Consider the following 72,089-nt stretch of genomic DNA (forward strand, 5'->3'; position numbering starts at 1 on the left):
GTCACACCCTGCAGTTCTCCTCCCAAGCCTAAAATTTAATTTATAAATGACCCTAAGAAAATGCTGGTGCAAATCAAGAGAAAACCCTAAGAAAGTAATACAAATAATAATCGAATCTGGCATGTGGAATTTTTCTTGAGTTCTACATGTCGAAAGTCACTAACAGGATTTTTAGTGGAATTTTCAGAGCCCTAGAAATAATTTTAACCAATTAAAATTGAGCAAGCAATATTTTAATTCCAGGGAAAATCCTTTTCTTCCTTTTTTTTTCTCTTTTTCCCCCTTTTCTTTTCGAGTGGGCCGCCGGCCCATTCTCCTTCCTCTTCTCCTCCCGCTGGGCCGGCCGAAGGCCAAGGCCCAGCTAGGCCGCGCGGGCCGGCCGCCCGCCTCCTCTCACCCGGGTCGCCGACAGGTGGGCCCTACCTGTCAGGCCCGTCTCCTACCTCGCGCCCGCGCCGCCGCGCCCACACCTCCGCCTCCTCCGGGCCCCGTCGGCCACACCCGTGCATGCGCCGCACCTCCCGCGCCCACTCCCCTCTCTCTCCCGCCCGCGCCCGCGCCCGAGATGGCCGGGATTCGATTTTTCGAATCCCGCCTCTCTCTCCTCCCCCACTCCCCCACGTTGGCCGGCGATTCCCGCCTCCCCCGACCACGTCCGGCCCCCTCTCTCCCTATTTAAGCTGCGCCGTCGTCCCCTCTCTCCTTTTCCCCATTTCGCCGAACTCCCTCGTGCTCCCCATCGCTCCCGCGCCGTGCACCCACCCGCCGCTGCCTTTCCCGCCGCTCCGGCAGCCGCTAGCCGCCGCTAGGCTCGCCGCCGCACCGCGCCGTCACCGCCGTCGGGTTCGCAAGGACGAACTCCACCCCGTCCACCCTTCCTCCGCCGGGATTCGTCGCCGGAATTCGCATCCCCTCGCGCTCCGGTGAGTTCTACCTCTACCGCCGCCTTCGGCCATGGATGCCAGCCACCGTGGTTCATCTCCCTCTCTCTAATCTCTCCCTCCTCCTTCCTTAGGGCACCCCGAAGCCCGTCCGCCGGTTGCCGTCGTCCTCCCGTGGCTTGCCGTCGCCGTTCGCCGTCGTCTTCCTCCGCGCCGGCCACCCTCGGTGAGGCTTCCTCTCCCCTCTATTCCCCTCCGCCGCCGGTTGCCGTCGCCGGCAACGCGTTCGCGCGCGCGCGCCGTCGCCATCGTCGTGACCGGTCGGCCGGCCTTGAGCCGAGCCGAGCCGGGTCGCCGCCGCCCGTCCGATCAACCCCGGGGGCGATCTGGGCCGTCGGTCCCGTGGACCGGCGGTGGACCACCCGCGTGGTCCTGGTCCACGGTGGACCACCCCCCTTTGAGCCGCTGCCGAGTGGGGCCCGCTTGCCGGCGCCCCTTTTCCCTCTCTCCCGAGCCGCTGACCGGTGGGCCCCGCATGTCGGCACCGCGCCCCTTGATGACGTCAGCCCTGGGAATTATTGCGCAATAAATGGTTTAAGGACTTTTTGTTATAGTAATAAACACAGTGAATCTTCTAAAACTCATAACTAATTCATCTGTGCTCCGTTTAAGCCCATTCAAGTCTCAGTAAATCAAGAAAAATGTGTAGAATCCATTAAAAATGGTTTTGTTCTCTGTTTCAGTAGTCTTATAGCCTGTTTGCAATGTTTGCCTTGTATGTCGCTAGATTCCGGTTCTTCCGACGCTCCGGTGTACTTCGAAATAGTCGCCGAGGTTCCTCCAGCAGCAGAGCAAGGCAAGTCATACTTGCCACTTGAACATGTTGATCCTATATTGCAAATGCTCTATTGTTTTTCTTCAAATACTGCATCGTTTTATAATGTTATTATGGGATGTTTACCTATTGTCATAGCCATGCTATTGTTGTACCATGTCCCTTTGTCAGCTTGGGGTTATAACATGACTAGAGATTGGACTAGGGATTGCTTAGCCATGCTTAGTTCAACTAGTGCACAATGGGGAAAATCCTATTAATGTTTAGACTGTTGATTCTAATGGTATTGTTGGATTAGTGCCACCGCTTTGGTGTTGGTTAATTAAAATAAATCACATGGTGGGCTGTGGGTGCATGGTTTTGCTGGTCGCACCCATGGCAGTTAAGGACCGGTTCACGGGATGCCCTGGAAGAACTTATCGTACTTACCACAAGCCAGCGTGGGCAACGGCTGGGCTTGTAGTGTAGCTTTCCTCTAGCTGACGCATCCAGGCAAGGGTGGGCGTGATGGAGCGGGGCGGGCCCTGCGACGGCCTCTGTCGCTTCCGGATTCACCTAGGCACGAGAGGGGACTGCCCGTTGCCCGCTGGGGACGGGGGTGAAACCTAAGGTGTGGTGTGCTTGGCTAGAGGGGGTTATGCGAAGGGTCCTGTCACGGCCTCTTTCTAGTATGTCGTGGTGGCATGTCGGCGCATGGAAACGTGTCGTGGGGCTGTGTCTTGTGGGTACAGTTGTACACCTCTGATCAGAGTAAAACTATTCGAATAGCCGAGCCCGCGGTTATGGGCGGTCAACCAGATTCACCGTGATTAGTCTCACCCTAGTGTAATCTTTTGAATTTGGTTAGTTTAGGTGGATGGTTGGGCCTGTTGCAACGTGGGATAGCGTTAGACAGTGGATAGTTAATATTAATTAATTATTACAACTGTTTAAATCTTTCAACTTCTGTTTATAAATGCTCGCTTTATGCAAATGAACCACTCTAGCTCTCCTTTGATAATTCCCTGCATCGTACCCCTATTCCGGTATGACTTGCTGAGTACAGTGGGTAGTACTCAGTCTTGCTCTATTTTTCCCAACCCCAGAGTACGAGTATGTGTCAGATGGAGGTTTCTCCGAGGAGTAGGCTTCGTCCGTGCCGTCGAGGATGCCTGTGGAGTGGTGTTCCCGCTGTAGTTCTAGTCAAGGCTTAGCTCCTGTTGTCTTTCGCTTTTCCGCTGTATTTATGTAAGACTTTTATGATGTTTGTAAGACGTGGGTCTGAATGTCAACATTGTCGTTTGTGTACCCCGGCCGGTCCTGGACAGGGATTTTAATGCACATTCTGCTTGGAATTCTATTCGGGAATTTCTGGGCGTGACAAGTTGGTATCAGAGCCGACCTTGACCGTAGGACAAGCCAAATGGAAAAAAACCTAAGAGCCCTCTGAATCCTTTTCATTGCATATGTTCTTTGCAATTGGATTTGTTCCGGGAAAATTGGGATATGTTCTTGTGGTTCAAGGGAAAAATCTTGGTCGCTCGTTTAAGTGAGATTTGTCAAAACAAGTCAGTCTAGGGTTTTAGTAAAACTATTGAGATTTATTCGTCAGTCAGTTGGGATTTGATGGGTGAAATGCATTAGGTCCTAGCTCAGGAATATGGGTTGCAAGGTATTTATGCTCTTATTGTTATTATTAGTATGTATCTAATTTCCCCATTATTTTATCGTTATGTGAGTCTGTCTTATTTATTCGCTCTCATGCAAAATGATCTATGCATAAAATTTCGCTCTTATTCGATTCTCTTATTTGAGTCCTTTATTGCTTTATTTAAATTTGGATTTGAGCATGCATTGATCCTACTCCTTCGTCTTCTCTAGATGGCTGGCCACCTACCCAACCACCGCGGAGAAGGCATGATTGACTTTGTGGCAGAGTTGGCATGTATGACGCTGGTGGTGGGCTACCCCAACGCGCCAGAGTACACGACTGTTCCACTGCTCAGTGGCGAGCTTCCTCACCGTGTTCGCCTGGAGGTCCATGGCTACGTGGGTACCTGCCTAGCTAATATGGTGGTTGAGGCATCCGGAGGCACAGCAGATCACGCCTGTCAGGAGGCAGCATACCTGATGATGGCCAGACTACGGGAGCGCCACAACTACATCTTCCACGACACGGCGTACCGATTTCACCCTCGTCGAGCCAGCGGTGATGATGTCAGTACTTTCCGTCCGACAGCCGGCGAGAACGACACTACCTTTGGTCACATGTGTGCTGTGATGAGGGGATTGGATAGGATGCACTCGGACCTGCACAAGGCGTCCAAGGCCTTGAATGATGGGAAGCTCATGAGGATCGTCGCTCTGAAGGACGAGATAGCACGCCTGAAGAGGGAGAATGCTCAGTTAAAGGGTCTTCCCGCGCCAGGAGGGGTCCGGATCCGCACTACGCCCCGCAAGACGACAACTACACCCGTGCGTATCCAGCTTGCACCCAGGAACCCACCTCCATCAGCAGCTCCCGCAGCACCTCCAGTTCCGCCCGCAGCTCCAGCAGTTCCTGCAGCTCCAGCACCAGCTCCAGCTCACGTTCCCGTGTCAGCTCCCGCGTCTGCTCTCTCCTTCGCTCCAGCATCAGCCGCCAGGGGTCCAGCCAGTGGCAACGGAGGTTGGTTGTCTGCTACTCCCAGTGGCAGTCGCGATCTCAGCAGTAGTAGCTCCAGTGGCTCAGAGCCGGGCAGCGGCGAGACTTATCTGCCAGGTTCTAGGAGTCGCTCAGAGGGACCTGGTGACTAGCAGGAGGACGCCTTCGACTCCACCGACCGCAGGAGCCGTTCCGAGCATTAGGCTCATTTTCCATTAGTTTATCGACTGTCTAGCATTTGTTTGTTAGTTTGTGTGTTTAGGTTGCTTGCTTGTGGGTCAGTCGACGGTCGATATCATGTGCCTATGATATGGCTGTCTTAATAAGGATTTTTGCTTGCTGTTTAAGTGTTTTAATTCAGACCAGAACAATTGCAGTTTAAATTCCTATATAATAAAGCTTAGTTCCTGAGCATCTATTTTTCTTCTTTTCCCCCGTCTGCTCTTCCTCCAGATGGTCTACACCAGGAATGGTAGCCGCGCAACAGGCGAGGGCAGCAACGGCGAAGAGCGCACTGATGGTGTGCATCCCAACAGCGATTCCGGCAATGGTCCGCCACCACTTCCCGAGAATCCGACGCTAGCCCAAGTGATGGCACATCAGACTCAGATGATGGCAGCCATGATGCAGCAGATGCAGCAGCAGCAGCAGCAGATCCACCAGAGGATGCTGCAGCACGCCGAACAGCAGCACCAGCAGTTTGGTCCCCCTCCCCCCTCAGTCCAAGTTGCCAGAGTTTCTACGTGTCAGGCCACCCACTTTCTCCAGCACCACCAACCCTATGGAGGCGAATGACTGGCTCCATGCCATAGAGAAGAAGCTGAATCTCCTGCAGTGCAATGATCAGGAGAAGGTTGCTTTCGCCACACACCAGCTTCAAGGTCCTGCGTCACCTTGGTGGGACAATCACATGGCCACCCGCCCGCCAGGCACTGAAGTCACTTGGGCAGAGTTCTGTCGTAGCTTCAGGAAGGCGCAGGTGCCAGATGGGGTCGTGGCACAAAAGAAGAGAGAATTCCGAGCACTCAACCAGGGCAACAGGACGGTGACGGAGTATCTCCATGAGTTCAATCGCCTTGCGCGATATGCACCGGAGGATGTCCGTACTGACGCCGAGAAGCAGGAAAAATTCCTAGCAGGTCTGGATGATGAGCTAACCAACCAGTTGATATCTGGAGATTACGCCGATTTCGAAAGGCTGGTGGACAAGGCAATCCGTCAGGAGGATCAACGCAACAAGATGGACAGGAAGAGGAAGGCCGCTCAGTTCAGGGCACATCAGGGAAGTCACCAGAGGCCGCGCTTCGCTCCCGGGCAGCAGGGTGGACCTACCACCATGATCGTCCTCCAGTACCGCCCGTTTAACCCTAGCAACTTCCCCCAGGGCGCCAGTGGCAGTCAGATCCACCATGGAGGTCAGCCCAACCGTAGTGCAGCTCCACGCCCACCAGTGGCACCGGCACAGTCAGGCCCGTCCGCGCAAGCCAAGAAGGAGACTGGAACAAAACCAGGGTCCTGCTTCAACTGTGGCGAGCTTGGCCACTTCGCTGACAAATGCCCGAAGCCTAGGCGTGCCGGGCCAAGGTTTGTCCAGGCTCGTGTCAACCACGCATCTGCGGAGGAGGCACAAGCAGCACCGGAGGTCGTACTGGGTACGTTTCCTGTTAACTCAATCCCTACAACAGTACTTTTTGATTCTGGTGCAACGCATTCGTTCATTTCAAAGAAGTTTGTCGGGATGTATGGGTTAATAAGAGAGGAACTTAGCACACCAATGCGGGTTCATACCCCAGGGAATAGCTCCACTTTGGTTCAATTCAGCCCTTCTATAACAATAGAAATTCAAAGATCACCATTTCTAGCCAACCTCATTCTTCTCGAATTCAAAGACCTAGATGTCATTCTTGGGATGGATTGGCTAACCAAGTTCAAGGGAGTCATTGATTGTGCGAATCGCACAGTCACCTTGACCAACGAGAAGGGAGAAACAGTAGTGTACAAATCACCAGACTCACCAAAGCAAGGGATCTCCTTGAATTAGATTGAGGCGGAAATCCCAGTGGTCACCGTGGAGAAGAATTTGAGGAAATTGGAAGATATCCTCATAGTCTGCGAGTATCCAGAAATTTTCCCCGAAGACCTTACTACCATGCCACCAAAGAGAGAGATTTAATTCCGGATTGACTTGGCACCGGGAACCGCTCTAATTTACAAGAGACCGTACAGAATGGCGGCCAACGAACTAGCAGAGGTCAAGAAGCAGGTTGATGAGCAGCTGCAGAAAGGGTACATTCGACCAAGTACTTCACCTTGGGGTGCTCCGGTCATTTTTGTGGAGAAAAAGGATAAGACGAAGAGGATGTGCGTTGATTATCGCGCACTCAACGAGGTCACAATCAAGAACAAATATCCTTTGCCGCGAATCGATGATTTGTTTGATCAACTGAAAGGAGCTAAAGTGTTTTCTAAGATAGACCTGAGATCAGGCTACCACCAGTTGAGAATTCGGGAAGAGGATATTCCAAAGACGACCTTCACCACTCGGTACGGGCTATATGAGTGCACGGTTATGTCTTTCGGACTTACTAACGCACCCGCATTCTTCATGAATCTGATGAACAAAGTGTTCATGGAATTTCTGGACAATTTTGTTGTGGTATTCATCGACGACATACTTATCTATTCAAAGTCCGAAGAAGAACATGAGCAACATCTCCGTCTGGTACTCGAGAAGTTGAAGGAGCACCAGCTATACGCCAAGTTCAGCAAGTGTGACTTCTGGTTGACGGAAGTCAAATTTCTGGGCCATGTCATTACAGCTCAGGGTGTGGCAGTTGATCCATCGAACGTGGAGTCAGTTACCAAATGGACCCCACCTAAGACCGTGTCGCAGATTCGGAGTTTTCTTGGACTTGCGGGTTATTACCGCCGATTCATTGAAAACTTCTCCAGAATCGCCCGACCCATGACTCAGTTGCTTAAGAAAGATGAGAAGTTTAAATGGACAGCTGAGTGCGATAAGAGTTTTGAGGAGCTCAAGAAGAAATTAGTATCCGCACCAGTTTTGATTCTGCCCGACCAGATGAAAGACTTCCAAGTCTATTGCGATGCATCCCGTCACGGACTTGGATGTGTCCTAATGCAAGAGGGCAGAGTGGTCGCGTATGCCTCGCGGCAGTTGCGTCCACACGAAGGGAATTATCCAACTCATGACCTGGAATTGGCAGCAGTGGTTCATGCTTTGAAGATCTGGAGGCACTATCTGATTGGCAACCGCTGCGAAGTATATACGGACCATAAGAGTCTGAAATACATCTTCACCCAACCGGACCTAAATCTCCGACAACGGAGATGGTTGGAACTAATCAAAGACTATGACATGAGCGTTCACTACCACCCGGGTAAAGCCAATGTGGTGGCAGACGCATTAAGCAGGAAAAGTTACTGCACTGCCCTATGCATCGAGGGCATGTGTGAGAAATTGCAGCAGGAGTTTAAGCGTCTCAACGTGGGAATTGTTGAGCACGGGTTCGTAGCCGCTCTGGAAGCACGGCCTACGCTCGTCGATCAAGTTAGAGCCGCTCAAGTGAATGATCCCGAAATAGCAGAGCTGAAAAAGAACATGAGAGTCGGAAAGGCTCGGGATTTCCTTGAGGATGAATACGGCACAATCTGATTGGGAGAAAGATTGTGTGTACCTGACGACAAGGAACTGAAGGATCTGATACTCACCGAGGCTCATCAGACCTAGTACTCCATTCATCCAGGCAGCACCAAAATGTATCAAGACCTCAAAGAAAAGTTTTGGTGGGTCAGCATGAGGAGAGAAATAGCTGAATTCGTCGCACTCTGCGATGTTTGCCAACGAGTGAAGGCAGAGCACCAAAGACCAGCAGGTTTACTCCCAACGTTGAACTCGAAGCGTCCAGTCTGATCTCAGTGAAATCAATCTCACCGAGCATAACAGAAAACGGCGACGACGACGACTAGATTGGCGACTGTGTTGTAGTAGATTGATCTCCAATGCTATCGGGCTATCGCCGCCGATGATTTATTCCATCACACTCGACAGGAAACTCGGCGTACCCCTACCTGGCGTGCCAACTGTCAAAACATGAATTCGGCAATAACAAAAGGGGTAGCGCACGAGACCTAAAAGTGGATGGATGCGGAGACAAGGATTTACACAGGTTCAGACCCTTTCAATGAGAGGTAATACCCTACTCCTGTTTGGGGATTTGAATCCACCGGGTGTAGTATAGATCTGACGATCATATGTGCTCATCTGCCCCTAGAGGCCTCCTGCCCACCTTATATAGGATGGAGGGCAGGAATACAAGTTAGAAACCTTAACCAATACGGTATAGGTTTCCTAAATCTACTTTACAATATTATCAAACCATGACATTAGGCCGTTCCGTAATATACAAGGAAACGTAATACCCAAGTCATGATCCGTTACATATTTCGTAGATATAAGTTATTGTCACGACCGGAAATAACCCAACGGGCGTTCCTTACGTGCGTGTATTATTCCTTGTCCCAGGAGGCAAGGTACACCAAAAGTTGATACAATACAGAGTTTAATAAGCAGAAGCGTAACTAGATAATTTATTACATGGGCGGCGAAGGCCCAGCACACAAGAAGACAAACGAAAAACAGCGGAAGACTAGGGCGACGACCACAGGCGCTTGACGGCAGGCACGAGCTAGACACCAAAGCCTTCATCTTCCAGGAACTCCTCTTCTGGGTTTGGGAAAAAATTGAGCAAGACTGAGTACAACCACCGTACTCAACAAGACACACCCACAAGTGCAGAATAAATGCAAGGGAGTACAAGGGAGTTATAATATAGGGGTTAAGTTTTGCAGTAAACAGCATTTAGAAGTCACTTAGTTGCCCAATGCTATTTTATAAAGACGATCCTAGAGCTATACAACATTATTAATCAAGGCCGTGAATCCACACAAACCTGCCTTAACCCAAGGCCTACGATGATTCAGACCAAACTGGCAACCCGACCTTGGGTCCCAGCTCATCCCAAGCCAACCCAGGCCAACCATTCTACATTTTAGTTGTTAAGCAGGTTTTAAGAATTAAAACACTAACTTGGGTACATTGCTAGGCTTGCCCATAACCGAGGGCGCGGCTATTCGAATAGGTTATACTCTGATCAGAGGTGTACATCTTTACCCACAAGACATGTCTTCCTCACGTGTAACCACGTACCACATACCACCACGGCATACGGACGGAAGACATGACATAGTTTCCAACCCATCCTAGCCATAGAGCCATAGACAAGAGTACCGACCCAACCCCACCTACGGCCGGAACCTCCGGGACAGGTAGGCAGGACTGAGCCCCTAGCAGCAGGACACCAGCCCTGTGCCATGACATCTCGACTACCGGGCCGCAGCTCGTGTAGCCTTCATTTGCCCTAGAGATGTCCATCGACCCCCGACTTCGTCCATCTCCATTCGTGTACTTTTGTTTATAACCAGACTGAGCCACAAACTAAGCCTTACCTACTAGACATATGGAAGTACGGTAGTGCTTTGCAACAGAGGCCCGAAGACCGGTCCTTATGTAGCCGAGGTGCTACTATCAAAACCATGCACCCCGAGCCCAGCCTAAAACCATTTTGAGAATTTTGAATAGAGGGGGAGGTGTGAGTCCAATTCCACAATAATCCAACCATTCCATAGTGTCCAGGTGATATGAATATTCCCAAAGTCTAGAGTTGTAAAACCACCTAATATTACCTAATTAAGCAGCGAAGCATCTACCTAAATTCATACTAGTGGTACCATGAATAGAGTATCCACTAGGTGGGGTTTTGTTTATTCTAGGGTGAACAAAATAATAATAACAATAACAATAATAATAAGGTCATAACAAAGGTAAAAAGGCATGGCTAAATAAAACAGTGATAACGCGGGAATTTAAATAAAGCGATAATGCAATAATTTAAATCAAAATAATTTTATAAACTGGGATTCAATATGTTCAAGGATGATGTGACTTGCCTTGCTTGCTTTCCCAAACGTCAGCTTCAACCTCCACGTAGAGCGGATCTTCCGAAGCTGCGGCGTCTACACGACCAACGGAAAGGAAAAAGGCTTTTACTCTAATAAACTCCATATAACGAGCAGGAACAAAGCACAAAAATAGGTTCTTAACTTCTTAAGGGAAAATTAGAGACTTGAACGGTCCAATTCCGAGTTCAAATGGCCAAGTTATGGCCATTTGAAGTTTATATGCTCTTTAAATGAATATTTACGAATTTCTTCATTTAAATTTTAATATAAAAAGGATTTATTGCGTCAGCCGAGGGGGAGGGGCGCGCGGACCGGGTCCACGGGAGTGGGGCCCACGCGGCAGCCTCACGGTCCACGGTGGACCGGGTGCACCCGGGCACACACCGGCCGGCGCCGTGGGCCCCGCGCGTCAGCCGCACCTAAGGGCGCGGGCGGCTGACGGCTGGGCCCCACGCGGCAGCCGCTCGGCGCGCCCGAAGGCAGCCACGTCGGCGCGGTCGGCGGGAGGCGGCGCGCCTGCGCCCCTATGGTCGCCGGCGGCGGCCATAGGCACGGCGGAGCTGCGGCCGAGAGAGGGGAGGGAAAAGGGGGAAACGAGGTGGCGGTCCACGGCTCACCCTAGGTCTACGGCGACGACGAAAAAGGCGGCCGAAGCGGAGGAAGGCGGCGGCGCGGCTCGGGTCCACGGGGACGGCGGCGCTTCGGCGGTCGACGAGCTCGACGAGGGGGTGGACGGCGACGGCGACGGTGCGGCGAAGCCGGAGGAGGCGACGCCGGGGCGGGAAACGGTCCCGGTGAGCGGAGAGAACTGGCCGAAGGTCATCGGCGATGGAGGAGAGAGAGGGCGACGGCGCGAGCTCGATTCCGGCGAGGAGACGGTGCGGCAAGGGGCGGAAACGGGCGAGGGAGGCGCGGAGAGGGTTTAAATAGGGTTGGAAGGGGGAGAGGGCGGCCGGGAGAGGAAGGAAACCGGCCGGGAGGTCCAGCCGCCATCAATGGTGCCGGCGAGATTTGCGGGAGCAAATCCATCCGTTTGAATGCGAGAGAGAGAAGGAAAAATGGGGGGAAAGGGGGAGAGGATCACGGGGAGTATTTTCCCCCACTTTATTGCACGCGGGGACGGCGGGATGCGGCGGATTCGGCGGCGGCGGCGGCGCTAGGCGCGGGCGAGGCGGCGGGAGCGGCTGGAGGAAGGAGATGACGGGTAGGCCCCACCCGTCAGCGAGGGTGGCGGGCGGGCCCGCCCGTCAGCGGCGCGCGCGCGGGGAGGGGCCGAGTGGGCCGCGGGGGAAGAGGAGAGAGGGGGAGGGAAGTGGGCCGAGCCGGCCCAAGAGAGGGAGGGAGGGTTTTTCTTTTTATAAAACCTTTTTCAACTTTGTTTATTTCTTAATAATTATTATTTGTGCTCTGAAAATTCCACTAAAATTTATTTACACATTTTAGGCCTTTAGGAAATATACAAAAATCCTCTAAGCCTTATTTGACTTTTACTTTGCACATTTTAATTGTTGGAGGCTTTCACACGGATTTTAATTATTCTAGGCATAATTTAAAGGATATATTTTAGGGTCGTTTTGGGACGTGACAGTTATCCCCTATAACCAGTCGGATAACCATGCTGTGTGGGTATGGGGTATCCATAATCTCCACAGAATGAAACTCGCAGAGCCCGTGTGGATATCACGTACGTTGTTGCCAGATCATCTGATTCTATTCGTATTACACAACACCATTCCTGTTAGCATGATTTCAAGTCAGTCTCCACACATGCTCATATGTTCTACCAGGGATATCGTTGCAATAATCCATAAGAATCAATTTTATTTTCGAAAAGAACATGTCTACTGAAATAAAGGATGATCGAAGTTGCTGATTCCGTCCATCATCAATTCCTGCCCAACTTGAGATAAAGTTGGACGACAAATCGAGCTCGTGTTTAAAGGCCTTATTGTTTGGCTTATGCTTATTTCTATAAGCCAAATTTTAAATTTTAGAACTTAACTTTGAATTCGACTTTTTGGTTTTTTATTGTACTTTATTTTATAGCATTTGCTTTTGAGTCACTAAGAACATGTATATATAAGATTTACGCATAAATAGTTGTTGTGCTCAAGTTCTTTGGATGAAGCAAACCTTGAGAAACTATGGCCTCAATGTGTCCAAAATCCCACTCCTATGTGACAATGAGAGCTCCATTAAGATAGCCAATAACCCCGTCCAACATTCCCGAACCAAACATATAGATATTCGCCACCATTTCTTGAGAGACCATTCCACAAGAGGTGACATAGACATCCAACATGTGAGAACCCAAGCCGACGATCCCTCTACTTCAAGCTTGGATCAAGGTGAAGAAGGCGAGCAAATGCCACCCTCACCGATCAATCTAGCTCGCCCAAGAATCCACCAAAGTATCCAACGAGATCACCCCACTGACAACATCTTAGGAGACATCAACAAGGGAGTATCCACTCGTTCTCGTATTGCAAATTTTTGTGAGCATTACTCGTTTGTGTCTTCTCTTGAGCCTCTAAGGGTGGAAGAAGCTCTTAATGATCCGGATTGGGTGATGGCGATGCAAGAGGAGTTGAACAATTTCACCCGAAATGAAGTGTGGACTTTGGTGGAGCGACCTCGACAAAATGTGATTGGCACGAAGTGGATCTTCCACAACAAGCAAGATGAAGCTGGGGTCGTAATAAGGAACAAGGCGAGGTTAGTGGCGCAAGGGTTCACCTAAATCGAAAGATTAAATTTCGGTGACACTTTTGCGCCGGTAGCTAGACTTGAGTCAATTCGCATATTGCTTGCTTTTGCTACTAACCTCAATTTTAAGCTGTATCAAATGGATGTCAAAAGCGCCTTCCTCAACGGGCCTATCAATGAGTTGGTATACGTGGAGCAACCACCGGGCTTCGAGGATCCAAAATATCCTAACCACGTGTACAAGCTCCACAAGGCTCTCTACAGGCTTAAGCAAGCCCCTAGAGCTTGGTATGAGTGTCTTCATAATTTTCTTGTGAAAAACGGCTTTGAGATCGGGAAAGCCGATTCAACTCTTTTAACTAAAAGACATGATAATGATATTTTTGTGTGACAAATATATGTCGATGACATTATATTTGGTTCTACTAACAAGTCTTTTATAGTGAAGAGTTTAGTAGGATGATGACCAAGCGTTTTGAGATGTCCATGATAGGTGAATTGAGTTCTTCCTTGGCCTTCAAATCAAGCAACTCAAGGAAGGAACTTTCATTTGCCAAACAAAGTATTTGAAGGACATGCTCAAGAAGTTTGGAATGGAGAATGCCAAGCCAATCCACACTCCCATGCCATCAAATGGCCACCTCGACCTCAACGAGCAAGGTAAAGACGTCTACCAAAAGGTATACCGTTCCATCATTGGCTCACTCCTTTACCTTTGTGCATCTAGGCCCGATATTATGCTTAGTGTGTGCATGTGTGCAAGATTTCAAGCCGCTCTGAAGAAGTGTCACCTTGTAGCCGTGAAGAGAATTCTTAGATATTTAGTGCACACACCTAACCTTGGTCTTTGGTATCCTAAGGGAGCGAGGTTTGATCTCATTGGCTATGCCGATGCGGATTATGCTGGGTGCAAAGTGGATAGGAAAAGCACATCGGGTACTTGCCAATTCTTGTGTAGGTCCCTTGTTTCTTGGTCTTCCAAGAAGCAAAACTCTGTCGCCTTATCCACCGCCGAAGCGGATTTGTTGTGCTCAACTTCTTTGGATGAAGCAAACCTTGAGAGACTATGGCCTCAATGTGTCCAAAATCCCACTCCTATGTGACAATGAGAGCGCCATTAAGATAGCCAATAACCCCGTCCAACATTCCCGAACCAAACATATAGATATTCGCCACCATTTCTTGAGAGACCATTCCACAAGAGGCGACATAGACATCCAACATGTGAGAACCGACAAACAATTGGCGGATCTCTTCACCATGTCACTAGATGAAGCTAGGTTTTGTGAGTTGAGAAGTGAACTAAATATCTTGGATTCTCGGAATGTGGCTTGATCTTTTGCATGCATTTGTTTTTATTTCCTAGTATAAGGTTCTTTCCACCTTGTGATAAATTAAACATTCAATTCATGGATGGACACTAGTCACACTTTTGTGGATATTTTGAATCTATGTGTATGGGGATCTCATTTTTCAATGAATTTTGGTCCTTGCACAATTTGCAATAGATTCGTACATTCCCTCTCTTGAGGGTGAATCATTTTGTCTCATAATAATTCACTCTCATTTATCTTTGGATCATCCATTTGACTTGTGGCTATTGTTTTGTGTGGTTGATTGTGTGCTAGCCATGAACTCAAATGGGGCCTAAATGTTCGACCATTCCTTTCTCTCCAACTCCCATCAAAAGTTTGTGAAAAATTGAATCTCTTCAAAATTCCCGGTGCAATTCCCTTAAACAAAATTCATTTCCAAAAGTTTGCAAAATGTTTTCATCAAAATTCCGGCGAAAATCCTCCCTTTTTGTGCTTAGATGCCAAAGGGGGAGAAGATCTATCCTTTTATTATGGTCGAACATGAGTGGTTTTTATTTATATGAGACATGTGTATTTCTTAAGTTAGTTTAATGCTTTGTAAGACATTATTGTTTAATTATGAATGCTTGGGATGTAATGGATAATGTTGTGATTGTCATGAGATGAAATGATTATTATGCATGAGATGTGATGAATGTGATGAGTAACATGTGATATATTTGTTGTCTTGTGAGCTCCAATATGGATGCAAAGATTTAGGGGGAGCTCTCTACTTGCTTTAATGCACACTTTTAGGGGGAGCTTTCACTAAATCTTTGCACCAAAATCATCTATTATATTCATTCTCTTGTGATCTAATCGTATTGTCATCAATCACCAAAAATGGGGAGATTGAAAGTGCATCTAGGCCCCTAATGATTTTTGATGATTGATTACAATGCGATTAGAGAGGACTAACTTTTATTCAAGCAAATGTGAAGGTTGTTATGTCCTCGACATGTTGTAATGAGATGCATACCCCATGAATGCGACATCACGATGCAATGCGGCAATGATCAAATGGTATGTTGTATCTTTTACCTTGCATTGTGTCGTACGAATGCCGTACTATTAAGAGGGATACCACATGTATATAATTGGTAGAACACTAGTGCTCAAAATGCTTCATCTTTGTGTGAGTTGAAAAACCTAAGCCAAAATTTCAATCCCGAGTTGTTTCACTTGTCACAACACTTACACCGGGTTTCTTTGCAAGTTTTTCAACATCTCTTGAAGGTTTTGGACCATGTTTTATGTTGGGTTTGATAGCCCACGAAACTAGCTTTCCATAGAGTCCAAGATCTTCGAAATCGAAGTTCGGAGTAAAAAGTTATTGCATTTTTACTTGAGCAACATCAGACTACACGATTTGAAATCAGACTATCCGATATATCGGACTATCCAATTTTTCACAGAACTTCACTCTCTGTCTTTGTTTGAAAAATCCTTTTGAGTGAGTTTTTCTATGTGTCGGAGTATCCGATGTTGGATCAGATAGTCCGATGATACAGAGACTCCGAAATTTCATGCAACTTGAGTCTTTTTTTGAGGACGAAGTTTTTGCTTCTAAAATATCGGATACTCCGATTTAACATAAGATAGTCCGATGTCTCGGAAAGTCCGAAATTTTATGGAACTTCGTTCTCTGTTTCTCATTGCCTTGGAGGTTTAAAATATCGGACTATCCGATCTTATATCGGACTATCCGACGTGGGCTGAAAGATTCTCCTCCAACGATCACTTTTTGGGGATATATAAATACCCCCCACCTAACCCTTTTATAGGGTTACCTAACTCATTCATTCTCATTCACTTTGGGTTGAGCTTGGTGCTAAGGTGCTTTGGATCTTTGAGCTCTTTCTTCCTCTCTCAAATCCCTCCTCGTTCTTTGTGTGGTGGATCTTGGTGGTTGTGGATTTGGTGTTGGAGGGCCTAGTGTGTGTTTCACTCGATCTTGAGCACTAGAGTTTGACCAAGAGTTGTGTGGTGTTTGTTACTCTTGGAGGTTGAGGACTCCTAGACGGCTAGGTGTCACTCCCTAACCACCAATCTACGTGTGGTTGGCCGGGAGAAGTTTGTGAAGGCCGGATCTCGCCTCCGCAAGGAAAGAGATACCCCTTAGTGGAAGGAGGAGTGCTTAGTGCAACCTCTTGAGGAAAGGGTTAGCAAAGACCAGGCTCTTAGTGAGCTCCTCAACGGAGAGTAGAATCCCCTCAAGGATTTGAACTCCGGGAACAACTTCGTGAACTTCATCATTGGTGATCTCCCTTCATCCTCCTTTTAGCTTTGCTTAATTGTGCCGCTATAGATCTAGTCGTTGTTTGTGGTTTACTCTTGTTTGTGTGATAGATCTACTTGTTGTGCTTCATTAGTGGATTAGATAGTCTGATCCAACATTAGACTATCTGATATTTTCGGATAGTCTGACTGTGGATCAGACTTTCCGACCTTATTTTAGTTTTAGCTTCCGCATAAAGTTTTAAATTAGCCTATTCACCCCCTCTAGGCCTAATTGACCCTTTCAGGATCAAATGGCGCATCTGCAATATTCCAATGGACGGCTGGAATGAGACGGGTTACGGCGACAAGAGGGTCTACTACCTCAACCATTGAATTCACCAAAGCCAACGCCGCCGGGAACTCGCGCTCGCTGTGTGCTACGTAGCCGTCACCGGGTTATAGCTGTTGCAAGCGGCGTCACCATCCTCGTTGATGTTCGTGCCGCCGCTCGAGCTCAGTGACACCTTGGGAATATTTGAAATACGACTTGAAAATATCCACTGCACCACCGCCATCTCCCTTGTCGCCACCGCCTCCCCGCATCCATCGGCAATTCCGCATCACCGTCGCGAGGAGGTGCGACCTCGTAGTCCAGTGCCGCCTCCTTCTCCTCCTCCTCCACCTGCGTCGGCTCCAGCCCACCATCGCCGCTCTAGCTAGCTCCCGCCGGCCGCCACCACTCAGGCCCCCGCTCGCCGCCACTCCATCCCGTGCTCCCCGCGGACGGCTGAAGGGAAGGGAAAGAGAAAGAAAGAGAGAAGGTAGGAAGAAGAAAGAGAGGATAACATGTGGGGCCCGCATGTCAGTGGGTCCCACAATTTTTTTTGAATGACAAACGGGTCCCACATATATGTTTTTAATTCAAATGCCACCTAAGCGTCACGTCAACACCACAGATTAGGTCAACACCGCCACATCAGCGCTATGTCAGCGAAACCACCCTCCAAAACCACCAAAGGAGTCAAATTGTACCGGTTTCAATAGTTTAGGGGTCGAGATATCCGGTTTTGCGGTTTAGGATCATGGATTAGATTCGAGTCACTTCTTTCTCACAGGGAGTCGAAGTGGACTTATTCCTAAATACTAATCAGTAGGAAAACCCTAAGCACCGCCAATCCTCGGTTTTGGCGGGCTCCGTTGCCCCCAAAACCCACCAAATCCCCCATATTTTCCGAATCGAATCCCCCACATTTGCCTTCCGCCGGCGAGGAGAGGAAAGACGGGGGGTCGCCGGCGATGGCGGGGACGATCTCCCGCATCCGGCTGGAGAACTTCATGTGCCACTCCAGCCTCCACATCGAGCTCGGCCAACACGTCAACTTCATCACCGGCCAGAACGGCAGTACGCCTCCCCTCCCTCCCGCAAACCCTAGCCTCCTCTTTTCCTCCCCTCTCGATCGATCCGTGCCTTATCATTTCTCTCCGTCGCAGGCGGGAAGAGCGCCGTCCTGACGGCGCTGTGTATCGCTTTCGGCTCCCGCGCCAAGAGCACCCAGCGCGCCGCCGCCCTCAAGGACTTCATCAAGACCGACTGCAGGTTGCGCCCTACTTTGTTCATTTCTACTTTACCTGAATTTCGGGTATTCGTAAATTAAAAAAAACAAGTCTTGGATACTTGTTGGCCGTTGTCGAGTTTCCTCTGATTCATTAAAAAAAAAGGCTCTTTTAAGTGTGTGTCAGTGTTTGTGTGGGTGGTCCTTCATCGGTTATTCCATGAATCTGTGCATGTATTTTGGATAGTTTTTTTTTTCACATGCTATGCAAGCGACCAATGGTTTCACACCAAATTTCTCATTACAGCCAAATTTTTCTTTTGTGATTGAAGCGGCAAGAAATTTAATTGATAATAAGGATGAGTACACATAGATCATCGATTTTAAAAGATGAGTTCTTAAAACTGAACCCAAAAAATAGAGCCTACTCATCAGGTCATGTGTGTGCAGCCTCTGCATTCATACATTTACAAACTGGTAAAACCGTCATCAGTTGAGTCGGGCAAACTGATAGAATTGATGTGCAAAGGCCGAGTGGCTGGTTGGCACAGCTCCAAATCCTAGATTCTTGCAGAATATGGACTTTGTAGGCTAAAATAAAGTGATTTAAGCCTCTTTTAGTCTAAAAGGCGAGCAAGATGTCTCATTCAATCAATCCCAGTCTACCTCTTGTCCTAGCTCCAAGGATCATTGGAGCTTCTTGCAGTTCAAGTTCTGCCAGACAGGGGCACAATAATTTTTCATTGTGGGCGCATGCTAGGAGGTGAAAGCACGCCATGCAGACGAACTCTGCTCGCTTTATTAAGTGTTATGCTAGCAGCAAAATTCTATCAAATCCTCTTAACGGGTGAAGTGCTGGTTGAAAACACAGAACCAGTTTGATTGGATCGGTGATGGTGCTGTTTATTCAGTAGCTATGAAAGACGGTAGAGTGGATCTTTAAATCTTTGACGCATGGTTTTTCAATTCAAAGGTCACTCGATGGTTTTGTGTTTTCTTCTGACTGTTCTGTCTGTCTTTTGTGATTGTCTGTAATATGTCTTATTTGTTCAATTAAAATTGCAGTTATGCTGCAATTATTGTTGATATCAATAACCAAGGGGAAGACGCATTCAAGCCTGAAGTATATGGAGATTTAGTTAGATTGGAACGCAGGATTACTGAGTCAAGTAGTTCTATGTTTTTAAAGGATCAACATGGTAATAAAACTTGATTCATCCTCCTGTCTAATCGACTGTTGTCCATTTTTACAGTTGCATTTTCTTGTTTAAAGTTGCTGATATTTTGTTTTAAGTCATTACAATTTAGCCGTTGGACCTTCCAATTTGCATGCCAAATTCTTTCTGCAATGTTGTTTTCCTTTTTCTGTCAATTAGGGATATAAGTTGGTCCTAGTCAGACCAACTAGTCTACTCATCCTAGTACTTTCCAGAACCACTTATAGAAGTGTGCACAAAATGAATCATACACTAGGTGTGAAGTGTACCAAGGACTAAGTGGAATGAGTCAATGTGTTGGCTTGTTTTCATTTCTTAACCTTGCATTTCTCATTTACTTAGTCATTCTCTTAAGTCTATTGCATATTTCTATTCTATGTAGTAACAAGCACGATTTTCCAATGTTTAGGCTGTTGTTTCTCTTATTCTTCCCTTACCTTTCATTAAAAACTTAAGACTGGTGAACCAGTTTGAAGATGGTAAATAACCTGCATACCGTGCGTACATGAGAAAATTGTATATATACCACTCTAAATAGTGCAACTCCAAGAAATGCCACTCAGAAATTCAGAATGCAACTGTTCTAATGCCACTGAAAAAAAAGTAAAAGTTCTATTTTTTGCCACTCTAAGCCCTTAACAATATTTGGTATCTGTACTACGTATTCTTCTCCCCTTGTTCCACCACAGTAACTAGGTCCATACCTCTGGTCACCATTGGTATGAGCAGCTCCTACCCCTGAGCTTTGGTCTTGCCTTGTACTGTTTGTTGGGGAGGAAAATTTGAAACAGCACCGAATTTCTGGTGATCAAGCTGGCTGGAGTCAGGGCCAATTGAGACTGCCCTTCCAGCTCTGTTTTCTCAGGTCAAGAAGGGTGCTCTGACGGTGAAGCAGGGGCTCCAGTGAAACTGATGGATGTGGTCTTTACAGGTAGCTCCATCCACAAGGGCTTTTGAAGAATATTTTCAGGTACGGGATGCAGTGCAGGAATTTTCACTGAGTGGTGATCAAGATGTGGTACGCTGGAAGTTGGAAGCTCATGGACACTTCAAAGTTGACTTGGCTTACCGGCTATTCTCTACAGTACATGAGTGCTCGTCCTTGGGCAAATTGCTCTGTCAGACTGTCACACAAGGGCACCATCAAAAGTGCACTTCTTCATGTGGTTTGCAATCAAGGGTCTATGCCTGACGGTGGACAACCTGCTGAAGAGAGGCTGGTTTCATCAGCACTGCTGACCTCTGTGCCAGTCAAAAAAGCTTTTGACTCGTTCTGTCTGATGTTGTGCTGTCTCGTGTGGAATGAAAGAAATAGCGGGGTGCTTGATGTGTGAATGCGATCCTCCACTCAACTATTCTCAGAAATAAAAAAATGAAATCATGGTGTGGTGTGAAGCGGGTTTGTTCAAGACAAGCAAGTGAGTATGTGGTTGCTGGCACACGCCCGCTTGTCTTTCCTATGGTCCTCGACAGCCTACTGTCGACAACAGTCTGTAATTTGTAATTTGGATTTTTCTCCCGAAATCTTGATGAAATTAGTTGGCCATATCTTCAGTCAACTCTGCTAAAAGAAATGTGAAACATACAGGGGCAAAATGGTTAAGAAAGTGTGTATGTTCATACTAGAAATAACAGTAAAGAGCTCAAAGTGGCAAAGATAGCATTCCATCTCTTTCGAGTGATTATGAATGATTACATTTTCTAGAGTGGCATTTCTTACAGTAGGAACTTTTGGAGTGGCATATATCCAGTTTTATCTAATTTTTATGTTTGCATGGATCATAAAGTCTGCATTCTGGACAATATAATCATACTCAGGCAAATTTTAGGTGTCCTGGTTCTACATGTTATTTTAATTCCCATTATAGATCATTATAGGCTTGCCGTGCATGAAAACGAATATTACTGGCATATGAAATCAGATATGGAACTGAATCATGGCTGAACTATAGATAGGCTGCAAATGTTGTATTTAAAAGAAGGATAACCACAACAAATTTGCTAAAAAAGAATACTGTTCCTTTTGTTTCTTTACCTATTGAATTACATGTTTTCTTATGATTTTTATGCTCGTCCAACTGTAAATTTGTGCATGTGCTGTGCACAGGGAGGAAGGTGGCACATCGTAAAGACGATCTCATTGAGATAATTGAACATTTCAATGTAAGTTGCTTATATGCATAGAATATTCCTGTAGTTTTCAAGGTAGTTTCCCTTCCAATTGTTTGTTTAAGTCCTTGAGACTTGTTTGGACACTTGCGAAGCGTAAACTAATGATACCTTCTCATATACGTATTGTAAGTAGATGGGACATTTCCTAGTACTATGAATCTGGACAGTCTGTCCAGATTCGTAGTACTAGGAAGTAGGAAATGTCCCATCTGGTCCTAGGTTCTTATATTTTGGGACGGAGGTAGTATAATATTTTGAGAACTTTTAGTTTTGTCAAAATTATATTGTTGACAATGAAGTTGGCATGCACACCAATTATTTTGAATCAAGTTGGCAAGTGCATCACATCACCAGGATGTTAAATTTAGATGCATGAATTCTTATTTACTACCCTTTGACATTAACTTATCTCATTGACAACTGCTGTGGGGAAAACAAACAAAAATGCATCCCCCAGCCCCAAAAAGTTGAAATTTAATCTTCCTCAAGTGTACTTTTAGTTCTGCTAATTGCCATGTGTGTGTACACCTAATAACAATTGCATACTTGCCAGTCACCATTTGCTAGTGCACCTATTCTGGGGTTTGGCATCCGAAAACAACTGTCATGTACCTTTGTGCCATGTCAGAAGCATTAATGCATCTAAGGAAGGGATTTCACCCCTTTGTGATTGCAGAATGGAACAATGAATGGTTTTGTTGCATGCAATAAGAAATTTGATGTATGAATATGCATTCATTTATAGCACTTTACTAATTTCATTTATAGTTCATCCTTCTTTAATAGTTTTCTTTGTGAAGCATACTTAAGAGTTTGGAATCTTCAAGGGTCTCGCATATCACCTTCCATGCTTCAACAATCATTTGTACTATTCCAGTATTGTTCTCTAGTCACGTGACTTGTTGCGGTTAGTCCTAAAGCAGTCGTAAAGTTGGCCAAGTCACACTACTAGAGGGCCATGACTCGACCAATAGCATGTCGCACGATTAGTATAGATTGGTAAAGTCGGTTGTAGCAAATCACCAAATTACCATGCTAATTGGCTTATTGTGTTTAGTACTATAGTTTTATTTCTTGTTGACTTATTGTCTTGCTGGCTACTCCATGGTCCTAGTTTATACTGTATGTAGTGCTTAGTAGAGTATAATAGTAGTAAAGACTAATATAGTGCATCCCCTGTTTCGCACGAGCAAGAGCAAGTCGTGGATTAGTTGACCAAGTCAACAAGTCCTTATGCTGTACTCCCTCCGTCCCATAATAAGTTCATTTTTGGCTCCTCCTATTTGTCCCAATAAGTCCATTTTCGAGGAATCATTGCATCGGAGTTTGTGAAAGTAGGGAATGCTTGCATTGGGAGTAGATAAAGTGAGGAATAGTTATATTGGGATTTGATAAAGTAGGGGTGTTCTAGACTTTTTGGCTTTGTATTGGTATGTGTGTGATGGGTGAAAAATGAACTTATTTTGGGACGGTGGGAGTAATTCTAACTAAAGTGCCTTATATGTAATGTAAGAACTCTGCATTTTCTGATGTGTATGGTTTTTCTTTTTCAGATTGATGTTGAAAATCCTTGTGTCATTATGAGTCAGGACAAAAGTAGAGAATTCTTACATTCAGGGAATAACAAGGACAAGTTTAAGGTAATTAGTTTCATTAGTATAATGGCAATATCATTACAAGCATGATTCTTCATTTTTTTTATTTATGCATTACAACATTCGGAAACATCTACTGTACTGTATATTCCTTGACTAAGGAACTTCATGCTTCAATCCTCATATACGTATTTATTCAATGGCATTGTGAAGAATGCTTCCTGTTCATTTGTCTACTGCTCTCGAATGCATTCATGTGTCTTTTTGTTCTTTCCATCTACCAGTAGTACTGTTTTTTGGTAGATCATGCTCCTTTCAGCGGTATATGATGTTTTAGAAAACATTTAGTCCGACTTTGTTTTTAGATTTGATTACTACTATTTGGGTTTGTCATTTGAAAATGGTATATTAGATTTGTCATGACTAATATTTCCGTAATGTATTAGTTTTTCATTACATATCAATAGAAAAAAATAACACCATAGTGGATTATCTAACCAGGGCAGATATCTGATGGTAGCTTACTATTTGAGATGACAGTAAAATGAAGTCAATGCAATGGTGCTGTTGTCATAATTCTGCCTCATACCTGTTCTTATTATATCTTTTCGTGTGATAATTGTGAGCATTGTTCTAGCCCTTGTGTTCATACTATCAGATTTGATGTTATTCATGAGTATGCATTTAATTTAATTATTAATTAGGTATTTATAAACCAGATAGGCACATGGGCTAGACTATGTAATATATGTATACTAGACTTAGCTCACTATGTTTTCTTCTAGTTCTTTTTCAAGGCTACTCTTCTTCAACATGTAAATGATTTGCTTCTGGCGATAAGAGAACTGTTGGACAATGCGGACTCTGTTGTGCAAGAATTGGAAAAGTCAATTAAGCCAGCAATGATGGAGCTTGATGAATTACAACAGAAGATAAAGAATATGGAACATATAGAGGAGATAGCACATGAAATTGATAACTTAAAGAAAAAGTTGGCCTGGTCCTGGGTTTATGATGTTGACAGACAAATTGAAGAACAAACAGTAAAACTTCTGAAACTGAAAGAGCGAATTCCCGCCTGCCAAGAAAAAATTGATGGACATGCAGTAAGTTGAGATCTTACTGGGCACGAGCATTTTATTTTTTGAGTAACGCAATGTACGTTTAATATGATTGTTCTATAATGTTACCCCGCTAAGGAACCATTGCAAAGTTGGCACTTTAAATTATGCCATCGCGAAGTTTGAGGCTGGAAATATCCATTGCAAAGAGCATATGTTCATAGGTATGCCATGCAAAGGATGCGCTCGGCTCTCATGGCGAAGGAGGTGGAGGAGCTTGGCTGTGATGGGGACACATCGATCCTGAGTCCTGACCAGCGGCTTCCTCTCTTCTTCCCTCCCATGAATTTTCAAAGGATGAGCACAATGCGGTGGCTGTGACATTTGATTGTTTGCTGCTAGCCAAGGAACCCGGTGGTTGTAATTTTTTTAGGCTTGCTGATAAATGGGGAATCAGCTACTGTTTTGTTATGTTTGCCCATATATCTTCTTATCGATTGCATGGTTATATATACAAACAATAAGCGTTACTATATTGGAATATTGATTGCTGATAAAGGTTTGTTGATAAAGGTGATCTTGCTTAATTTGATTTTATTTGATTTTGTTCTACTATATGCAAACTGCATGGTTATATTCTAAAAAATATCTTGCTTAATTAATTATTCCGATGTATATAAAGTCTATTGTTCAAGGATTCATACGCCTAACTTATTACATATTCTTATGTAGGCCATGATAGTCAAATTGAAGGAAGAATTAACAGATAAGGAAAGAAATGCCAGATCTTTGGTAGAAAAGTCACGTGAAGTAACCATGATGAAAGAAAAACTGGAGGATGACATTGCTCAGGTATGTGACTATTATTTTCAGTTCAGGAACATGAGTTCTCTTCAGAAGGTGTTCTCTACATGCTGTTTTTCATTGTGCAAGGAAATAAAACTGAAATGGTTATGACCATGTGATGTATAAGAATTGACCAATCAAAGGTCTCCAAACATGAATGACCCCATCTGTTGTCCCATTTTTTTTTTGTCTTCTGTGTTCTTTAGGTTTATAAATTGCTGTCATCTGCAACTTTCTCTGCTTGTTATTCTTATTGAATCTGTAACCATAAATTATTTTTTGCTTGATATTTGTTTAGGCTAATAGTGATTTCCCAGAAATATTATTATTCAATAAGTGCTTGGGTTCCTACTGAGTGCTGAAATTAGCTTAATTTTGCTTAGTATTATTCTTTTCGTAATCCTTCTTTGTTGTCTTGTGCGCATAATCTTGTCGATAGGGGAGAGAATTGTGCTATCTTCTTGGAATCGGTTTACCTAGGGCCCTAATGCCCACCTGGCTGCAAACTGGCATCAAGTGCCTAAATTGCTGCTGAGCTGTGGCTTGGTGGCTGCCATTGTGGGAAAAAAATCTGCTTGGCATCCTCAGTGGAGGGTTAATGCCAGGTGCCAAGGTGGCATCCGCCAAGGCCCTTTTGTTTATGTGCTAGATCATTTGACCTAGAGCATTTTTACTAATCTAATACACACACTGTTCTTACTAAGACAGTTCCTTTCCTATTATTTGGGATGGAACTCGACTGGGAAATGAAATTATTAATTATCCTTCATGCTACTAACTATTTATGTTGCTTGTTTTTTTTGCAGGCTGTTGCACTGAAGATTGAACTAGAGAGAGAGCATGTACGTGGTACAAATGTGCTAAAGAATATGAACAATCGTGTGAAACAACTCCAGAAACAAATTCATGATTTCCGGGAGCAGTATATTCAATACACGCAGGTTACATTTTTGGCGTTTCTTTATATGCTTCAATTTCCATGCTGGTGGGGAAGTCGTTTAACCTCCTTACCAACTTATTTTACATATTCTAGGACTGGCTCTGCTGTCATTCTCATTTTTTAATTGAATGTAGTATTCATGGTTAATTTCTGAAATATGTTTGAAGACAATTTGTTAAATAAATTTTCCAGCAGACAATAGGAATCAATAAAAGTAGTTCATCTGTGTACAAATTCCAATTAAAAGGTCAATGCAAAGCACAATCTTTTCTGTATTGCATCATATCCTGGCACGCAGGTTATGTATCTTATTGACAATTGTGACTAGTCACTAGTCGTAAGGTGACAAAGAGGGTATTTGTATGCAATTTTATTTACCTCTTAAAAGAAAGTCTTTGATTTTTCATTTTTTTTACGGTTATTATAAAAAACGAAATAATCAGTAAAACTGCATACTACCTGTTCTTTAACATATGCTTCCAAGTGCCATGCCTCTTTATTATTTCTGTACTACCTCCTTCCAAAATATAACAACTTCTAGCTATGTATCTGGACAAGCGCATATTTTGGGACGGAGGGATTAGTATTTTGGCTGTACATTTTCCAGTTTTCCTATCGTATCTGAACCATTTCTTTGTTAAACTAAAGGATGAATCATCTAAAGCTGAGAACGACAAGTGTGAAATACAGAAGGAGATAAATTCTCTTCATTCAAATGTTACAAGGTAACTCAGTTATCCTTATACTTTAGCAATCCTACCATTTCCTGGTTGTGTGATTTTGCATAATGTGCCATTTAGGTTAAAAGAGGAAGAAAGAGGGTTGCATGAAACACAAATGGGCATTGTAAAATCCATCCAAAACATGGAAACAGAGGTATTTGTCATCCAATGTGGTTACCTCTTACCTCTTACTAGCTGGTGGTAATGTACCCTAAACAAGGTTTATTCATCTCATCTTACCTCACTATCTGGTGGTTATGTTCTCTGAGTAATGCGCTCTGTTGTATAGCCAGAAAGTCTGCTTTCCTCTCTGATATATTAAGCTCTTGAAATATTAACAATCTTGACACTATTACCTCATCTATATTATACTATGATTAAATCTGATTTCATTATTACTTAATGGCCTCTATTATCTTTTGGCCTTGTGAATATATACCTTGGATAATGGTATATGGAATATCTTTAACGGTGCGTTCTGATGTGAGTTTGGCTTTTGCAACTCCCTCGTTGCCTATGAACACACTTCGCAAACTGCTAAACAATGTGTTTTTTGAAAACAAAATTATATAGAAGTTTCCTTAAAAAAAATCAAATAAACCCATTTTGCAAGTTTGCAATAATTAATAACACTCAATTAATCATGTGCTAATGGCTTGCCTCAGTTTGCGTGCCACGGAAAATCCCACTTGAAACGCACTACCGAACTCAGCCTAAGTCATACTACTTCTCAGTCATTTGTTGTACTTCTTTTTAGTGCTAATTAGTGTTGTTGAGAAGCTACTCGTAGAGTAGGATGCACATAACAAAACCTCTTTTTGTATATGACATTGTCTTATTTACACGATTGTGACATGGCCCATAAGAAATGTTGATTTCTTTTTTCTAAATGTTTTTTACGGTGATAACTTTAATGTTGTGCGATAGTACATTTACATGAGAGCACTATCTTGTGAGCTGTTAAACCTGCAAGCTCATTCAGTTTCAAGCTCATTGGGCTTTGGTTTGTATCAACTACCTTTTGAAGCTGTCTCCCTTTAATGTTTGTGTGAAGAATCATCGTTTATAAAGTTAGAATTATGTGCACCATATGAAGTTCACAAGGAATTCCATGTTTTTCTGTATTTTGACCAACTTTTGTCTTTGGACCATGTTGGTCTTTGTCTACAATATTTTCCAATATGTGTTATTTTGCAGATAGTTGAAAACAGAAAGAAGATTACTCAATTTAAAGCTCACATTCGTGATCTTCAACAACGTCAATCTGATAAGGTCCTTTCTGATTATAACCCTGTTTCCCAAGCATAATTTTTAGTTGTAGATATTTTGTTAGCACCTTATTTATATGCTACTGGTGCTATACCTCAGGTATCAACATTTGGGGGACAGAGAGTTCGGAACCTCTTGAAGTCAATAGAAAGACAGGAAAGAAGATTCAACATCCCGCCTCTTGGTCCTATAGGAGTTCATGTGGTATGAAAGTTCTGATTATCTTCATTCTAGCACCATGCTGGTTAGCATTGATTACTGTTGGTTATTAGTAGTATCATGTAAAGTATTTCCTGCAGTTGATATATTATTGGACACTTGCTTCCAATCTTATTCAGTGAGGTCTTTTACCTTACTGTACTATTTTTATAGGATGCCCCTCAGATCTTGTCATCTTCTTTCCATTATTTATATATCCATGACTTAGGGTGGCAGCCAAATTACTCTTTCTCAGCATGAGATCAATGCTGTTCCCTTAGTGAAGCTTCATATATTACTAGCAAGTATGTATACACCCTAATTTATTAGAAGAAACATGTGTGTTGTGTGACAAACAAAAGGGTTGCAGGATGCCAGTTTCCTTCTAAATTCCATAGGAACGAGTTCCACATCCCATTAATCATATCTGGGTTGATGAATTGGATATGTGGTTCACATGGTTGTGGCAGGTATGGTTACTGGTACCCAAGCATAGTTCGGGTGTTAAACGCACTATTCGGAACTTTACCACGTGTGACCCACCTTGCGGGAGGGGGTAGCAAGGGAAAAAAGGATCAGAGATGACATGTCTGCAATTTGGGGTGGCAGATGGCAGGGTCACTTCTTGCCACCCGAAGTACCCAAACCATTGCCATTTGGAATGTGTGTCTCCATTGAGGGAGGAATATGTTAGAGGATGAGATGGCCTGAGTGTGATTAGTGTAAGGTGGTTGGGAGTCAGGACGAGGTGAGCTGAGTGACTGAATAGCCCATATATCTTCTTTCCCTTGTCTGTACTTGTGGTTTTTTTGTTAACATGCAATCTCTGGTACACACGGTGTTGCCTTGGTGCCCATGCCATAGCTAGGTGCCTCACCTCATCTTACCTCCTGCTTGACGGCTGACGCCATGACCGTGGTGGCAAATCTGGATTTCATTTTAGTATCTCCTGTTACGGTTGAACTCATTTGGACACTTCAAAATCTGCCTTCAGTATGGACTGCTTGTTGCATCTTGATCTAAGAGATTTAATTATCATTTCAGAAGTGCAATTTGATTATTTTTTCTTCTGTTGATATACTCCCTCTGGTCATAAATATTTGATGTTTAGGACAATATTCTGTCAAAATTTTGAAACTCTGACCATCATTTCTATGTTGGTATAAGTTTATAAACTATAATAAGTAGTACTTTCCAAGGCAAATCCATGCATACCACTTTTCTTTTGTTTTTATAAACCAAGCATTTATAAGAAGTTATTGATGGTGAAAGTTTGAACAAGTCTTGTCCTTAACATCATATATCTATTATTGGAGGGAGCACTATCATAGTTGAATTTATCCTACTTGTTTCAACCTTAATAATGCCTCTTGTTATGCAGAAACTGGCTAGCGAATCCTGGTCTTTTGCAGTTGAGTGTGCATTGGGGAGGCTACTGGATGCTTTTATCGTCTCCTGTCACAGAGATTCAGTCATTTTGCGGGAATGTGCGAAAGAAGTTAACTACCATAACCTTCAAATCATTATATATGATTTTGCGAAGCCAAGGTAACCATAAAATCTGTACTGTTTTCTTCAATGTTTTTTTATTTGATCTCTAATCAATATTAATTCTATTGGACTTTTCTTTAGACTGAACATTCCAGATCATTTACTTCCTTCGACAACACATCCAACAGTACTTTCAGTTATTCAGTCGGAAAATCCTACTGTGCTAAATGTTTTGGTGGATCAGGTAGTGCATTATCACTGTTAGCTTCTAATTATTCGTTTGGAAAATCCTACTGTGCTAAATGTTTTGGAGGAATGAGGTAGTGGATTGTTAGCTTCAGAGAACCATTCCAGTTCCAAACAAAAATTATCCAGCTATCCGATGTATAATAGCAATTAAGGTGGCAAAACTATTTAAGTAATTACAAGTGGATGGTATGCTTACCCTTTCAATGATGTACCATCAACTACTAAACATCTTTCAAATCCCCCAATGGATAAACTATTTCTATACTGAGATATATATATATATATATTTTGTAGAAGTCAATGTAGCTTCACCTTGTTATTTTTTTTTTTGGACATGTCAGTTTTGAATATTTCAATTTGCTGAAATCCTTTTCAGGGTAGCGCTGAAAGAACAGTCCTAGTTCGAGACTATGAAGTGGGCAGATCTGTTGCATTTGATAATAGGATACAAAATCTGAAGGACGTGTATACTTCCGATGGGTACAAAATGTAAGTCTCTTTGATGGTGCTCATTTTGGCATAGGTCATATACTACATTTTCTATGTTACACTAAGAGGCAATACTAGTGCGGTGATATGGGTTAGAGAATTTCCAAATATATGGATACACTGATACGTCTTAGTGTACATGTATTTCCTGATAAAAAAATATTGGGAATCCATGAGAGAATAGGAAATTGAGATTAACATAATGAACAATATGAGAGCAATAGTAAAAATGTGCAGCATCGACAGTAGAAATAGAGTGGAGTGTGATTTATCATTTTGATATTTTACTAGGTTTTTAATGAGGGGTTCCCTTTAACGAGTGATGATGCCCCTGTAGTTGCAAATTATCAAAGTTGCATCAGAGTACCCCAGTAGTAGACACATAAGATACAGGTAGTTCTTGTCTAAGAGAAAGTGCTTCCATATGACTTCAAATGTGTGTAATTGTCAAAACACCATCATAAAAGATGTTTAATATTGTTAGTTGTTTCAATTATTACGAAAGGATGACAAAATCATTAGGACTGGGAAATGGCCAAATGCCTCCCCTATGCTCTCATTGATTCTCCTCTCATGGGGTAGGTGGGCAGTGTGTGTGTGGCATGACATGGTGTTGTGGACAACCAATCAACCATGTACCTGTGCGGACAGGCATAGCATGTGCGTGTGCTGTGGGCCTGTGGCAAGTCAGTGCAGGGGGTTGCAGCGCTCTTGTTTGATTGTGCCTGATCCACAACAGGCCACTAGAGCATGAAATAGCCAGGATCTTGATGTAGAATATGTAGGCATATATCGGTCATCCAGGCTGAATGTACAAAGAATGAGTGGATTTAGGACTCCTTAGTTTCACCTGTTGTTCCTAATGTGCCTGACTGGGATGAGTTTTTTTTTAAAGTTTTATCATCTCATGTTGCCTTATGTTCCACCTCCTTCCCTATTATCTCCCCTTTCTGATAGCCCCTTGATTTAGGTATCTGTCAATTTGTCCTCACAGCCAGGCTTTGTTGCCTAATTTATTTCCCTAGGCAATGGCCATGAAAACAAGTTACCCCTTCTGCCGTAAGCGAGTTGCGCTTCTGCTCAAGCCTAGCTGAAGTACTGACAAGTGGAGTAGTGGACAGGAACTTGTCAGTTTTTTGAAGTTCAGGATTTTAGGAAAAAGGAAGCATCTTGTAAGTTAGGCTGAGTTCTTTTGTTGAAGTTCCCAACTCACCTCCCTCGTTTTTCGCGTGCACGCTTTCTAAACTACTAAACGATGCGTTTTTTGCAAAAAGATTATATATGAAAGTTGCTTTAAAAAATCATATTAATCCATTTTTCAAAAAAAGCTAATAATTAATTAATCATACGCTAATGAGTTGCTCTGTTTTGCGTGCGGAAGTAATTAGTTCCCAACAACAACCAAAGAACACAGCCTTAATGTTTGTGGAAGCATTGTCGATCAATGATTTCTCTAAATGAACACAGCTACCTTTTGGTTGTCCCTGGTGGCGTTTTACTGATGCTTCTAATTTTTTTGTAAACTTCTTTGAGAAAAGAAACGTTCATGCTAGGTAACATATTGTGTGCTTTTCTGGTGATCCTGTTTCCATTGATTGTAACATTCAGGTTTTCAAGAGGTCCTGTTCAGACCATTCTTCCACCACACAGAAAGGGAAATGCAGGTCGTTTGTGTACTTCACTGGGAGAAAAAATAGCTGAAATGGAATCAGAAATTGCTGACATGGAGAGAATAATCTCACAAAGGACTCGGGATATGAAGAAGCCAAATGATAAACGAGAAGATATCGAATTAAAAATAAAGAATTTGAAGGTAAAACTGATTGCTGCTCAGTTAATTTGTATTATGTTATAACTGTTTTTCCTTTCTTCAGAGAAAACGAGTAGAAGAGGAGCGTCTTCTTGAGAGCAAAAAAGTTCAATTGGATGACATCAGGAAGACTTCTGCTGACATTAATCGTGTTACATCGTCGGATACCAGTGAACTAGAGGCAGAAATGATGGTTTGTTCCCATTTCTCTCATTTCACTACATTGGTGTACTAATCTTTGTTATTATTGAGCTCAAATCTCATCAATTTCCTGATGCTACTTATCTTCTTCAGCAAGTGGAAGTCGACATTGAGCAGAAAGAATTGTTAGTGCAGAAAACCAATTTAAGGTTAACAAAAGCTTTGCAGGATGAGAATGACCGGAGAGCCTGTTACAAGGAATTCATTGGTATGAATAGAATTCCACCATATTACTCACATTTGTGCTGATTCTCAGTTGCTTAAAATTTCATTTATGCTTAGATTACGTGGAACAGAATAATGATGTACAGTTTTGTTGTAGAAACAACCTGTTTTTCCATTCTGAGGTTGTCATACTCTTGACATAATAAATGTACTTTCCTTTTTTTTTGCATTCCAGATGGTGTGTATAGGGAGGTGGGGCCTAGTAATGTTCTGGAGAAGGAAATAGAACGTGTTAAGGACAAACTACAAACAGCTGAGCAGGTGTACCTTTTCTTGTAAACTAGTATTACTCCTGCAATTGATATTGATGAGGTGTTTTGTACTTTTAACTGCCGTTGTTAATTTATTTTAGGGCCCCATCGTTTGGCTTTTCTTTTAATAAGCCAAAACGGCTTATTAGAAAATAAAAATAAATTTGTAGGTAAAACTTTTATATATGTGTTCTCGGTGACTTAAAAGCCAATGCTGAAAAAGAAACTACGTTGAAAATATCTCAAAATCAATGTCAAAATTAAGTTTAAAAATTCAAAATTTGGCTTTTTCTTTGGCTGAATAGGCCATCCGATGGGAGCCTTATTATATTGGTTATAAATACATCATGATGTATAATGCATTAAAAGAACTAAAAAATGTTGGGCGTGGAATTAAAATAAGTTAGCAAAACTAAATCACCTTGTGCTGCCTCACTATGTTTGTCATCAGAACTTAGCTTAGGAAATCCAACAAGCTGCTGCATTGTGAGCTTGTGTAGGTCCATCATTCCATGACATGTGATGTACACACTAGACACATGACAATTTGAGGGAGGACTGACTCTTAGCAGGGACAATGCATTTGGTAGAAAAAAACTTTAGGAGGAACTTCAGACTAATTCATCTTCTTGATTGATCTTGTGGTACCATGTGTGATTGATTACCCCTTAACAGGTTAATAAGTAGTTAATCTAATTTGAACAACCAGAGTCAACTAACTCGTTTATACCTAAAGAACTTTAACTAAAAGATAACCCTAACTTTTGGTGGCCATATCATATGGTAAACCTGGTAAGATGCTAGATTTTAAAGTCGTGTCGAATTGTCCCTCTTTTGAATTGCCTGCCCCCCTTCCACTCAGTAATAGTGGGTCTGGTGCACCTGGCCTCCCAAGAGGCCCAATTTGCTCCTAGCGAATCAATGTTGCTTCCTTTGCTCCATAGCGTCATCTGCTGCCAACAAGTAGAGCCGTGACCCTTAAAGACATGCCACTTGGCTGACTAAGTCCAGGATTGGTTGTTGTCTAGTTTTTCTTGTGTTAGTGCATGTGTGTAGTGGCATTAGCAACTTGCAAATTCTGTGCCAAAATTTGCAGCATTATTTTGTCAAAATATGATACTAGGGCTTTGACCATAGTCCATCTATCCCCTTCTTTGGAGCTAACTGCATGATTGCTTCTCCCATTGTGGAAAATAACTGACTTTGAATTTATGTTAGGCCTCTAGCTTGTAAGTTTTTCATATTGAAACTCTAGCATGTAAGTTTGCCTATTAAATTTACTTTATTAGTTCTTGTTTCGTTGAATATTTTAATTTTACCAGGGCAAGGCTTACTATGAAGGTATAATGGAAACTAAAGTTTTACCTGATATTAAAATTGCTGAAGCAGAGTTTGAAGATCTTCAGAAGCTTCAGCAGGTTCTTTTTTTTTCACTGACAGCAATGATCATTTTAATTATCATGTTATGCTTGCACCATTGGAATATATTGCATTTAAGCATTTTAGTTTGGTACCCTTATAGTTGTTCCACACAGAACTCCTAAGCAAGAAACAGTGTTCTGTCACACTTGTAAATTGTAACGGTCACAAAGCTTGCCTTGTAAACTGCTGTACTTCAAGCAATAACATAAAATGGGCAGTCAAATCTTGGGTTAACATTCGTTATGATGATGCATGGCTTCTAATGTTTCTTTAACTTTTGTCAAGAACTTAACTACATGATATATTCTGTTTATTGTTTGACTTGAGTACTTCAAATGACAAGAAGAGAATGGGCTGATTTATCTCACTTGTCCATAGGTTCAATGATGATTTTTTTTTTTCTGTAGGAGAGCTTCAAGAAGGCATCAATTATATGCTCTGAGAGTGATGTGGAAACTCTGGGAGGTGTGGCTGGATCCTCACCAGAACAACTAAGTGCTACGATAAATAAATTGGAACTGAGATTTCATAAAGAAAGTAGCAGGTCTGGAGCTAATTTACCTTGTCATTTCTGTACTAATAATTTACGACTTGGTCATGATGTTGTGCTACACCCAACCCACCACTAAGGGGATTTTTTTGTGGACTTCTTTTTTCACAAAAAAATACTACTCTGAACACTGTATTTGCAGTTGTTAATTTACCTGATATGATTTAAATAGAGTAATTACACTTTGCACTGGGTAAAGTGCACCTTGTTTCGCTTTGCACCAGGTTGAGCATATACTTTCATTCACACCAGGGTCTATTCATTCAACTTTTATTTAACACCAGAATACATACTCAAATCTATGGAAGTTTCATGAAATTTGAATGGAACCTCGTAAAACATGGTTTAAATTTAAAAAGCCTCATAAGTTGCACTCATATTATATAATATTTCTCTTTAATCATATGATGTGATGTAGTACAAAGTGAAACTTATCGCAATATACTCTGGTATATAGTGAAAATATGTACTAAACCTGGTGCAAAGTGAAACAAGGAACACTCTACCTGGTGAAATGTGCAAATTACTCATTTAAATATGCACCTTTTTAGTTTCAATGTTTTTTTGTATCTTTTAAACCTGTGTGACATAATATTTTATGATAAATTCTGAGCAGATATACTGAGTCCATTGATGATCTGAGAGCATTGCATATCAAGAAGAAAGAGAAAATTGAAGATAAACAGCAATTATATGCAGGTTTTAGGGATAAGTTGAATGTAAGTATTTACTTAATGTTTATTTTCCTATGATGTCTGATTGCATTCAAATTTTGAGCTATCTGTATGCTCATCTTGCTGCTCCAACAATTTATACACTGCTCAGAATTCTTGACCTTAATCCTTACCATACAAGTGTGGATTGTGATTTTCTACATGGCTGGATAATCTCTTTGTACTTGTAGCCATTATTCAAATTTGGTTTAGTATGTGCATTATTCGATTTCAGCTCACAACTTCCATATTATATATTTAACAAGCATCATGTGTGCGGGTTGCAACAGATGCCAAAAGAAAAAGTTCATTTTAGTCCCTTAAATTATTTCATTGGATCACTTAACCCCCTAAACTATTTTTTCTGCTCATTGTACCACCTAAACTATTGAAAATGATTCACTTTACTCCCTACTAACATTTCTCATTTCTCTCTCTTTCTAAAGCACAATTTTGTAGAGCCTTAGAGGAAACCAATTGCAAAGTTCAAACATATATTCAAATTTTTTCATTACTATTTTCTTGAACTTTTGAACTATGTAAAGAGTGATAAGTTCTAGAAAAATGTTTGAGTCATAAGTTATAATACATCTATCATCATACGAAATTTTAGTGCAAAATATTACTCCCTCCGTTTCATATTATAAGTCTTTTGACTTTTTTTCTAGTCAAACTTTGTTAAGTTTGACTAAGTTTATAAAAAATCTAGTAATATCTAAAATATTAAATTAGTTTCATTAAATCTAACATTTAATATATTTTGATAATATGTTTGTTTTGTGTTGAAAATACTACTATATTTTTCTATAAATTTGGTCAAACTTAAAGAAGTTTGACTAGGAAAAAAATCAAACGACTTATAGTATGAAACATAGGGAGTACTTATATAGGGAGAAACAAAAAAGAGAAATATCGTTAGGGAGTAAAGTGAATTATTTTCAATAGTTTGGGGCGTAAAATGAGTTGACAATAGTTTAGGGCATTAAATGATCTGGCAAAATAGTTCAAGGGAGTAAAATGGACCTTTTTTCAATATTAAAATACAAAATATTCTCATATCTGAAGAAAGGTGTGCAGTATACTTCATGATATCAACTAATTATTACCCACATATATGCATCAATGCTTGCGTAAACATAACATATGCCTACACATATTAAGTCACAAATGGTTGTGGTTCAGGATGGGTGAGTAGCACACCACACTCCCTTCTATAATGGGAGAAAAGGATTTCTTGGCACATTCAAATATATAGAAGTTCTGTTTGAGATATGAGCTAGACATGTACAATGCTGCCTTTTTTGGATCTTTTTACATTCAATTTTACTTTTGTTGCAGTCGTGTCAAAAAGCTTTGGACATGCGATGGAAGAAATTTCAGAGAAATGCTGCTCTTTTGAAGCGACAGCTTACGTGGTTGTAAGTACTAACTTTTCTTACTTGGATGTTTATCGTCGAACTTCAAAATAAGACTTTGCTTTTCCTATCCATACATAAAAATACTCAGACCTGAGAATCCTACCACCTTTACATTGTATTTAAGGTTCAACGAGCACCTAGGGAAGAAAGGGATAAGTGGGTTTATCAATGTTGATTATAAGGAAAGACTTCTGTCTGTCGAGGTGAGGTTCTCACAAGATTCTCTCTTATTCTCAACATGTTTACCTCAATGTGCAGTGAACATAAAACCTTGCAGTGATGGCTGCAAGTTTCTGTACTCAATTTGTTCTGGAGCAATTTAGTTAACTGTTTGTGGTCAATTTTTATGTAGCTCACGATGCCTCAAGATTCTTCTCGTGACACAATTACAGACACCAGAGGACTTTCAGGTACCTACAGCTTCTCTTAGCCTTAGAGCCTGTCATGATAGGGTGGAGTCAGATCCAAATCCTTAGAACTAGGTCCCAATAATTCCCTGATCAAACTCCCCCAAAACCACCCCCACCCATCCGTCTGTGCTTACTGTTTTTATACCATCTTTGAGAATTATATAATTCTCGCTCAAACTCTTGCTCTTAGGTGGAGAAAGATCATTTTCGACACTGTGTTTTACCTTGGCTCTTCACGGAATGACAGAGGCTCCTTTTAGGGCCATGGATGAGTTTGATGTATTCATGGTAAGCAACCCCTATGATCTTCGGGAACCTGTTTGCTCAGTTAATGACAGATCAAACTTATTACCTGTGATGTTTGAATTGTTCAGGATGCAGTAAGCCGCAAGATAAGCCTAGACACCCTAGTAGATTTCGCCGTCACGCAAGGATCACAGTGGATATTTATAACACCACATGATATCAGGTAATTTGTCAGAACCATCCGTGTGCATTCTTCGGGGTTATGTTCCTGTTTGTCACGTAATTAATCAGCTGTTGACATTTATCATTTTGTCAGCATGGTGCAACCTGGAGACAGGATCAAGAAGCAGCAAATGGCTGCCCCACGCGGTTGACATCAGTATGTTCAGCGCCTTGTATATATATATATATATATCGTATCCTTTTGGCGAACATCAGTATGCTGCCCGATGTTTTTGGAGCCGCTGGTTTGTTATTGATCATGTTGTAAGCCGCTGGTTTTTGGATAAGCTTATCTTGGCGCGACTGGATCACGGTCTTGTTCTCTGGTACCATTACTTGTATGGCTATTTAAACATGAAGCATCGTTAGTACCTCGGAGGCTGCAAAACACACGCGGTTCTGTCTTTTTATGTCGTCAGATAATATAGTTCTTGTAGCTGTTTTGATTGTCCAGTCTCTACAATTGGCCGATGCATCAAGCAGTAGCAACGCTTCGTTTCTTTTTGGTAAGAGTTGTCAAATCAAAATGGAAATGCAACAGCAATTGCCGCTTGGTGATAACAAAAAAGGAGCTGATCTATATAATATCTGACGCTAAGCTCTTGCTTGAAGTCATCGGATGTTAGTGCTAACAAGCTTGCTGGTGTAGGACTGTAGGGCAATTTCATTGGCTACTTGCGGATCACACGATTAGCACCCCATAATTAGTGATACGTGTACGTTAGCAAATTCTCAACTGCGAAATTAATCAAACTTTCACCAAACTTTTGTATCGGAAAATTTCTATGTAGAAATTGTCAGATATAAACCTCATTTAGGCTGTGTTATTTCCTTATCTTTTTCAACTGCTACTTTCTCGTTTTTTCGTCAGCTATAAACCTCATTTAGGCTGTATTCTTCCCTTTCTCAACCGTTTTTCGTCTTTCATGCGCATGCTTTTTAAATTGCTAAAGGTAAGTTGTTTTTTAAAAGCAGTTGTATTGAAAAGTTATGGTAAAATTCATATTAATCCATTTTGCTAATTAACTGATAAAAAATCATATTAATCCATCGTACAAAATCATATTATTAGCAAATTTTCTATTGGAGCAAAACAGATGATTTTTTGCCAATTAACTGACAAAACTCTTTCAGAACTTGAAAACACTTATAAAAATAGTAGGACGTTCTTATGTGTAAAGTTTTAACAAAAAATCACTAGCAATAGTCTTTCTATGTACAAAGTTTCGAAAAAAACACTAGGAATTGAAATGCAAGAAAAGCTCCCAAGCGCATGCAATTTATTATTTACTAGAAAAAATGCCCGTGCGTTGCAACGGGTATTCGGAAGAAATTAAATATTTAGCTACTTCAAAAATTCAGAATGTTTCTGTCCCAATCGATTGTCCCTCCCTTGCCCTTTGTCAGTCACACCCGTGCGATGAACTTAGAGGGACGAGTAGCTAGGTCTGACCGAGCCTATAACTGGACTGTTTCCAAATTCCCAACTTGAGCACGAAGGAAAAAGAAGAACTTTGATCTATCAACAAATTGGACTCTAATCTATTCAAATAAAATCAATAGAGAGATCCACATGGTCGCGACACAAAAAAATCAATAAATTGTAGCTGAAATTGTGCGAGGAGTGCGAGTGACAATGGGCGTGGGCATGTAAACAGACACGCGGGGGAACCGATCAAAGATATAGCTGGGGACTCGGCACATGATCGTGATAAATATATTATATTGTCATTGATCGATCTGAGTTTTGAATTGAGTTTTTTTGGCGTATTTTGCTGCCGTACGTGTGTATGCATGACATGACTGAAGGTCTGAAACATGTATACATATCGCTTTGTGTCAAAACAGGGATCGGACATGAGGAAACTAACCAAACTAAAGAAAGTATAGGAAAGGTAATAGGGGATCTGCGGGCTTGTGGAGAGAACGAGCTGCGGCCATGATGACCAGCAAGCGCGCACATGATGACGCATTGCTTTCACGCGGGAATCGGACAGCTGCGGGCACGCGAACGGCTTCCTCCTAATTTCTACTGTAATTCAGACGAAGTACCAAGCTTTAAACAAAAACATCTTTAATTTTTATAATAGTAGAGATTACCCTCATCCACTAAATCTCATTCCCTATATTAGTATTCTTCAATAATTTATTGATCTTTTTACAGTTAGCATGGTAAGAGAATGTATTTTTTATTGAAAGGCTACTGCTATTTCAGCACTTAGCCATGCCAATTCCATCCATCTTCCTTATTGAAAATTTGGAGGAGACAGGTCCCCGACGTTTGATGTTTGCAAAATATCAGATGGTGTTTCATCGCATGAAAAAAATATTTTTAGTATTTCATCACTCGGTAGAAAAAGGTTTTAGCAAAAAGAATGTTTCAAGTGTTTCATCACTTGATAGAAAATGTTTCAAGCAACTTGCAATATTGAGAAAAGCTTACTGTAACACCAAGACTCTACTATATGCAAGATATATATTTTCTTCATTAGAATATAATCATTTAATATATTATTGTAAAGATTTAATTTTAACAAAAAAAAATGGTGCAATCATATCAAAATTGGAAAAGAAATGTAAAAGAAATATCATTTAAAGTTGTTTAAAGTTTTAAAACATACAGTGTGCAAGTGTGCGTATGATGCTCGTGCATGAATTCCCTCCACGTGAAACCTGCTCACGTCTGTCCCCTGCATGCACCTATACGTTGCACTCTAGTGGTGGGTCGTCCGCATATACCGAGTAAGCAGGCAATACACCATTATATTCGTGAGGTTTCGATAAAATGCTGCACACACTATGATGCACTAGATAAAATGCTACTCGGTACATTATCTTGTCGTTATTTTGCCAAATTTAACTATTTTCTTCATTTCTCCCATGCATGCAAGATGACCAAAATGTCCTTGGCTGTTAGCCTAAACAGATCGATCGATCCCATTCTCATCTGTACTATGTTCCTTCTTTCTCTAGAATTTAAACTATTTACCATCAAATTCGTGTCTCAATTTTTTTACCGCTCAATTCACATGTCCTCTATAATATATCATTATAATTGCTAATTAGTCTATTTGGTATCATTTTCTCTGTTTTCCATGTATTACTTATTTCTTAATCCCATTTGTATATTTTTTGCAGGTTTATGGACATTTTTGCTCTTGGGCTTACCTGTCAGATCCAAAGCGAGAAATCTCTCTCTGGATCGAATCGGTCAATCCTTCCTCCAGGCTGAGCACCGAGCGCCACCAGCCACCAGTGACGCCACCACCCCGCCGCCGTCGCCCCCCCCCCACCGCGCTGCTCCACCCCACCACCGCATCGCCGAGCGGCGCCGCCCCACCACCCCGCCGCCAGGGTGCGCCACCGCCCCGGCCGCCACCCCAGCTCGTCGCCCCCACCACCGCGCCGCCGAGCGGCCGCCACCAGGGTGCGCCACCTGCCCCGCTGCCCGAGGTCGACACCCCCATTGCCTCCACCGCCTAGTGCCACCGGCATCGGCACCCCCGAGCGCCACCACCCCGCCGCCACGCCGAGGAGAAAGACGGGCGCTCCGCCACCAACGCCGAGCGCCGGCACTGGATGAGCAGTCTCCAATAGCATTTTAGAGTTTGGATGAGCTCCATCGGCACCTCTAAAAGCATGTATCTGTAACATACATTTTTGCAAATTGTTGTACAGTGGTGATCTAAAAGCATGTATCAATTTTTTGACTGTAAATACATTGATCAATTGTTGACAGGATTTGGCAATATTGCCGGTTACCTGAAATGATGATATAAAATGTTCAGTTCTTGATGATATAAAATGCCTGTCATTTAACTACATGAGTAACACATCAGCATATTGTCATCCTCTGAGACCATATGCTTTCTGAGACCATATAGTACTTTCTGTGAATCCATATGGAATCTGCCTGTGCTTGGTAGATCAATGGGGGAGATAACATAAATATGAATGACTTATAGGAAACATCAGAAGCTGTTTCATGGCAATGGTAGAATACAGAAGGTATTTCTTTTTCACAATGTCGATATTGCTATTTTCATACAGAAGAGTAGAGCTACTTAAAGAGCTTCTAACTGATCAAATTTGCCTATTGTACTAGACTAGATTTTTCAGTTTATCAGACTGTTTTACATCATGAGACATGTAATAGGAAAAATAGGTACCAGGACTAGTGCAAGTAGAATCACTTCTTGCGACTATTTTGTCGTTTTGGTGTGCTAGGGCCTGCTGCACCACTAGTTGAGCCTAGTGGCCTTCCTTGTTTCACACGACTCTTCCTGAAAATGTAAAACAAGTAAATAGATAGACAATATGCTACAATAAGTAAATAAATGTATGATTTTACCTTTTTTTCTTGGTACCATTTAAAGGACATTTTGAGGATGATGACCTATGTCCCATGGCAAGACACTGAACCTGCCACTTGCCTTCGGTCCTGGGCTTGCTTTGTCCTTTCTCAAGGCATCCAACTATTCTATTCTTCCTTTGCCTCCCTACTCCTTTTTTAGTCAAAGGTGGCAACAACTTGAAACCAATATTAACCTTGGGCCATTAAGACTTACCTGGAAATGGTTGAATAACACCTGTATGTGCAAGCTTATACTTTTGCACTGAATAGAAGGGATCCAGATAATCAGCCATTCTAGGATTTCTATGTGATTTAATCAGAGCTAATGCATGTGGGCATGGTTTCCCAAAAACTTGCCACTCTCTGCAGGTGAATGTATGTTCTGTGAGATTGACTGCGTGCCTAATAATGTCTTGTTCAGGAGTGATCACTGTCACCTCTGCCTGGTAAGTGGCCCAAATTTCTAGTCATCACATTCAGTTGCTGAATTACAATAGGGAGCATCACACCATCCAATTTATGACCTATCTTCCTCCTCCTAGCCAGTAGATCCATTGTCTTTGATCTGATGCCATCTGCAAGCTCTGCAATTGGAAGATCTTTCTTTTCCTTAATCCATTTGTTCCATGACTCTGCTAGATTATTGATGATGAAGTCACATTTTATGTCTTCTGAGAATTTGCTCCTCATCCAAAGCAGATTATGATATGTTTCCAAATATGGCTTCACATCTGAATTTGCCTCATGAATTTTATTCATGTAATAGTCATACCTATCTGGCAGGGTACATGTTTTCAAAGACTGGACCATGAAATTTCTTTATGAAATTCTGCATCAAGTGCCAAAAACATTCCCTATGCTTAGCTGAAGAGAAAACAAATTTCACGGCATTCTCTAGCCCCTTACAAGCATCTGAGATAATTGCTAAGGGTGATTGATCCCGTATTGCCTTATGAAGCTGCTGCATAAACCAAGTCCAATTATCAGTGGTCTCACTTTGAAAGAATCTAAATGCAACCAGAAACATCTAGTTGTGTCCATCTATGGATGTAGCAGAAGCTAAATGACCATTCCAAGCTCCATTAAGTGCTGTTGAGTCTATGCTCAAATATGGTCGACATCCATTTATAAAACCATCAATGCAAGATTTGAATGCACAAAAAAATCAATGAAAATAAACCCATCATTATTCTCCGGTACATCTATCTCCACAACACTTCCTGGCATTTTCAGCTCAACCTCAGCCTTGAAGTTGAACAAATATGCGAAACTCTCTTCCCATGACCCAAAAATCTTTTCTAAAGCCTTATGCCTACCTTGGCACACTGTATGGTATCATATTGTGCCGTTGTATGCGGTCTCTAACTCCTCTTTCAACTTCGTCGGACCCATATTTGAATCCTTCTTCAAAAAAGGAATTGCCTTCTCTGCCACCCACTTATATGTTGCCATCTTGATCTTTACTCTGCCAGTTGATGAACAAGCATGGAGAAATTTATTTAAAGCAACCTACAATAAAATATAGATTACTTAGTACCATGCCACAATTATTAAAAACAAACAAGAATTTAAAGTACGATACAAATCTAAGTTGTTGTTAGTACTACAATAGATTTTCCATCTGGCATCAAGCTTGCCACAATAGCCCATGGACATCCCTCAGCCTTGCAAAAGCCTCTGAACCTTTCTTTATCACTCGACTTTGTCCCCATCTGAAATTGCCCCTTTATAGCGTGTTGCCACACAGCTGATTTAAACTCAACTATACTTACATATGAACTTCCAACTTCTATTGGAGGGTCATTCCTGTCATAGAAAACTTGAGATTCACCCGGAACAACATCAGTAACAACAATGTCAGTCTCATTGTCCAAGTCCCCTTAGGCATGACCTGTGGCATGACCTACAGATGGACTAGGTGTCATGTCCGATCTCCAAACTATCCCAATCTATAGCATCACCTTGCCTGGCTGTAACAACCTCATCCATGACTGTCTCATTAATCTCTGAAACAGAAGAGCTAGTAACAAGCTGAACAGGTTTGTCCACCACATCTACAAATAGAACTAACCTCCTCTGACTCTTCCTAACATAGAATGCATGCACTAGATCCATATTGTCAGTGAAAGTGTCATATCCACACACAACCACCCGCTGGCACCTACCCCAATTTATCCTAGCTGCAAAGTCCTTTACCAAGACCTCTAATGTGCATTGACGGTAGTCCACAACCCATTCCTCATATTTGTGGGGTACATGAACAAAACTACCATCATCAAGCTTAGCAGTGAACTGACTTGTAACATACCCGAATTCTAGGTCTTAATAATTTATTGTCAAAATAGTTAGAAACTAACTTTTGCAATTTTGAGAGGCAAAAATTGCTACTTTAACCTAGGTGAGGTCAACTTAACTTGTACTTAAATAAAAATTTGAGAACAAATTAAAACCTTTTCATTTTCAGCCTAGGACAAAAAAAATGCAAACAAAAATGTGTACATGCATATGCATTTAGCATTAGTTTGATTTGAGTCTTTTATGTGCATTTGGATTTTGGTTTGCATATCATGTTAGGTTCATGAACATGAATAAAAGGACAACTTCACTTGTGACATAATTATATGGACATGAAAGTGAAGTCAAATAATAACAACTCAGTTCAAGTCAAGTCATAACATAAGTCTTTACAAACATTTAGATGCATTTATATAACGAGAACACTTATATAAATAAACGCCTTGCGAATTATTGAAAATAATTTGTGCAAGGTAAAATCATGGAAAAATTCATGTAGTCTCTACTCAACACATAAAGTTCACTGTAATTTTAGTCAAATTTTAACACTTAGGATGATACCTCAAATAAATCAGTCAAACCAATTAAATGATAGACTAATTATAATCCTTAATCGGCTAAAGCCTACCCTCACCATTATGTGCATTAAACTACATAGAAGTGCATAGGGAAAATAATTTATTCAAATACTAGGTTATTTATCATGAATATTTATAATTTTTCCAGAAATTATATACTCTGTTTAAATCTTCTAAAAATTCAAACAAAGTTCTACCGAGCCCATCTTCTCCAATTTTCTGAGAGCAAACCACATAAAATTTTTAAGAGAAACAAAAGAAAATGGAAACTAGGTATCTTCATCTACCTCCAGAAAAATCCACATGAATTTATCATGCCCACAAATTAAACTATAGATTAACAAAGAGAGGAGAGAGATTTAAATCCTGAAAATTGTCCAAAATCGATAACACCCAATCTCCTGCCCACCTCTCTCACTCCAGACTTGTTCCCTTCGCCCTGGACCCACTTTCAGCCCGACAAGCTCGCTCCACCTGAGTACATGATGCCCTACTGCTCCAGCCATCCGAGAGAGAGACCGAGAGCGAGAGAAAACGGAGCCGACCGTGGTCTGGACAGCACAGCTCGCCTACTCCTTTCCCAGCATCGCCGTCTCCCATCACTCTCCACTCCACTGCCAAGGAACCAAAGCTGAGAGCTCCATCTCGTCCTCCTCGCCTTCCTCTCCATCGTCGGCCACCGGGAAGGACGCGTTGCCGTTCGTCGTTGAGCTGTGCTCGCCGTCATATCTTCCACGTTCCTTATTCAATCATCATACCGAAGGTTTTACCTTTTGACCTCACCCTCTCTCGTGCAGCGGATCATTGGGAACGCCATCATGCCCACGGGAGCTCCAGAGCGCGCCCGGAGCGCCGCCGCCACGACCTCGTAGCTGCCCCGGCTGCTGTGGAGCGAATCCGGCCGAGCCGTCGCGCCAACATCTTCCCCTCGAGGTCCTCTCCAAATGCCCTCAAGAATCCCCAAGATCTGAGCACCGAGGAGAGAGATCAAGCTATTCTTCTCCAAGTCAAGCCGCTGAGCTCCATCATTGGTTCCTCTTTCTCCGGTGAGCTCCAAGTCGATTCCGTGCACACATAGATTTCCTAGGACATCTTTAACATGGGAGACATACATGCATGGCAGTTCTTGTAGTGAGTCAAGCCGATGCCGTTCATCCGAGAAGGAGCGCCGTCGCCGAGCCGTTCCTAACGCCGTCGTCGACGACCAAGCTTCGCCAACCTCGTCCAATACTACTCTGAGCACCCTGGAGCTTCTAGAGTTGCATGCATGCATTTTATCCACCTAGATCCGGCCCCTAACGTGACATGCATCACTACCTCGAGACCCACCGCCACTCGTGCCGCCGTCGCCATTGATTCCGGTAACCACAGATCACGATAAGACCACCATTGGCTTCGCAAAGAACCCCTCTTCCTTTTCTCTTTTGGTTTCATGCCGAGATCTGCCACCGTTCGCCGCCAGCAAGCTCGAGAACGAGCTCAGCCATGGCTAGCTCTGTTTCAGCTCGAACCAGGGACCTCTGTGGAGAAGAAACAAAACTGTATGTACTACCTTGTAAAAACTACCACACTCATGGAACAGTCACAGGACTGCGGATTGATTACCTAAAAACCCAGGGACGTTTTGCATATTGGTCTATCACTGACAGGTGGACCCCATGAGCTTAAAAATCTGAAAATCTAAAGAAAACCCTCTAGAGCTTTATATTTTTAACAGAAAAACATGCAAACTTGTAAAATTCATATAAAATCAAATATAGCTCATTTTGAGATGATTCAAGTTTCTGTGAACTCATAGAAGGATGAACTTTAATATGGAAACATAAAACTTGGCACTTGCAGTATAAATTTCACCTCTAAAATTTATCTAAGAAAAACTATACATAAAGCATGCACAAATTTACAAAATACATAGAGAATTCATTTCAACTTAAATTGAAGCAAACCCAACTTCTACAGATTCGTCAACTTATTCTCTAAGGTAAAATAAAATAAAAATATGCACTTGCTTTACACCAAATACCTCTAAATGCATGTTCTACAAAATAACTAGTTTTAGATAAGCTGAAATTTAAAAATTTATATAAAATTCATCTTACTTCCTTTTTGAGTAAACTCAAGTTCTGTAGAATCATCAAGATTAGCACTTCTAATATTTAAAATAAAATTATATACTTACAGTGCAATAAAAGCCCCTAAATATTTATATAAGGAATAAACAACATATATCACCCTTCAACTTGTAAAATTTGTAGAGAATTCATCTCTAGTCCAAATGGAATGAACCAAATTTCTATAGAACCAGCAACTAATTAAATTCAATTAGGTAAAATAAAATGTCTTCAATACTAAATATATCACTAAACTTTAAGTAGATAACTTAAGTGCTAATCACATGCTATTGGTTAGGCAATACATATATATAAATGTATAAATGCACTCTAGCTCTAAGTAACCAAAATAAAACTTGATGGACCAGAGAGGTCATAGTTTCATCCCTAACCACCAAAAACTTAGCACACTTAGCTCATATATCAATTTCTTGGTTGGTATGTTAAATAACTAACATAGAACACTCCCCTAGCTTATAAAATGTGCAGTAGAGTAATATAATCTCTAAAATTATGAACTAAGATTATATTGGTTAACAAAATTAGTCATTTTATACATATCAAATAAGATGGAACATGTTCTGGACATAAAACTCCAAAACCATGTACACATAGAAGCTATATACCTACAACACGTTACAACTTGTAAAATACATAAGAAATTCATAATAACTCTAAAAGTTGTGAAGCCAAATGTGTTAATCGTAGAAAACATATCTCTACACCCCTGAGAAGTCGAACCTAATAAAAATCACTTTGCAAAAATATTTCATAACACTACCTAAGTAAATACCACTCTATACCGAGTAAACTTCTAAAATTCACAACTCACAAATAAAAAGAGATAAAATATAAATTCTTTCACCTAAATTCATCTTAGACCAGTACCTACCCACTGTGCACAAATCATGCATTTTAGAACATTTTGAATTTTTTACCTATTCTGGTATTTAATTGCATAACTTGTTCTTTATATAGATAATTGCATAAGCGGTGAAGAAGTGAATTAGGTGCTAACATTTCCCAGGAACAAGGCAAGTTTTCTCGTCCCAATCTTTGATCACATTGAATCCCATGTTTTGAGGAATGAAAATATTTGTTTGCAAAGTTGCATATGAATTTAGACTATAACGGTATTTGAAACTTGGTTATGGTAGCTATGACCTAATTGCTGCATTTACTTCTTTGAATAATTGTGATCCTCACTGATTGTAACCTTAGAAATGGTTAGGGTACTTTCAAAGTGCTCAATTGGGTTTATACATACTTACATAAAAGCCCTACGCGTAGCCATGCCTAGTAGTTGCTAAATAACTTCATGATCACTTTTTAAATGAGAATTTGGGAAGTATTTTCACTGCTGGACAGAGGTGAATATCTCTGATATTTGTGAATTAAAATGTGTAAAAGTGTGATTTTAGACCTGGACGGCAAGTGGTATGCATATGGTGTTAGTTGCATACCGATAGGGGGAGTGCTCGCCCTAGTCAATTAAGGACCGAACTTTGTGTCACCATCTAAGTATACCGTGCAACCACATGTGCTAGGAATGGGATGGCCTTAGCTTATTAAGTTGTTTAATGTCTAACCTTGCATTGGGAAACCGTAGTAGTATGAATTACTCGAAATGATGGTTTATAGGAGCTACCTAGTGCGGTTGTGCCTAGATGTCTAAGCGTGTGCAATATAACGGTTAAGTGCCTTGTGGAGGAACGGATGTGTTCACTGCCACGGCGCTAGGGATGGCGAGGGCCCCCCGACCTAGCGGCACTTGGGTTGCTCCTCATGTGGATAAACACTTGCCGTGCTCGTGCAAGGTTAGGCATTAGGCAATGTAAAGGCTTCGTTATGACCTCTAGACCACATTCAACGTGAAGAATGTGGTAGAGTCTTGCAAACTCGAAACAAACTAGAGTGTTCATATCATGTGGGTAAAGTGTACAAACTCTGCAGAGTAAAAACTAATCGATTAGCCATGCTCACGGTCATGAGCGCTTTGGTGATGTGTCATGAGTATAGTCTTGTGTCGTAAACTGTGTTTATGAAACTAGGGATTGAAATGGAAGAATTGTGTTGAGTTGTGTGAGTGATGATGATTATAAGAGTTGTGTCATGGAAGACAACAAGAGTATGCTTATGATGATATGATGTTATCTATGATGATATGATGAACTTACAAATTTGTTTTGTTGATTGAATCAACTCCTTTACAAAAGATTTGTGAACCAAAACTTGCTTTATGCTGAAATTAAACTACATATTGCCCTCCTTTGAATATATGCCTTACATGTAGTATGTTAGGATTGATTTTTGGCTTCCCAGTACATTAATGTACTAACTCTTGCTACTGGAATAACCTTTTGCTTGCAGGTTAGACTTAGTCTTTTGAGAGATGCGGGTTTCAGGTTTCGATTGCTCTTTCTAGGACTTGAACTTAATGGGGTAAACCCCTAGTCGGTGTGCTTGTGGTTGGGTAGTCAAGCTTCCGCTGTTCTCTGTTATCTATCTATATTTGGCCGGTCGGCCTATGTAACTATAAAGTAGTTGTAAATTTGAATCGCTTTCGTCTTATTTGTATTTGCTATGCATAACCATGCTTAAGATGAAAGTGTGAATCTAGTGCACATCCTGGGAACTAGATTCGCATGAGTATGAGTTAAGGATATTTGAGATATCGTAGATCTTTAGCCATTTTGTCAAGTCTCCTGAATGTGTAACACATCTGGTCGCCACCTTCGTGTGGTTTGACGGGCACATCTCAGGCTGAAGTTGACTGGCAGGCTAAAGGCCCATCAATGTCTCTAATATCCTTCTCTCGAGGCGTTGGATGTTTCATTATGTTTGTTTGATGTCTTGAATTATTCACTTCATCCCTCAAATATAATGAGAGGTCCGGAGAGCCTACGACATGACTGAACTGAACACACACCCTAAACTCTGCATCTGGATCGATCCTATCGTATATGAATACAAAAATGAGAGATAGATCCATTAGTTTTCACACTAAATCAGTTCTCACCTAGGTTACACAATACCATCCTCTAGAGCCTCCATTGCCACCTCTCCCTCTCTCCCTTCAAACCCTAGGCATGGCGGGGGAGCACGGGAGCAGCGCTCGGCCATGGCGGCGTCGAGCTAGGGCGGCGCCAGGTTGCAGTGGTTGGCGGCAGTGGGGTGGCGGCAGCCGGCGGCGGGGTGGTGGTGCCCGGCGTCGGCAGTGGGGTGCCGGCGGTCGGCGGTGGGGTGGTGGCGCTCGGCCTAGCGGTGGTGGGGAGCGAATCTGGCTGATCCAAAGAGAGATATTTCTCTCTTCTCTGTTTGGATCTCACAGGTGGGGCCAGGGACAGAAATGTCCATGAACAGGTGAGAAACAAAAATAAGTGACGAAAATAGTGAAAGTGGTACCAAATATAACAATGAGCAGTCCTAATGCTATATTAATCAAGGCATGCAGATTGGATGGTAAAATCTAGAAGGCATGCGAATTGAGTGCTATATTCTCTAAATTCTCTTCTTTCTCACCGCCTCCCGGCCTTCGCCGAGGAGTAGGCCCAGGAGGGCGACCGTCGTCCGGCTCGGCCCTCCCCTCTCCTTTCCCCCTCCCTGTTTCACCTGATGTGCCGAGGGTGTCCTGATCTTTCGATGAGAGGGATTAGTCGATTGGATGGAGTGACATTGGAGATCCGACTACAACTATCCAGGGATGTTGCGCCTTAGTAATCGTTACACCGACTCCAGAGGCGGTCGTGAATCTCGACAGATGCATGATTAGCTCAACCACGAGGGTTTTTGTTCCTGCAAGCAATCGAGAACCAGTAAGAACAAGATGAATAAGCAAGTCAATTTACGAATCAAAGATGTTGGATTGAATCAATAGAAGTAACAAGTGGGGTTCAGTAACAAGCAATCTGGCGATCTAATCGATCACGGGATCAACTTGGCAAAGTAGCAACACTATACTTTGATCTAAACAAAACCCACCAAACCTTGAAGGGGTACCAAGCTATTTATGGAGATGGGAGGACCCTAGGTCGTCCTCCACCTGGTTGGGGCGCACCCGTCATGGGCCCCACGTGGGCCGGAGCCCCAAATAAAATTACAAGCCCATTGGCCCAATATAAGTGAAGCAACACCTTGTTTCTGCAATTATGGATGACTGGGATGGAATTTAGTGATGAGTCTGGATCTGTTGGAAAGAGGATTCCAAGGGCTTTCCATCAAGTACTTACGGGCCAAAAACGGAGGTCGTATGCAGATTTGGCGGCCATTTGAATTCAGCAATGTGGGAGGTGGCCGAATTGGATTACAGAACTTGTCAACTTGATCTTGATGTGAGCGATGGTTGTATCTATAGTAGCCATGGTCACATCACCAGCTGGACGGGAGCACAACAACAGAGTCACTGGGTCTCGAGGTACTGCTTGGCAGTTGACTTTGGGAATGCCCAGGAACGCTGACAAGGGTTCAATGAAGTAGCATGTTTGTAATCAATATTGTTGCATATAAGTAGCTTAGCTTCTGTGTTTATTTATGTAGGTGCCTGTCGAAACTAGATTTCGGCAATACTAAAAGAGGTAGGAAACAAGCTATGAATGTGGATGGGTTATGAGACAAAGGATTTATACAAGTTCAGGCTTTCTCGATGAGAAGTAATACCCTACTCCTGTTTAGGGAAATATTCTGCCGATTGTGGTATTGATCTGACAATCTGGTGTGTGGTTATACCCTCAAGGAGCCCCTTTGTGGGCATCCAAAAATTATACCATCCAGTGCAATTTGTGACCACCACATAATTTTGGATGAGCGGGATCCATACACACATAAATAGCCACTCATACCTCAATGTGCCCATGATCACAAATTGACACCATCCGATATAAAATCCGTAATGCTGAATAATGAGCAAAGGGGATATTGTTCGGACTCAGCGTGGCAGTCAACTTCAACTTGCAACATGCCCGTCTAACCACACGAAGGCGGCAGCCAAATGTGTTACACATCTCAGGAGACTAGACTCAAATTGCTAAAGCTATACAACATCTCAATTGTACAAAATTCAAACTCATGCTTAGCTAGTCTCCAGGAAAAGCGATTAGTCTCACACTTTCATCGCAAGCAATTGATAAACATCACCAATGAATAATTATGGATAAAAGGTCAGCAAGGTACATAATTCACAACGGGGTTCAAAAGCACGTCATACAACACAAAATATAGCAGTGGAAGTTTCATAAATTCACATAAGCAAAAGTAAAACCCGTGGTGTGCCAACCATCCCACAAGGGCAACCAACTGGCGCAAGAGCCAAGCTGAAAAGGCTACTCACTACCCTCACTGCCCTCGGCAGGGTAGTAAGAACATTCAATCACGCCGGTAACCTCTCCTGAAATTGCATGCAACGGGTTAAGTACAAGATTGTACTTGCAAGTCTTACACATTAAAATACATATACATAGAAGAGAGGAGTATGCAAGCTTCTACCTTAAAAGATGGTACAATGGTTTAAGTTTTGCATAAAGCTAATTTTATTGAGCAAGTAGTAAGTTGAAAACATAGCATTGATAAGATAGCATAATCTGAAATTTTTGGGCAGTAAGCAAGTAAATCTGAAATTGAATCACAAATGAGCACAACCGGTGCTCTCATCGCCATCCATGGGCTACCGTTGCCCAACCATGGATTCCAAATATAAATATCACCATATCCATGACTAAACCAAGCCATTTAACACAAGTTTGATGCTAACATAAATTGACTAACACATCAAGCGATCGTCCTGTAACTATGGGCATGGCTATTCGAATAGTTTTATTCTGATAAGGTGTACAACTTTACCCACACGAAATAAACAAGGATCAAATGCTTCACACGCACACAGGTGTGACCAACAAGTAATACAAGCTCATAACATGTCCTTTTCTAATCACACCCCAACCACCTAAACCACGCCTAGGCCCCCGACGATGTAGCCACGTGCGTGTGATGTGGCTAAGGTGGGCTCACCATCGCGGGAGAAACCCTTTGCCAAAACCAGGCACACCCGGGGCGCTCCAAAGGGAAAACCACCCTCACGAATGACCAGCGAGACGTCGATGATCACAATGCAACATAGTACTAAGACAAGCCGGTCCCAAATAAGGCGTGTTGAAGTACGTATGGTGCTTGAATAGATGTCAACATGCTCGGTCCTTAACAACCCAGACGGGACTAACCTAGATGAGACTACTTGCATCAGGGAAAAGCACCATCCCGTCATCGCCCTATCACTGGTCGAGTTAAAGCATGTTTCTATATTAATCATTTAATTAAGTAATCGGATTTTATGCCCATAAATCGCAGGGGTGAATAAGTTTAATCGATGGCTCCATCCATCGATTTCTAACAACACTAGACCTAAGCATGGCTAAGCATCGGTAAAACAATAAAACATTCCCAAGTACTTTCATCTAGAGGCTACAAGGATAAATGGTAACAATGAAGCAAGGAAGGATATGCAACAATCAGGTTATGAACAACTCCCGATACCGATAATTTTAGAGAAATCAACACATGCATATATATTGTTTTGCAATCAAATCATTTTAGTAAAAATATGGGTTCTATATGCATAGATGCTTGCCTTGTTGCTGTGAGTAATCACACTCAAATCTGAGGTTCTTGCTCCATGTACTCCAGAACATCTGAATCTACCGATAAGAGGCAAATATGCAAATAAGATTCAAATGAACATGCATATGCAACATGCTCTATAAATCAAGGCCTAATTACAGTACGTAGGGAATATGATAAATTGATTTTAGAAACAAGAATCACATCATTTACATTTTGGTTTGGGATATATAAAAATAACAAGCCATATACACTGAAAATGGCATTTCTGTGGTTACTTATTACTCCCTCCCAAAACATAAGCATTTTTAGCTATGAATCTAGACAACTGTGTGTCCAATTTCATAGCCAAAAGTTGCTATATTTTAGGACAGAGGTAGTAACTACCTTAGGTAGTATGAAATGCTGTTGTTTCCTAGTTAGATTTCAGAAGTTCTATCATTTTTAACTAAAAGGGCATAACTTACTGGTTCTAACAAATCTGGTTCACTGTATTTGGAGTTAAAATTATTTATTTATGAATTTTACAAATTCAATAAAAGGAGAATTACTTAATTATTTATGCTTGTTTTAGGAGGTAGTTTTATCAAATTCTTCTTTTCCAGATAAAAGATTACATCTTTCTAAGGTAACTGTTGACGTGAAAAACACACACTGGCCAAGGAGATCTTCTTAGCTCCAGTGCAGGTCCAAAGATTGATGATATGCGGGCGTGCCAGTCAGTTTGATCCTGCAACTAACAAGATATGTAAACAGCGGATAAAACAGCCGATCGGCTAACAAGCCGATGGAGTAGTTCCAGTTGATAGTCGATACTAGCCGATAGCGATAGGGTTTTGAGCAATCGGCTATATGTCCAATGTGGATGATGATATAAAGACAATTGGCTAATGATAATAAGATATAACAATAATATAGTCCAATAGAAACCAATCGACTAATAATAATATGATAGGATAAGTACTAATCCGAAGGTTAAAGCATACATCAGCTGGAAGTCCGATGTCATAAAATCCACAAGATTAGATAAACAATGAAATCTTTGTTGCGATCGGCTAAATCCAATATGTATGTAATCCTTGTAAGCCGATGCAACATCCAGATAACTTATCAGCTAACACCCCGATAAAACATTAGCATGAACCTATCGGCTTAACAAGATTTATATTATCAACAACAATCTAGTTGGTCGAACCTAACTGATGCAGCACGAGATTGTATATGATAATCTAATACTCGATTAGCCGATAGATCTGTCTAATGTGATGGATATAACAAATCTATTTAGAACAACATTGTGATTGTAGAGATATATCGGCTAAGACAGAAGATCATACTTAACCGAGACAGACCCAACTATACCGATATGTCTCTAAACACAATGCAATTAAAGATAGAATTGAGATATCAAGTAGGCAAATATATCAACCAAACCAGAGCGATCTAAGAGATCGAAGCGATGCAGCCTTGAACAACACCAATGCAGCCGATAGATTCACCAAGGCCGGCGGAATGTAGGACTTACCCAATTCACCGGAGATCGAATTGAACCGATGCAGCCCCGCGTCAGGTGCCAAATTCCGCCGTTTGATATGTAAAAACCTTGAGAAAGAGGGTGGCGATGCGCCAAGAGTAGTATTGATCGAGAGATGAATTACAATGACCCCGGGTGCACATATTTATACCCATGGGGAGATACTAGTCCTTGTAAGACAAGAAAGAAACTTTCCTAAAGATAAAAGGAAAACATAAAGCCCTTATAGGACACTAAACGCTCTTTCCTAAAGATAAAATGAAACTAACAAATTATTCCTAATTAATAGATAACTTGCTATGCCGCATCCTCATTGAACTCGGTCACTTCTGGATAAGCTTCCTTTAATAGATTAATTCCCTTAACCAAATATAGCAGGAATCTGACTATTGGCGATGTGACAATTCTCTTAGGGGCTTACCAAATTTCATCGTTAACAGTAACCTAAAGTGGATTCATAATTTTAGGTTATAGCATAAATTTCCTAGAGATTATACAAGTCCTAGGTGCAAAAAGAAGTGCTTTTATGCTACTCACAATTTTAGTGACATTTTCTTGACATAAAATGTAATATTTTATTTAACAAACATAAAGTGTACAAGGTTATGAATACAAGAAATTTGACTCATTCAAAGATGAGTTAAAATGAATTACTTATGGATTTTTGAAGTTTGCCTATCTCATTTGTTTTCAATTATTCTTTTTGGACTGTACTTTTGCATGTCGAACTGGGATTTCTAGAACTTGCAGCAAGGTCCAGCTTCTTCTCCAATCGAGCAGGAAGCAGAGACAGCCATGGCTGAGCTCAATCTCAAGCTCGCCGGCGGCAAACGGCGGCTCTAACGGGGGCGAGGTCAAAAGAGAAAACGTAGAGAAAGTCCTTGTGATTCCATTCCTATACTTCTCCCAGCCGGTGGTGGCCGGACAGGTGCAGGCGGCGGCTGCAAGCGACAGCGCTCGGGACGACATGCTTGTAACGATGCGGCACTATGGAAGGCTCGATCTATTGCATGCATGCCAAGAGCATCACAATCTGATTAGTAGTAACTCTATATGGTTAGTTGTGCATGTCTGCATGTGTCTGATTGGAGGCTATGCTTGCTTTCCTTGTAATTAAGATTTATTTCCGTGTAATAGCTTATGGAATAGAGTCTGGAAAAGCTGTCAATTCAGCAGCACCAAACAAGACCGTGTTCCTCTGTGCGCGTGAGTTTCTTTTTTGTGTGTGTGTTGACCGTGATCTCGCCGGCGTCGTGGTTTACGTCGTCTCTCCGACGTGAATCTGGCAAGTGGTATCAGAGCATCCGGTTACGAACCAGGGTGTTGCACTGATGGGTGACGACAAGAAGTTGATCGACGGCACCTCCAAAGAAGGCGTTGTGATACAGTGGGTGATTCGTGAGGTGGGCGGCGGGAGTCGCTACCCTGTCCTCACCAAAACCAATTACTCCAATTGGGAGCTCCTGATGAAGGTGAAGTTGAAGACGAGGGCACTCTGGCACGCCATTGAGGATGATGTGCTGATCCACAAGATGAGATGATGGCTCTCGACGCTCTTTGTGGCGTGGTGCCACCAGAGATGGTGTCCACGATCGCCGAGAAGGCCACGGCGAAGGAGGCGTGGGACGCCATCGCGACTATCAGAGATATGGGCCCGGGGGTATGCGGAGTGAGGGGAATTTACCTTCCCATCCTCCCGCGTGGCCCTACAGCTGGGCCCTACCCCCGCACCTCGCGAATCACGGGAGCACCAGGGGGGCCTCGGGGTGCCACGTCATGACCCTCGGGCCCTTTCACCGTTTTGCCCCGAGGCCCCCGCCCAGCTGCCATGTGGCGGAGGGAGCTAGCGGGGAAGGGACCCAGGCTGTACCGCTATCAATGCGTGCGGCGCCCCAACTACCCCTCGCCGCATTAAATGCGGTAGGGGCAGACGTGCGGTGCCGCCCGACTGACGCACATCAGTCAGGAATGACCGGTCTGTACCGGCCTGTCACTGGTCACACCTGACTGGACGGGCAACCGTGCCCCCACGTCGCCTCTGTCCCCGGCGGAGTGGAGGTAGGTATGACCCGTCCCGTCAGAGGCATGGGCCTGGAACTCCCCCAGCACCAGCGCGGCGGCTGCGGCTGCCCCCGAGTCCGTTCCCCGCTCTAAGTGGCGAGATAGGAGGGGCAAAAGGAAGCCGGCCCGCTCCGATGACGAGGGCCACGTCCTTGCGGCCGATGGGCCCTCATGGGCCCCGCGCAAGGGAAAAGCCACTGGCGACAAGCCGAGCTCCGCTGCTCCATCCGGCGAGGGCCGGTCGGCAGACAAGTGGTGCTCGGTGCACAACACTTACCGGCACAGACTCGCCGACTGCCGCTCGGTCAAGAATTTGGCCGAGCGGTTCCGGAAAGCCGATAAGGAGAAGCGGCAGGGTCGACGAGAGGGCAAAGCCCCCACGACCCCAGCCGATGACTGGCGAGGGGAGGCCAAGAAGAAGGCCCCTGCCGATGATGGTGATGACAGCGAGGATCTGGAGTTCCAAATGCCTCAGGGAACCGTCGCCACACTCGACGGGGGGGGGGGGGGGGGGGGGCTTGCGCTCACACCTCCCGCCGAGGCTTCAAGGCCATGAGGCGAGAGCTTCTGGCCGCCGTCCCAACTCACGAGGAGGCTCGGAAGGCGCGCTGCTCGGAGGTGAAGCTCACCTTCGACCAGAGCGACCATCCGACAGTGCTCGCTCGTGGAGGGAAGTTGGCCCTCGTGGTGTCCCCGACCATTCACAACGTCAGGATGAAGCGCATCCTGGTTGACGGGGGGGCTAGCCTGAGCATCATCTTCCCGGCTGTCTTTGACGCGCTCAAGCCCCCGGGGATGAAGCTCCAGCCGTCACTGCCGATCATCGGCGTGACCCCGGGACACACGTGGCCTCTCGGTCACGTTGAGCTCCCGGTAACCATCGGCGACTCCACCAACTTCCGCACCGAGCGGATCGACTTCGACGTGGCGGACCTCAATCTGCCCTACAATGCGGTCCTGGGCAGGCCTGCGTTGGTGAAGTTCATGGCCGCCACCCATTACGCCTACCTCCAGATGAAGATGCCGGGCCCCAGCGGCCCATCACCGTCTTTGGCGATGTCAAGGTCGCCCTCGCCTGCGCGGAGCAGCGCGCCGACAACCTCGCGGTGGCCACGGAGCCACAGGCCCCGGAGGCCTCCGCGTCCCGCGCCTCCAAGAAGCCCCTCACCTCGGCTGAAGAGGTGCCTGTCTAGGAGATCCCCCTTGGCGATGATCCGTCTAAGACCGCCAAGATTGGCGGTACCTTGGACGCCAAATAGGAAAGCGCGCTCGTCTCCTTCCTGCGGGCAAACTCCGACGTCTTCGCATGGAAGCCGTCGGACATGCCCAGGGTCCCTAGGGAGGTGATCGAGCACCGCCTCGCCGTGCGGTCGGATGTGCGACCCGTCCAGCAGAAAGTGCGGCGCCAAGCCCCGGAGCGGCAAGCCTTCATCCGAGAGGAGGTGACGCGGCTCCTGGAGGCTGGCTTCATCCGAGAGGTTATCCATCCAGAGTGGCTGGCGAACCCGGTGGTCGTCCTGAAGGCCAACGACAAGCTCTGGATGTGCATCGACTACACGGACCTCAACAAGGCATGCCCTAAGGATCCCTTCCCTTTACCACGCATAGATCAGATAGTCGACTCCACTGCGAGGTACGACCTTTTGTGTTTTCTAGATGCTTACTCTGGGTATCACCAGCTCCGCATGGCTAGGGAAGATGAGGAAAAAACTGCTTTCATTACTCCTGTGGGCACCTTTTGTTATACAACTATGCCTTTTGGTTTAAAGAATGCAGGCCCTACTTTTCAGCGTATGACTCGTATTACTTTGAGTAATCAGATAGGGCGCAATATAGAGGCGTATGTCGATGACCTGGTGGTAAAGACGTGCCACCAGGACACGTTGTTGCAGGATTTGGCTGAGACTTTCGTGTCAGGCCCGGAATTTCTATCCAAAATTCCAAACGCTTACATGTGTGTGAACCCTCGTCCAGGAATCAGCCGAGGCACACAATAACAAATTGATAATAGAGTACAATTGTTACTCTAATTAATAAGCGCATAAAATGTCATTACAGAGGTAGATAGTTCCTCTCAATCAATAAAGATCTAAGCAGCGGAAAAAAAAAGATAAACGGCGCAGACGACTCCACTCCATAGGCAGCTTGACCAGGGCTACACCTAATCCTCCACACCATCAGCATCACTGTAGAACTCTTCCTCTGATGAATGATTGCAAGGTGAGTATATGACATACTCAGCAAACCACACAGCAAATATGCAAGTGCACAAGGATACCAAAGAATGGCATAATATAGGGCTCATTTGCAAAAGCAGCATTTAGCAAACATTTGAGAATTATAAAACAGTAGAGTAATTAATCATCAATTTTAATCAACACTAAACAGCACACCCATTGTCGCGACCGAGAAAATTGCATTTTCCCGAACGCTAGTGTATTAATCCCCGCGCAGGAAAAGCCGGGGTACACCATACAAACATGTTATAAAAATACACATCTTTATTATATCGATAATATTTACATTATTACAAAGGCACTTAAGGCCTGACAATCAAAAATAAACAGCAGCGGACTAGCGGGCCTACGGCTCCATCTTCACAGGCGCTCAACTGGGGTATAAGCCAAGACTCCACCTAAGACTTCTTCTCCAAAGCTTCTCTTACTGAAGAGGGGAGAAAGATAGAGCAAGAATGAGTACAACCACAGTACTCAGCAAGCCACACCGGCGGATGCACGATTAATGCAAGGGGGTACAAGGGGTAATGATATAGGGGTTAAGTTTTGCAGAAAACAGCATTTAAAAGTCACTTAGTTGCCCAAAGCCATTTTATAAAGACGATCCTAGAGCTACACAGTATTATTAATCAAGGCCGTGACCCCTCACGAACCTGCCTTAACCCAAGGCCTACGATGATTCAGACCGAACTGGCAACCCGACCCTGGGTCCCAGCTCGTCCCAAGCCAACCCAGGCCAACCATTCCACATTTTAGTTGTTAAGCAGGTTTTAAGATTTAAAACACTAACTTGGGTACATTGCTCGGCTTGCCCATAACCGAGGGCGCGGCTATTCGAATAGATTATACTCTGATCAGAGGTGTACATCTTTACCCACAAGACACATCTTCCTCACGTGTAACCACGTGCCACATACCACCACGGTATACGGACGGAAGACGTGACATAGTTTCCAACCCATCCTAGCCATAAACAAGAGTACCGACCCAACCCCACCTACGGCCGGAACCCCCGGGACAGGCAGGCAGGATTGAGCCCCCTAGCAGCAGGACACCAGCCCTGTGCCATAACATCTCGACTACCGGGCCGCAGCTCGTGTAGCCTTCATTTGTCCTAGAGATGTCCATCGACCCCCGACTTCGTCCATCTCCATCCGTGTACTTTTGTTTATAACCAGACTGAGCCACAAACTAAGCCTTACCCACTAGACATGTGGAAGTACGGTAGTGCTTTGCAACAGAGGCCCGAGCTTAATCCTTATAGTACCCGAGGTACGACTAACAAAACCCAACCACGCACCTCGAGCCCAGCCTAAAACCATTTTGGGGGTTTTGAATAGAGGGGGAGGTGTGTGTCCAATTCCAACAGAAGCCCACCATTCCATAGTGTCCAAATGATATGAGAATTCCCAAAGTCTAAAGTTATAAAACCACCTAATGTTGCCTAATTAACCGGCGAAGCATCTACCTAAATTCATACCAGTGGAACCATGAATAGAGTACCCACTAGTTGGGGTTTTATTTTCCTAGGGTGAACAAGGTAATAATAACAATAGCAATAATAATGTCTTAACAAAGGTAAATAGGCATGGCTAAATAAAACAGTGATAACGCGGGAATTTAAATAAAGCGATAATGCAATAATTTAAATCAAAATAATTTTATAAACTGGGATTCAATATGTTCAAGGATGATGTGACTTGCCTTGCTCGCTTTCCCAAACGTCGGCTTCAACTTCCACGAAGAGCGGAGCTTTCGAAGCTGCAGCGTCTACACGACCAACGGAAAAGAAAAGGCTTTTACTCTACTAAACTCCATATAACAAGCAGAAACAAAGCACAAAAATGGGTTCTTGGCTTCTTAAGCAAAAATTAGAGACTTGAACGGTCCAATTCCGAGTTCAAATGGCCAAGTTATGGCCATTTGAAGTTTATATGCTCTTTAAATGGATATTTACGAATTTCTTCATTTAAATTTTAATTTAAAAACGGATTTATTGCGTCAGCCGAGGGGAGGGGCGCGCGGACCGGGTCCACGGGAGTGGGGCCCACGCGGCAGCCTCACGGTCCACGGTGGACCGGGTGCACGCGGCTTACGCCGGCCGGCGCCGGGGGTCCCACGCGTCAGCCGCACCCGAGGGCGCGGGCGGCTGACGGCCGGGCCCCACGCGGCAGCCACTCGGCGCGCCCGAGGGCGGCCAAGCCAGCGCGGCCGGCGGGAGGCAGCGCGCCCGCGCCCCGATGGTCGCCGCCGGCGGCCACCGGCACGGCGGAGCGGCGCTCGAGAGAGGGGAGGGAAGGGGGAAGCGAAACGGCGGCCCACGGCTCACCCCGGGTCGACGGCGACGACGGGAATGGCGACCGAAGCGGAGAGAGGCGGCGGCGTGGCTCGGGTCGACGAGGACGGCGGCGTTCCGGCGGTCGGCGGGCGAAACGAAGGGGTGGATGAGATCGGCGAGGACGCGGCGATGCTGAAGCAGGCGATGCCGAAGCGGGAGGAGGTCCGAGGCGACGACGGCGGCGGACCGGAGCTCGGCGGCGACGGCGGAGAGAGAGGACGACGGCGCGAGCTCGATTCCGACGGGGAGAAAGAGCGGCGAGTGGCGGAAACGGAGGAGGGAGGCACGGGGAGGGTTTAAATAGAGCCGGGGCGAGGGAGGGTGGCCGGGGAAGGGAGGAAACCGGCGCGGGAGGTCGGCCGCCATCAATGGCGCCGGCGAGATTAGGGGAGCGGTTTCCAACCGAATCCGAGGGAGAGAGGGAGAGAAAAATGGGGGGAAAGAGAGAGGTAATCACGGGGAGTGATTTCCCCCTCTTTATTGCGCGCGTGGACGGCGGGAGGCGGCGGGATTCGCGGCGGCGGCGGCGCTAGGGCATGGGCGAGGCGGCGGGAGGACAGGGATGACAGGTGGGCCCCACCCGTCAGCGAGGGTGGCGGGCGGGCCCGCCCGTCAGCGGCGCGCGCGCGGGGAAGAGGCCGATGGGCCGCGGGGGAGAGGAGAGAGAGAGAGAGAGAGCTGGGCCGAGCCGGCCTAAGAGGGGAAGGGGGGGGGAAAGGGACTTTTAGGGATTTTTCTTTTTATAAAACCTTTTTAACTTTGTTTATTTCTTAATAATTATTATTTGTGCTCTGAAAATTCCACTAAAATTTGAGGGCTCCTTTTAGACCAAGGAGAATTTAACAAAAATTCTCCGGGCCACATTTGAATTTTTCTTGTACGTATTTTAGTGTTTGCCAATTTCTTTTCGAATTTTAATTAATTCTATTATTCCTTTTAGCGAATGATTTTTAATTCGGGATGAATTTATCAGGACGTGACACCCATGCTGCTCAGGCCCAACCATCCTGAACAACCATGCCCGGCTGTACAGATCTATCTCCAAACCAGGAATATACCATTCCAAACCAGGAGCTAAACAAATTATTACCAGTTATAGCATCTTTTATTATGGTGAGAAGTGTGAAACTAATCACGAAAGACATTGTTAGACCCGCCCATAACCGCGGGCACGGCTATTCGAATAGTTTACTCTAGCCAGAGGTGTACCACTGTACCCACAAGACACAGCCCCACAACATGTCACCATGTGCCTCAATACCACCACGGTACCTCGGAAAGGAGCTGTGACAGTACCCCTCGCACAACACAATCCACCACAGCGCACCTTTCCTGGATCATAATCACCCCCTTATAAACAAGGCATGGACTCCCCAGCGACCCCCGTGGGCTTATCTCCGCCACTTCTCAGTCTGGTGCTCCGCAATGAACCATGCTATACAAAAGGTAAAGCCGTTGCCCACGCTGGCTTGTGGTTGGCACGGTTAATGTTTCACAACCGAAACTCGTGAACCGGTCCTTAATTGTCATGAGCACGACTCTCAAAACCATGTGCTCACAACCCACCATTATCAAGTTTTAGTTGGCAAGTAATTAATTAACCAATCACGATTGACCATCGTGAACTATCATTAAGCCATCATTAAATAATAGTGAGTCATAAGTTATCCCAATAGTGTGCTAATGTTTCTAAGCATGGCTAAGCAATCATATCTAATATCTAGCTGAACCAATATATATAGCCCAACTAGTCAAGTTATAATAACCCAAGGTATCAAGGAATAAAGTAATCAAGAACAAAAGGGCTATAACAAACAATAGGTTAATTCCACCCAATGACATTCGAAAATAAATGCAATAGTTGAATAGAAACAATAGCTTTAAACGGGATCAACATGCTCAAAGGGTTGTTTGGGATCTGTGTGACTTGCCTTGCTGGCCTTGGAACTCTTCAAATTCTTCTCCTGCGAAAACGGACTCTCCGGAAACGTCGGAATCTAAACAGAAAGGAGCAAAACACCAAAACAACACATAAACAAGCATGAACTGTACATGTGGATATTTTTAACATGTAGATCTCAATTTTAGAAAAATTTAGAGACTTGAACCAACTAAATCCGAGCTAGATGAATTAGTTATGAATTTTCAAAGATTAAATCGGATTAAATCATTTATTTAGATTTTAATTGAATTATGACGCAATAATGAATTATTTTTGAAAAGGAAAAGAGAATTATTGCGTCAGCGGCTAGGGTTCGCGGTGAACCGGGTGCACGGCGGCGGCTCACAGAAACGAACGGCCGAGATCTTTCCATCCAAAACGAACGGCCGAGATCGACCGGTCCACGGCCGGACCACGGGAGACGACGATGATGACGTCAGCGGTGACGTCACCACCGGCGGCGGCTCGGGCGCGCAAGCTCGCCGGCGAACGACGGCGCGACGACGCGAACGGAGGACACCAACACGTAGAGGGCGACGCAGCGAACTCACCGGTGACCAAAACAATGGCGGAAGATCAACGGACGGCGACGGCGACGAGGAAGAAGCGGCGGCGACCTTCGGCTTGATGACGGCGACGGTGTTCCGGCGGCCTACGGCGACGACGGAGGGGCGGATGAGGTCGGCGATGACTTGGCGATCACGACGGCGACTTTCCCGAGCGGCAACGATGACCAGAGCGACGGCGACGCACGGCTGGACGAACGGCGACGGCGGCGGCGCTAGGCTACACGGTGCTAGGGCTCTACCGGTGACGAGAGGCGAAGGCGAGGGTGGCGGCAGGTAGCGGCGGGCTTGGGGGTCCTTTCATAGGGGTTGGAAGGCGGCGGCGAAGGCCCACGGCGACCGGCGACGAGAAGGAAAGATTAGGGTTCGGAGGAGAGAGAGGCGAATCCGATTCGAGATCGAATCCGCGAATTTCCAAACGATTTAGCCGACGATTCCAAAAGAGAAAAGGTAGAGGAGATCCCGAAGATCATTTCCCCTCTATTGATTTCACCGGAAACGGAAAGGGGCGGCTGGATTTGGAAGGAGACGACGGCGACGAGGCGCTAGGGTTCGGGCGGGCGACGGCGCGAGGAAGACGACGGCCCTGACAGGTGGGCCCCACCTGTCAGCGGGCGGACGCGCGCGCGCGAGCGGGCGGCTCGGCTGCGGGCTGGACTAGGCCAGGAGAGAGAGAGAGAAGGTTTTGGGCCGACTTTAGGCCCAAAGCCAAAAGAGACTTTTAAAACCTTTTCCAATTTAAATTACTCATGAAATGCAATTCCATTTATTAAAAATACCTCCTTGGCTCTAATAAATCCCAGAAAAATCTAGGAATTATAGAGTTAAGCAAAGTATTTAATGAAATTTTATCTGGCCCCATTTTATATTGGAATTTATTAATTAAAATTAGATCTTCTCTTCTAGGCTTTTAAAATAAATTCTAATAATTCCAATTAAACAATAATTTATATATTTAGGATTTTTAGGGTGTGACAAACCTACCCCCCTTAAACAGAATCTCGTCCTCGAGATTCGGAAGAACTGGCGAACAGATGCGGATGAGCTGACTTCAATTCATCTTCTCGTTCCCAAGTTGATTCTTCTTCCGAGTGATTACTCCATTGGACTTTGCAAAAATGGATAACTCGATTTCTGGTTCTTCTCTCATCTATTTCCTAGATACGGATTGGTTTCTCAACATAGGTCAGATCCTCTTGGACTTCTATCTGTTCAAGATTAGCTTATTCGGTAGGTACCCTTAAACACTTTTTCAATTGCAACACATGGAACACATTATGGACTCCTGCCAAAGATTGAGGTAACTCCAACTGATAAGCAACCTCTCCTCTTCTACTGACAATCTTGTAAGGTCCCACGAAACGCGGTGCCAATTTTCCTTTAGTGTGGAAGCGATGAACTCCTCGAAGAGGCGTGACACGAAGGTACACATAATCTCCTTCGTCAAAACTTAGATCTCTACGACAATTGTCGGCATAACTCTTATGATGAGACTGAGCCACACGCAATCTTTCTTGAATGATTTTCACCTTTTCTTCTGCTTCCCTCAGGATATCCCTCCCGAAAACCTGACATTCTCCCGTTTGATCCCACAAAAGCGGAGTGCGGCACTTCCGACCATACAGTGCTTCGTAAGGAGCCATCTGAAGACTAGCTTGATAACTGTTGTTGTACGAGAATTCCGCATAAGGTAGATTCTTATCCCAACTTCCACCGATGTCTAAAGCACAAGCTCTCAACATGTCTTCCAAAATCTGATTTACCCTTTCGGTTTGTCCGTCTGTCTGCGGATGATAAGCAGTACTAAAGTTCAGCTTAGAACCCATCTCTTCCTGAAGCTTCTTCCAAAACTTTGAAGTAAACTGACTGCCTCGATCAGACACTATTTTCTTAGGGACGCCGTGCAAACACACAATCCTTGCCATATACAATTCCGCCAACCGACTTCCGGAATAGGTTGTCTTTACTGGGATGAAATGAGCCACTTTGGTAAGTCTGTCGACTATCACCCAAATAGAGTCATGGCCTAATGACATTCTGGGTAGACCAGTGATGAAATCCATACCGATTTCCTCCCACTTCCATTCAGGAATCTTCAAAGGCTGCAGCAAACCTGCGGGTTTCTGATGTACTGCCTTGACTCGCTGACAAACATCACATACTGCTACGTATTTTGCGATTTCACGCTTCATACTTGCGCACCAAAATCTTTCCTTGAGATCCTGGTACATCTTGGTACTACCAGGGTGAATGGAGTATAAAGTATCATGAGCTTCTTTCAGAATTGCATCTTTTAAATCTTTATTGTCAGGGACGCAGATTCTCTCGCCCAACCATACAGTTCCTTGCTCATCTTCCAAGAAACCGATAGCTTTTCCACTTCTCATATTCTTCTTAATTTCTTGAATATTAGGATCATTAATTTGGGCTTCTCTAACTTGATCAATTAGAGTGGGCTTTGCTTCTAAGGCTGCAACGAAACCTCTACTGACAATTCCCAAATTCAACCTTTCAAACTCCTTGCACAATTCCAAAGGCAACTGTCGTCCTTCTATAGCATTACAATAGCCTTTCCTGCTAAGGGCATCTGCTACGACATTAGCCTTTCCTGGGTGATAATGAATTCCCATGTCATAATCCTTAATTAATTCCAACCATCTCCGTTATCTCATGTTCAGATCTGGCTGAGTAAAGATGTACTTTAAACTCTTGTGATCGGTGTATACCTCTGTACGAGTACCGAAAAGATAATGACGCCAAATCTTCAACGCATGAACCACTGCAGCTAACTCAAGATCATGAGTGTCACACCCTGAAGCTCCCCTCCCTTGCTGACGTCAGCCCTGGGGCAATATTGCGCAATAAATACATTAAGGCTTTTCTTTAATAGTAAAAACACAGAGAATCTTCTAAAAATCATAACTAATTCATCCGAGCTCCGATTAAGTCCATTCAAGTCTCAGTAAATTCATAAAAATGTATAGAATCCATTAAAAATGGTTTTGTTTCATGTTTCAGTAGTCTTATAGCATGTTTTGCTTGTATGCTTTGTTTGTCGCGTAGATTTCGCCCGTTTCGTTGATTCGTGGTTTCTCGAAGACGTTGCTGTGGTTCCATCAGTGCGAGAACAAGGCAAGTCATACATTGCAATTGATCATATTGTACCCAATTTACAAATGTCCCGCATTTCTATTAAATATTGCACTGTTTTACAATATCATGTGGGATGGGTCCTATTACTCAGCTATATGTTGTTTCCCTTACGCCATTGATAACTTGGGTATTAAAATGACTAGATGTTGGTTTAGGAGATGCTTAGCCATGCTTAGTTCAACTAGTGCACAAAAGGGGGTCACATTAAAGCATAGACTTTGATTATTGGCAATAGCTTTGGATTAGTGCCACCGCAATGGTGTTGGTTAATTAAAGTACACTACATGGTGGGCCGTGGGTGCATGGTTTTGCTAGTCGTGCCTATGGCGATTAAGGACCGGTTCGCGGGATGCCCTGGAAGAACTTATCGTACTTACCACAAGCCAGCGTGGGCAACGGCTGGGCTTGTAGTGTAGCTTTTCTCTAGCCGACGTACCTAGGCGAGGGTGGGCGTGATGGAGTTGGGTCGGCCGGGGTGTCCGGTTGATCGGCTTCCGGATTCACCGCGACACGAAAGGGGGGCTGCCCGTTGCCTGCTGGGGACGGGGGCGAACCCTAAGGTGTGGTGCGATCGGTTAGAGAGGGTTATGCGAAGGGTCCTGTCACGGCCTCTTTCCGGTATGTCGTGGTGGCATGTCGGCGCACGGGAACGTATCGTGGGGCTGTGTCTTGTGGGTACAGTTGTACACCTCTGATCAGAGTAAAACTATTCGAATAGCCGTGCCCGCGGTTATGGGCGGTCGACCAGATTCACCGTGATTAGTCTCACCCCTAGTTTAGCTTAATGAACTGGTGTAGTTCAGGTGGTTGGTTGGGCCTGTTGCAACGTGGCGTAGCGTTGGACAGTGACTGGTTAATATTGCTTAATTACTACAACTGTTTTTAATGTTTTCAACTACTGGTTTTAAATGCCTGCTTTATGCAAATGAACCCCGTAGCCTCCTTTGGTTATATCCTGCATCATACCTCTTCTTCCGGTATGACTTGCTGAGTACAGTGGGTAGTACTCAGTCTTGCTCTTTTCCCCCACACCAGAGATGAAGTTTTTCTCAGTTGGAGATGTCTTGAAGAGGTTGGTTTCGTCGCTGCCGTCAAGGGTTGCCTGTGGAATGGAATCGCCCGCTGCAGGAGTCAAGTCTTCAGGCTTAGCTCGCTTTTACCTTTTCCGCTGCATTTGTAATCTTTTATATTTTTGTAAGACGTGGATCTGTATGTCAACAGTTGTCGTTTGTGTACCTTGGATGGTCCTGGACAGGGGTTTAATACACATTCAGCTTAGAAATTCTGGTTCGTGAATTTCTGGGCGTGACAAGTTGGTATCAGAGCCGACCTTGACCGTAGGACAAGCCAAATGGAAAAACCTATGAGCCCTCTGAATCCTTTTCATTGCATATGTTCTTTGCAATTGGATTTATTCCGGGAAAATTGGGATCTGTTCTTGTGGTTCAAGGGAAAAATCTTGGTCGCTCGTTTAAGTGAGATTTTTCAAAACAAGTCAGTCCAGGGTTTTAGTAAAACTGTTGAGATTTATTCGTCAGTCAGTTGGGATCTGATGGGTGAAATGCATTAGGTCATAGCTCAGGAACATGGGTTGCAAGGTATTTATGCTTTTATTGTTATTATTAGTATGTATCTAATTTCTCATTATTTTATCGTTATGTGAGTGTCTTATTTATTCGCTCTCATGCAAAATGATCTATGCATAAAAATTTCGCTCTTATTCGATTCCCTTATTTGAGTTTTTATTGCTTTATTTAAATTTGGATTTGAGCATGCATTGATCCTACTCCTTTGTCTTCTCTAGATGGCCGGCCACCCACCCAACCACCGCGGAGAAGGCATGATCGACTTTGTGGCGGAGTTGGCACGTATGACACTGGTGGTGGGCTACCCCAACGCGCCAGAGTACACGACGATTCCACCGCTCAGTGGCGAGCTTCCTCACCGTGTTCGCCTGGAGGTCCACGGCTACGTGGGTACCTGCCTAGCTAACATGGTGGTTGAGGCATCTGGAGGCACAGCAGATCACGCCTGTCAGGAGGCAGCATACCTGATGATGGCCAGACTACGGGAGCGCCACAACTACATCTTCCACGACACGGCGTACCGATTTCACCCTCGTCGAGCCAGTGATGATGATGTCAGCACCTTCCGTCCGACAGCCGGCGAGAACGACACCACCTTTGCTCACATGTGTGCTGTGATGAGGGGATTGGACAGGATGCACTCGGACCTGCACAAGGCGACCAAGGCCTTGAACGATGGGAAGCTCATGAGGATCGTCACTCTGAAGGACGAGATAGCGCGCCTGAAGAGGGAGAATGCTCAGTTGAAGGGTCTTCCCGCGCCAGGAGGAGCCCGGATCCGCACTACGCCCCGCAAGACGACGACTGCACCCGTGCGCATCCAGCTTGCGCCCAGGAACCCACCTCCATCAGTAGCTCCCGCAGCACCTCCAGTTCCGCCCGCAGTTCCTGCAGCTCCAGCTCCAGCTCCCGCGTCCGCTCTCTCCTTCGCTCCAGCATCAGCCGCCAGGGGTCCAGCCAGTGGCACCGGAGGTTGGTTGTCTGCTACTCCCAGTGGCAGCCGCGATCTCAGCAGCAGCAGCTCCAGTGGCTCACAGTCAGGCAGCGGCGAGACTTATCTGCCAGGCTCCGGGAGTCGCTCAGAGGGACCTGGTGACGAGCAGGAGGATGCCTTCGACTCCACCGACCGTAGGAGCCGTTCCGAGCATTAGGCTCGTTTTCCATTAGTTTATCGACTGTCTAGCTTCCGCTTGTTAGTTTGTGTGTTTAGGCTGCTTGTTTGGGGTCAGTCGACGGTCGATATCATGTGCCTATCATATGGCTGTCTTAATAAGGATTTTTGCTTGTTTTTTTAAGTGTTTTAATTCAGATCAGAACAATTGCAGTTTAAATTCCTTTGTAATAAAGCTTAGTTTCTGAGCATCTGTTTTTCTTCTTTTCCCCGTCTGCTTTTCCCTCCAGATGGTCTACACCAGGAATGGTAGCCGCGCGACAGGCGAGGGCAGCAACGGCGAAGAGCGCACTGATGGGGCGCATCCCCACAGCGATTCTGGCCATGGTCCGCCACCACTTCCCGAGAATCCGACGCTAGCCCAAGTGATGGCACATCAGACACAGATGATGGCAGCCATGATGCAGCAGATGCAGCAGCAGCATCAGCAGATGCACCAGCGGATGCTGCAGCACGCCGAACAGCAGCACCAGCAGTTTGGTCCCCCTCCCCCTCAGTCCAAGTTGCCAGAGTTTCTACGCGTCAGGCCACCCACCTTCTCCAGCACCACCAACCCTATGGAGGCGAATGACTGGCTCCATGCCATAGAGAAGAAGCTGAATCTCCTGCAGTGCAATGATCAGGAGAAGGTTGCTTTCGCCACACACCAGCTTCAAGGTCCTGCGTCGGCTTGGTGGGACAATCACATGGCCACCCGCCCACCAGGTACTGAAGTCACTTGGGCAGAGTTCTGCCGTAGCTTCAGGAAGGCGCAGGTGCCAGATGGGGTCGTGGCACAAAAGAAGAGGGAATTCCGGGCGCTCCATTAGGGCAACAGGACTGTGACAGAGTACCTCCATGAGTTCAATCGCCTCGCGCGATATGCACCAGAGGATGTCCGCACCGACGCCGAGAAGCAGGAAAAGTTCATGGCGGGTCTGGATGACGAGCTGACCAACCAGCTGATATCTGGGGACTACGCTGACTTCGAGAGGCTGGTTGACAAGGCAATCCGTCAGGAGGATCAACGCAACAAGATGGACAGGAAGAGGAAGGCCGCACAGTTCAGGGCACCTCAGGGAAGTCACCAGAGGCCGCGCTTCGCTCCCGGGCAGCAGGGTGGACCTACCACCATGATCGTTCGTCAGCACCGCCCGTTCAACCCTAGCAACTTTCCCCAGGGCGCCAGTGGCAGTCAGAACCACCATGGAGGTCAGTCCAATCGCGGTGCAGCTCCACGCCCACCAATGGCACCGGCACAGACAGGCCCGCCGGCGCAATCCAAGAAGGAGACTGGAGCAAAACCAGGGTCCTGCTTCAACTGTGGCGAGCTTGGCCACTTCACTGACAAATGCCCGAAGCCTAGGCGTGCCGGGCCAAGGTTTATCCAGGCTCGTGTCAACCACGCATCTGCGGAGGAGGCACAAGCAGCACCAGAGGTTGTACTGGGTACGTTTCCTGTTAACTCAATCCCTGCAACAGTACTTTTTTATTCTGGTGCAACGCATTCGTTCATTTCAAAGAAGTTTGTCGGGATGCATGGGTTAATAAGAGAGGAACTTAGCACACCAATGCGGGTTCATACCCCAGGGAATAGCTCCACTTCGGTTCAATTCAGCCCTTCTATAACAATAGAAATTCAA

General features: G+C 44.1%; 2 protein-coding genes and 1 long non-coding RNA gene across 3 annotated transcripts; all 3 read left to right on the top strand.

Moving 5' to 3' along the window:
• The first annotated feature begins 17,895 nt into the window (after positions 1-17,895).
• On the top strand, positions 17,896-38,385 carry LOC9267891 (structural maintenance of chromosomes protein 6B). Its single transcript, XM_015756781.3, has 28 exons — positions 17,896-18,064; positions 18,154-18,259; positions 19,281-19,414; positions 21,540-21,595; positions 23,158-23,244; positions 23,985-24,305; positions 24,993-25,112; positions 25,913-26,047; positions 26,695-26,771; positions 26,847-26,922; positions 27,966-28,040; positions 28,137-28,241; positions 29,617-29,783; positions 29,868-29,970; positions 30,352-30,464; positions 32,073-32,277; positions 32,339-32,467; positions 32,569-32,683; positions 32,876-32,961; positions 34,274-34,369; positions 34,781-34,917; positions 35,540-35,642; positions 36,975-37,054; positions 37,179-37,257; positions 37,407-37,464; positions 37,655-37,752; positions 37,839-37,933; positions 38,027-38,385. Exons 1-28 carry the CDS (start codon positions 17,959-17,961, stop codon positions 38,082-38,084), a joined length of 3,120 nt encoding a protein of 1,039 aa, XP_015612267.1. The 5' UTR covers positions 17,896-17,958; the 3' UTR covers positions 38,085-38,385.
• Positions 38,386-45,760: 7,375 nt separating this feature from the next.
• LOC107278802 (uncharacterized) lies at positions 45,761-46,771 on the top strand. Its single transcript, XR_010735110.1, has 3 exons — positions 45,761-45,872; positions 45,957-46,205; positions 46,283-46,771. It is a non-coding gene; the product is annotated as an uncharacterized lncRNA (long non-coding RNA).
• Positions 46,772-58,026: 11,255 nt separating this feature from the next.
• Positions 58,027-59,290, top strand: LOC136351846 (uncharacterized). The gene is made up of 4 exons (XM_066304269.1): positions 58,027-58,347; positions 58,440-58,655; positions 58,734-59,107; positions 59,251-59,290. The coding sequence occupies exons 1-4, from the start codon at positions 58,027-58,029 to the stop codon at positions 59,288-59,290; spliced, it is 951 nt and encodes a 316-aa protein (XP_066160366.1).
• Positions 59,291-72,089: the final 12,799 nt, after the last annotated feature.

Source organism: Oryza sativa, chromosome 9 (genome assembly GCF_034140825.1).
Source record: "Oryza sativa Japonica Group chromosome 9, ASM3414082v1".
In the NCBI taxonomy this organism is placed as follows: domain Eukaryota; kingdom Viridiplantae; phylum Streptophyta; class Magnoliopsida; order Poales; family Poaceae; genus Oryza; species Oryza sativa.

What these genes read in the sequence shown, in the direction of transcription:
- LOC136351846 (XM_066304269.1), top strand. Translation starts at nt 58,027, where the DNA reads ATGAGGCGAGAGCTTCTGGCCGCCGTCCCAACTCACGAGGAGGCTCGG. An exon ending in TCGGTCACGTTGAGCTCCCG is followed by an intron (nt 58,348 to 58,439) that starts GTAACCATCGGC and finishes GGTCCTGGGCAG; the next exon opens with GCCTGCGTTGGTGAAGTTCA. An exon ending in ATAGTCGACTCCACTGCGAG is followed by an intron (nt 59,108 to 59,250) that starts GTACGACCTTTT and finishes TAAAGAATGCAG; the next exon opens with GCCCTACTTTTCAGCGTATG.
- LOC9267891 (XM_015756781.3), top strand. Translation starts at nt 17,959, where the DNA reads ATGGCGGGGACGATCTCCCGCATCCGGCTGGAGAACTTCATGTGCCAC. An exon ending in AGATAATTGAACATTTCAAT is followed by an intron (nt 21,596 to 23,157) that starts GTAAGTTGCTTA and finishes TTTCTTTTTCAG; the next exon opens with ATTGATGTTGAAAATCCTTG. An exon ending in GTTTTAGGGATAAGTTGAAT is followed by an intron (nt 35,643 to 36,974) that starts GTAAGTATTTAC and finishes CTTTTGTTGCAG; the next exon opens with TCGTGTCAAAAAGCTTTGGA.